The sequence below is a fragment of the Anopheles nili genome, chromosome 3, assembly GCF_943737925.1.
Source record: "Anopheles nili chromosome 3, idAnoNiliSN_F5_01, whole genome shotgun sequence".
NCBI lineage: Eukaryota > Metazoa > Arthropoda > Insecta > Diptera > Culicidae > Anopheles > Anopheles nili.
In genome coordinates this window covers 40,544,021-40,616,109 of record NC_071292.1, presented here as the reverse complement: position 1 = coordinate 40,616,109, position 72,089 = coordinate 40,544,021, and the positions used below count along the sequence as shown (strand labels likewise).

Here is a 72,089-nt window from a genome sequence, read left to right as displayed (position 1 = left end):
ATTTGAATCAATTTCATTATGAGTATTGACTCATTGCGTTGAGTTAGGCTGAACACGTGGATTTTCATAAAAGGTAGTCCTTGACCGTACATCGGTTGTCGAGCCATTTAAGAAGAAGAAGAAGATTAAGTCACAAAAAAGGAGAGAGTGAATAAATGCCGGCATATAATATATTGTAATGAACAATATGGTCGTATTCAGCAGAAAGAATTGGCAGTTGGATGATAGCAGAGACAGTACAATGATGAAGAACACGGAAAGGCTGTTTGAAAAGGAGAAGTAATACGGTTGTAAAATAGAAGAGTAAGGAAAACTGTTTCGAGATATTATAGGTAATGATGACGTAAATAGGACATTTTTATGAAAATATAAATTTAATACTATTTTCATTACAAAATAATAAAAGAAATAATAACATAAATAATAATGATAAAGTAAAACAAAATAATAATTAAAAGGGGTAAAATTTTATAGATATTTGCTGCATGAGATTGAGTTACTGAGAAAGCGATGAAAAAGTATTCAGATCAGATGTAGGGTTTTAAAAGTTAAAATCAACATGCGTCCTATAATGGTATGGTATTGGTATGGTATATAATAATTAGGATCCGCGTTTTGTTATGTTGGATGAGGAAGATAGAAGGACGTATGGATAAAAGGTATTAGTTTTGCATGGAACGAGAAGAACTGAAAATAGGTAGAAAGATAAAGGTAAGAACAGGTTTAGCGAACGTCTGGGAGTGTATGTGGAGAAATGGTATTTAAGAAACCGATAAACGGAGAAATGGATAAATAAAGAATCTCATAGTAAATCTCATCTCATAAAGCAGGTGCGAATATAAAAAAGAAATGTGAGCAAATGTCTAGGTAATGTGTAAGCCACTTTACAAGCAGCTGAATGTGTAACTAATAATTATAGTTATAATATTAAGAAGAGCTATATTTTTTGTTAGCCTTGACAATAAATCTGCCAATGTTTAAAATACATGTATTTATTTAGCTACAAATGATTAGCTCCAAAAATTATTTGACGTTAATATATGCTGCTCCACTCCTAAATACGGCCAGGCCGTTATTAAATAAATAACAATAACAATATGCTGCTCCACTCAAAAAAGCTGATAGGAGAGGATTATTTTTAAACAAAGTATACTCCAATCAATTGTATCGCAGCTTAACGCGTAACAAGTTTAATCTAAAATGTACCGTGAACAGTATGGACACTTAACACATTTCTATGGAAAGATGCAATTTCGAGGCCCGTCCAAAAAAATAAGCAGTGATTTTAATTCATTCAGTTTTATGCCTTTGAAAATTTTGCCTCTTTGTTTTATTGAGCTATTTCACGCATTCGTTGTTTTCGTTATTTTCTGCCAATGCCTTTCCTCAAACGATTAGCCATTGGAACCTGTTGCGAATGATTTTATTTTTCGATTCCTAGCTTTTATCAATGCTATTGAAAGAGGGCTTTCCGAAAACAAAATTCGTGCTTATATGTTTGCACAAAGTAAAGATTAAAATAATTGATTAGAATATATATAAATAATTTGCAAACTAAATAATAATTATGTAATTACTTAACTTTCGCATAGGTTTTAGTCAACAATACATTCGCGGAAATAAAAATTCGTAATTCACATAATTGCTATAGTGTCGCAACAGTAAAAAAAAATAATTTCTTGCGTAAAAGAATTTCAAAACATCTTGAACTTTTACCGGTAGCAGGCTGTTTTTTATGCAAATTCTAATTTAAATTTATCGTCTCCGTTCGGACAGAATAAAATGTTGGTCGAATCGATACGGTTGAAGAGATTCCCCCCTTATTTCCGATTGTCCAGCTTACAAGTGTAGCAGGAAACAAATTGCGATTAATGGGTGTAATATAGATTTATTGAGATCATATTACAAGGACTTTGTACACTTCACTGTGCAATTTAGAAGAAATTGACAGTTATCCGAAAAGTAATGTGCCTCTGAGGTTCATTGAAGTACTGCAGATGGAAATACTATCACAAGATCATAGAGAATTGGCCTAATTTATATGGTAACATTAAAAAACCCATTCTATCGTCTAGTTCTAAGCATTCGTAAGCACAGCTTGAATTCTCTAAAACAGCTTTACTGTTGTTATAAGTGATATAACACATTCGACATTAGTTTTATTATATTCGTTTCAAAATTATAAACAACACCTCTACATCATCACTCTATTTTTAGGATTGTCTTTACGATTGATTTCATGGTTGTTTCTATATCGACTATTGAAATCCTATGTATGTAAATCCTATCTATATATTTTCCCACGTATGGACAAATTAAGTTATTTCTATTACTGTTTGCTCACATTAAAACAAATTGAGTTGGGAGTTATTTTAAAGAGAGCGAGATGGTATTTTTTTCGACGAATTCATAGTTCGGCTTATTCGAATATGATAAACATAGGGCACATTTCCCCCTAATCGTGGCATTTGGAACACATAATTTCTTTGCAAAGAAATTTATTTAGTCTCAAGGTTTTGCAGTGCCCGTTCCACAGGTTAAACTGTGTAGGAATGGAACTACTTATACAAAATCTGCAAGCATTTATAAAAGTCATTAATTTGTACTTCTTTATGTGATGCAATTAAATACACATTTTGCACCATTTCAACAAGTTACACAAAGAAAATATGGTTAACAAATTCAGACGGTAGCGCTATATCAAATTCATTTTCATTGTTAGTCGTTGTTGACGTTGGAAACTCTTGAATCCAATAACCCACATCCAATAATCCTTAAATCCACATGCAAATCCAATAGGAAGATTATGAAGGATGGCTCAATCGCACCAACTCAAATATCAAATTGGGCATGTCTATGTTTCCGATTACTTTTGGTGTTTTAAATCTTATAAACCTTTAATGCTAACAAACTTTTTGCAATCAATGAAGTTAACTACTTTTTAGGAAAGTCGTAATAAACAAAAGTCATTATGATGTTGGTATGAATACGTGTGGCCAATTTTTTGCGATCACATATGTATTGGATTCGTACAAAGCCCGACTCAGTGATCACACGAATGTGTTCATATGTCGAATTCGTTTAGGTAGAATTTTCAAAACAGCAAAGGTACAAATGCAGATTCTCGTGAAAACTGTATGGAGTATTCTTCTCGGGAAGTAATAACTTCACGTGGTTAACAATTTACTAGGGGGCTCCTTGTCTTAAAAGAATCAGACCATTTTAAGGCAAGTGCTCCTGGTGATGGAAAAGTTTGAATTTTTCATGCCATCTCTGGTACAGGGAAGAACAACATTTAACGATGCGTTGCCGTACACGCGGAGGTCGTGACCGGTGACAATCACATTCACCTTTTCTTTTCTAATCTTCTCTACTGCACTCTGCGTGTGATTGGTCCGGAATGGTGACATCGCGACGTAGAATAGACCGACGAGAAAAATGATAAAACGATTGTCTCTGATGGAAGAATAATGCTTTTATGAGTCTCGTACTATGTTTCATTCATGATCATTTTATGTGTGTTGCTGCTGTCCGTAGTTTGATGGCTCCTGCTACAGCTGGTTGTCGAGACGATGCTCTCGTTGTACTCAATCAGCAGAAAACAAGGTAGGATTCGAGATGCAGAGCTTCTTTGCCGTGCCGTTGCCATGCGTAATTAATAATATATTAATCTCTACCACGAAAACGTTACACGGTGCTCTCTTATTCTTACTTTTTGTCATGGACCAAATCCTGGTTCAGAGTTGTTTTTTTCACTTATGTTCGCTGCCTCTTTTATGTTACAAATTTGTTCAAGATGTTTGACATCAACCACAAGCATAATGCATCATTTTTTTCACATTTACAAAAATTGGAGGATTCTTTCATGGTATCGGATACACGGTCGACAGATATTTGCCAGATTAGCTGGCTCGAGCTTAAGTTTACTAGAGAAAAAAGCCATCCAGTTTGCAAAAAATGTTATAGAACATATTAATACAAGATCTTCAATATAGCACGCACACTTCGCCATTTGCAGACCCAGTATAGGCGTAGGTATTTTCAAAATCGATCGCAAATCAGTGCTATCATACAGGAACCCCCTGGAAATGGAACTGGAATCAAGCTCAGGGAACAAGCTGAATGGCTGATGATTTTGTGCCTGTCGAAAGCATTTGTTCACTCAAGACACGTACGCCAACGACCAAAATTTGAGACGTCACGTAGTTGGGTAGCAGAAAAGGTACTGTTAGACGTAATTCTGTGCCAGCCATAAAGGCTGCAGCGCTAGGCTCGTAGATTGGAATATGCTGAAGTTAGTGCCACGAAGCGGATATGTTCCCAACGACGAATACGTGCGAGATAGTATTAGTGACACGGCCGCGGCGAATTTAATGGTGTTCAGCACTGGTGCGGCACTGAAATTGTTTCGGGTCGTGCAAACGGTTTTCAGCGCACTGATAATGAATTCAAGTCACACGAGCCCGACAGAACAATAAGACATAATCAAGTTTAGCTGGCGGTATTGGTCAGCCGTGTGCTGGAAATGAGAAGTAGCTCCATACGATCGAGAATCGATGAAATCACGCATGGTCGGTAGCGTGCCAAGCATCAACGAATTTTACTTTCCTTAGTTGAATATTAAAATATTGCTTCACGTAGAGAGTTACTAAAAGCTTTTAGTACAAAACTCAACGCGGCTGTATATATTACATTATGCTACAAAACTACTTACAACTTGTACTAGATGCTATGGTGGTAGTTTTAGTGGTTGTAGAAGATACTAACATCACATTACACTTGTACACATGGAACTATCTTCGAAAAGAGCAAACGAATAACGATTTTATTTGATGTAGCTCAATGTGAACAAATATACATGGCACATACTTTCATCGCATGTTCTTCGCATGACTGAAAAATTAATCGAAAATTTTTTTTATTCATATCATTTGTGTGTATGCATTTGATGTAGTATGTTACTTTTACATTTTTATAATCCATTTCGTAGTACATAATGCATTCAGAAAACATTAAAAATCAGTCATTTGCATATTTAATAAGTTGGCTGATTGAAATATGGGATATCATAAGCAAATTTTTTGTTGTTGTATCGTAGACACTACAAAATCGTTGCTATTTATTTATGGTACATTTTAAGTATGTTGAGTACAAAATAATAAAGATAACTTTTTTAATCGATGCTATGCATTTTAAACAATATTTTTTACCAAACTAAAAAAATAACAATAAGCATATATGAATCAAAACTAGGCTACACTCATTTTGTGAAATTATATCTTGAGAAGCATATAATAGTCGTAACCAAGTGATATATTGTTCCGTATCATTCATAGTCAAATTATCTAACATAACAGACAGTTCAAATCACTAACGAAAAGACAACAGCGCTGTGTGAGCACATAACGAGAAAAGAAACACAATAATTTGGACGGGCTAATCAAAGTACAGGTACGAAGATTATTTTAATGCCTATAATATAATTCTCTACACTGCTCAACCTATCATTCAATACATCCGAGACCAATCAGGGATGGTGAATGATTTGCTGAAATGGTTGTATTTGTGTTTTTTTTATTTGCTTTGCACAAAAATCCATTGCTCGCAAAACATTTCGCTCATCCTGTGTCGCTATTAAAAAATACATAATATGGAAGAACATTTATTTGTGAAAAAAATGCATACGAAAAGAAAAAAAAAGACTTTGTTATGTATATTTTTCATACCGTGATTAATGATTAAATAAATGATGAAAAAAGTGATGAAAAAATGATTAACAAACATAATTAAGTATTATACAGCAAACACATTTAACAGCAACGGTACAGCAGCAAAGACAGTATTGTTTGTACTACATCTGAGTGCGAGAAAGTATTTTTGAAATGATTCTCATATCAGATTGTGATGATTTTTGTACAACCGTTATCCTTCATTCGCACTGCTGCTGGGGTGAAAAAATGATAGTGTAATTCTGCCCGATGCGAGGCACTTCTACGGAATTCGGGCTTCAACATAGCGTTGGGCATTTAGTACGCACCGAACTCTCTCCATGGCTGAAACGTGCAATTTGAGCAATTCAATTTCGTTTTCTCCTTCATTCTTGCTGTTCGTGCGCAGCGTTGCTGGTTGGTATGAGTCCTCAAAAACGTGCCACCATAATTTCGCGCGTACGTGATTGGGATAAGCAACAGAAAAAAAAATACCGTCGCATTGCTCATGGTCCATTGGCTCCTGGACTGGGAAATAGTTTTGAGTGCGCAGCACTGCTTCGCAATACAAGCAAAAGTTGTTCAGAATCATATATAATATTTTGAACTTAGCCGTGAAGTTTGTTGTATTGCCAAAATGCATTGAAAATATCCAATGTATAGGGAAAAGTGTTTTTGAGGGAAACAAAATATCACAATTTAATGATGAAATTGAAAAATAAATGAATATAATAATAAAAATAAATGAATAAATGGAAAAAAAACTCCAACTACTCATAGTACGGATTGTGTGAAGTGTGTAAAACGCATGCATTTTTTTCTCAAACCATAATTTGCCTATCATAGAATGAAGTCTTTGTACGAAAATACCTCCAAAAACAATTCGAACACACTGTGCTGCAGTAAACCCTTACCATACTCTCGATATATAGTTTTCATTATACTTCTAGCGGGAAGATATTAATAGTTTTATTATGCACCCGTCTGATTCCGTTCCGAAGGGAATAACAACGGATGAGTATGGAATTTGAGTAGCAAAGGTGTTGCCATGATAGCATTTTTCAATTAAATATGCCCTTCCTAGATCCGAGCTAAGAGTTTCGCCTAAGACGTTTGGCATTGTTTGGATAATTATGTTTATTACGGAAGTAACAGCTCCCACAAGGATCCCTATCCTTTGCTTCCGAGACGAGCTGATGCACATGTAAAATCACCAGTATGGTCACGGAAATACACAACGGGGACAAATCTTTTCCATTATAATTCGGGATATATAACTCCAACGGGCGGATTGTAGCGTGGTTTCTGAGGATAATTAAAACACTGATCTTATCCTACTGAAAACACATATATTTCATACGCTTTGAGATATCACAGAATTAGTCCTTATCGTCACACTAATTGTAGTCCCTTTTGCTTCGCAGCGGCATGGAAGACCCGTCTTCAGATATGGTTTAGATTGAGTATTCCACACATCCCGCACTGAAAGGGACAATCGTCGGCCTCGTGCAGCTTGAAATGGGTACGTAGCTCCTTCTCCTCACCGAACGACTTGCTACAGATAACGCACTTGTAGCGACAGCGTCCCTTTTCTCGTACACCCTCACAACCCATATCACTATGCAGCGCTCGACGATGGGCCAACAGCGTGTCGGCCCGTTCGAAGACAAAGCCGCAAATATCGCAAGTGAGGCTACCGACCACTTCGCCACTTTTAGCATCGCGTGCAACTTTTCGAGAACACCCGTGAGACTTGCGATGGAAGGTGAGATGGCTCAGTTTCCCAAACTGCTTCCCACACACCGAACACTGGTGCTGAGCTTCGTCCCGGTGGATTTGGGTGTGCCGCTGGTAAGAGTTTTTGTACGCGAATGTGCGACCACAGTGGGCACAGCCGTACTTCTTCTCCTTGGTGTGCGTCATCAGGTGGTCCTGGTAGTGCGATTTGAAGCGGAACTTCTTCGAGCAGGTCGCACACTGATAGGCGTGATTGCCTGTGTGAAGCTTCTGGTGCGCTTTCAGATTGCAGGATTGCGTAAAGGATTTGCCACACTCGTCACACTTGAAGGGGCGCAGACCGGTGTGCACTTTTTCGTGCTTTTTGAAGGCAAACTTCGACTTGAACGCTTTCTGACAAACGGAACATTTGTAATCACGCTGCTCCTTGTGCAATTCTCGGTGCACTGATAGCGCACTGCCCTGTACGAACGTTTTGCCGCAAGTATCACAACCAAACGGTCGCTCTCCCGTGTGTATGCGAAGGTGCTGGCGAAGGTTGGAACGTAGCTTGAAGGTTTTTTCACAAATCGCACATTTGTTGCAGTTCTGTCCCGGGTGATCTTTAGCCTGATGCACTCGAAGGTGTTTTTTCATCGTAAACCGTGACTCACAAATTTCACAATCATAGCTCTTTGCTTCGGTATTTTTCTGTTTGCGAGCAGGAGTCTTGGGAACGCAAGCTGATTTGAGGTTGGAGATTGCACTCGAGTGATTGTATGTTGAAGTTGTCTGGTCATCACTGGAATCTTCGGTGTTACTTAAACCTATTCCTTCGTCAAAGCTTGACGAGGAAGACTCTTCCAAAATTATCTCACTACTAAGAGGAACATATTTCGATGGTTTTATCTCACAATCAAATGCCGGCATATTTGCGATTTCCAGTGAATCGCCCTCTTGGTGAACGATGGGTAGTAAAGCTTGCTCATTGGGTTTGCTCTGTAAAGATAGGGAATAAAAAAAAGTGAAATAGTACAAAAATAGAACACCGGTTTTTGCTCCTAAGTCATTCAACATAGTTCCCTTGCAACTGTCTTACCGTTTTCTCGAGATTGTTGAGCAACAGTAGATCGTCTTTCACAATATGATGCATTAGTTTTTCCTGCGTAAACGCCTTCGATGGTATTACTTCATTTGGTTTGGCAAAGCTGAAACTGTTCTCTTGACCTTCGATTTCATCAGCAGAAACAGTGACATACTCGAGGGAGGAAAACTGGACCGCAGGTGTATATTCCACCGTATGCGGGACATACACAATTACCAGCCTGTAACGAAAGAAAAAAAAACACCAAAAATGCTGTCAAGAAAGTGTAAAACGACATGATGATAAATCAAATGATAAGACGGCATTTACTTTATACAGTATCGATACATACAGCTAATTGACGCAACTACCCACAACAGTCAAAAATAACATGTAAAGTAATTATAACAGGCGCTTAAATAGCAAATACTTCATAGTACTACTGACTACTGACCACTAACAAATCGAATTTAAAAGTTAAATCCCCATCAAGGCTCACTCAAGGAAAGTGTTAACAAAGCATACAAAATAAACCTTTTTTTTGTTCACCAACACATGATATTCGTTATTCGTTTGTTATTACAATATCTACAATCCAATACAGTCAGTATCAATGTCAAATTCTATAACAATTGTGTTATTAATTCCGGCGTGTTGTAAAACTAAGCAATAGAATGCAATAACTCGACATATAGGATAAATATGTTTCGAAACTGTAGCAGGACCATTTCAGGAAAGCAACACGTTACTCATATGTCTTGTTGGTGCCACATATTGCATCCATCGTCGCTTATCCCATCCATGGCCAGATAATTAACCATCCCTGTCGGCTTTTCCGAGTCGACCCGTTGAACCACCGTGGCAGGGGTGGCAGCGATAGTTCCCACTTTCATTTTTCCCATTCGTTCCAAACTGTTCTACTGGAGACATTTTTCATCTTTTTGCAGAGATGATTTATGGTCACCCAAGAGTGCCGTTTGGACGTTCGTGAACGAATGAGACATAATTTACTGCTGTCAATATGGCATTAGGTGTGTGACATCAGACTTTTACCAGACCAGCGGAATCAGAGTAGCGGTGAGTCAGAGAAGGAAATGAAATGCGTGGAGTAACGTTTTTTTTCTCTTCACCCTGGACACTAGGGATCGCGATTCTGGGGCATGGCTACCGGCAGTGTGGCACAATTGGCACATCCAGGCCTAGGAGGTACGAGGGTTGTCGCACTACGGTATAATTTGTTTTGCTCGAAACATCCGCTGCCAAATACCAACATTCTGTTCTCCCACCCACGGCCGGGCTGAGTTGGTTGGTGAAGCAAAAAAAGAACAAAAAAAAAGGTCAGAACAAATTGTCTTTTTAACGCACTTAAGCTTCCCTTTTCGCCCTTTGCACTAGGTTTGGGTGTGTTGGGCATCTAAGAAGTTGTGGAATACCGCTCACTGGTACCATTTCGCGATTAATTAATCGACCTTAGAATGGAGCGGTGTGAATTGGAAGGAGGATCCGCTGCAGAAACAGCAGCAGAAGAGAAGGAAAAAAAAGGAATAAAACAAAAGCGAATCGACCGCGGCAAAACGTTAAAAATTTACGCATTTTCATTAAAACTCAGCTCGCGAGGCGTGAGGCTGTAAAAATGTAAATTAGATTACAACGCAGCTCAAGATTCAAATTCAACGACCGAATGGAAACAAATGCTATGTCGCAACCCCGTGCTTTGCATGTCATTTTTGGCTGGGGACGTTCTAACACGCTCGCAACCGTAGAAGGGTCCTCCGTACTTTTAGAGAGCATCGGCTTCGGTGTAATAACTAGTGTAATCCAATCGAAATATATCAGAAGCAACAAAAAAACAGAAGAAAGGTTAAGCCCAAGCATTTGACTGAATCAATCGGGTATGCCTTCGCAGTCTACTGCACACCGGTATGTATGTAATGCATTCAAATTGGCATTAGTACTTCACCGTAGTTGCCCTTCGTCGATCTTTTCGGTGCTTTCTTCTCTCACCGTGCTGAGGCACGTGACCGAAATGAACTTGATTACACCTTGCTCCGGTGAAGGAAATCGGAAATCAATCGGTATCTTCGATTTTTTTCGCCAACGCCACACAAAGCCGAATGCCGAAGGGTGTACAAAGTTGAGCATGGTGTTACGATTGACGCTTCTGAAATATCGATGTTCGCAAGCATGGGGCAATCGAAATGCCGTTTAACTTGAAATGTCTGTTTTACATTTATTGTTTAAGAAGTCCTACCTACTTTTCCTAACAGACGGGTGGCTTTTCGCTTCCAGCGCATTGCCGTCAACCCCAGCTAGTTTACTTTGGTTCCACGACGAGCAGCATATGCCGAGCGAGGGAATATTAACATGGGATTACAATAATTTTCTTCAATTGCGAAAAATATCATCCACCCGCTCGAGAAGCACCTCGGAACACTTGTTAACAACGTTCGCCCAAACGACCAGACTGTTAACAAACTCAGATTATCGCACGCGCGAAAAAAGGCACAAATTTTCTGAAATATAGGGTGCAACATCGGTTGCGAGGTCATTTTTCTTCTAGAAACCTATTTTCTCCATCGCCGTTTTATTTCGCAGCGATGCCTCCGAAAAGGAATGCTAAACAGCTTGGTACCGTTTGGAATTGTCAGTCGCCAGTTTTTTTTTACGGGAACTCTCGTGCATGCGACCAAAGCGTAAGACAATTTGTGTAAGAAAATGTTCACAGATGCTTGCTGTGAGGAAAGCAATGAAAATTTGTGTTTTTTTTTTATTTTCCCCGGGTTCTAAAGGCGTATGAGGGGGCCATCGTTTTTGAGGCGCACTTGTTTTACGCTCTATTTAAACGGTGCAAAGTGAGGGTCGAGGATCTTCTTCGTACGTGTAATCGATTTAGAGCTGCTGATTTGCATGTGACTAATGCGGCCTGCATCAATTGTGCATCATTTGGTACCAGCAGCAAAATGTCTCCGTTCGGGTTGACTTAACAAATGGTCCAAATTTATGGTTGTTTAGGAGACACATGTAAGATAATAATGGGCTCCGAGTGTTTAGATTCGATCGCGTATCGATCTGAGCTTCTTCATGAAGCATTTGCCACTGGGGAGTGATTTTATTTTCGTTTCTTTTGCTTCACGCTCATCATGATTCGCTGGTTTGATTGGATTTGAAATTAGCATATTTTTGCGAACCCGTTTTTCCCTTCACGTACTCTATCAAACTGGCTCATTGGCTTAACGGGTTGAGGGGATTTTGCACATCGCAATCAGTGCAAGCTGGTAAAATGTTTATGAAAAAAATGGAAATTAGCATATACGTGCTAAGTATGCTCTTTAGAAGTAATAATAAAATTCATTTTCTTAAACAAATACTACCTCACTAATTCCGGATTTGTACGTATATTGTTCCAAAGTCATTATGTCGACCACCCCTGCCTAGTAAGATGAACATTAGATTTCAATGGAATATAGCATTGATTATGTTACAACACATAGAAGGCACAAATTCTTGTAAGAACTAATGTCTTTTTCATCTAGTAAAAAACAATGTATCTTTGGTATACGGTAGTACTTAAAGTACTGTATCATTAACCGTCTAAATCAAGAATGTTCGATTCGTGTTCTATAAAGCTTATGATGTGCTATAATTTTTATTCACAGCCTTTTCAGTCGTTTGCGTTAGCCCTATCAAACTATATTGGTTTTTAATCATTGCCTAAGAGAGCATGGGGGAGCTCGATGGCCGAAGCGTTAGCGTGCGGCACAAACACACGATAGTATCGAGATCGAATCTCGTCTGAGTCGTCGTCCCCATACACAGGACTTGACTAGTCAGCTACGAGTAATTAAAAGTCATGAAAGCCTTGGCTCTAAGCATAGCAAGGTAGGCCATGTCATTGCGACGTGCTCAGTTGTGAACGGGGCAATAGAGAAGAAGTAAAGAATTTGTTCTTGATCGTACACTATGACATATGCTTAGACGCTATTTGGTGGCTTTTCTAAATTCATATACATGCACATAAAGTTCCCAAAACGAAGATAAATGGAAAAAGATTGATATTTTAAAATAAAATTTGACACTATTTGAGTAAATTAGCTTGAAACTAGAGCATTTCTCTGTACCCCTACTAATATGATGAACTGGACAATAGTACCATCCAAAGCCCCTGTAACTAAACTCAATTACCAAAGCAAATGTCAGCGGTAATGAAGAAACGATTCCAATGCATTGCAATATTAGTTACCTGCATAAACAGCCGAGCCATAAAACTCCGTCATTAATTCGTGTGCACGGGGAAACCTGGTGCGGGAAATTAACGCAACAAATGGCAGAGTCGACAATGTACGCGCTGCAGTGGTGCTGAGGTCCAGCAACCATGCACAATACATGCTCAGCAATCAAGGGTGCCGGTTGTAAAGGAAAACGCCCCACATCTGAACGCCGAATCATCGTGTCGTAAGCAGAATATATTCCAATCTCCCTCAACATTCCCTCGGCTCCTGCCAATCGCTCGATGGTGGGAGGCGAAAAATGGCTCACTCTCTTCGCTCATAACGTAATTACGGGAGTGGTATTACACAAATTGAGCATTTATGAAAATGAGCTTCACTCCCGGTATTCTATGTCTCATGGTTTTTTTTTGAGGGGTGGAAAAGAAACTACCGATTAAACGGAATGCGTGTGCGTAGATGCTGGGCAGGAGCCGAAAGATGAATCGATTGTGTTTACGACGGAATGTCAAAGATTTCGTTAATGTGCGTGGTAAACCGATGATGGGGAAAAAGTTTAGCGTTTCCGCAATGCACGCGCCTATGCAGAGAAAACGAAACTGGGGGAGAGTTTCGTGGTCGCATTTGACAAGGCATGAGAAGCCAATGTCCCAATCATGCCTGCATTGTGAACTGTAGTAGGCTGTGGCGGATGAAGGAAATGTCACAAACTTGCAATCAGCATTGGATTATTGAACAGTGAAATAGCTGAAAGCACGAACCTGCTGTGAACATGGGGATGGAAATAATGTGACAAGATTTCCCAAGCGGTTCTTATTAGGACTGTCACCAACAGTGCGTTAGAATGTGCGTTTGGAGAATACATCACAATTAGAAATTGCAGAAGACGCTCAAATCTTTGTGAATGGAAAAATCGAGAAGAAGCGTGGCATGTTTTGGTCGGTTTATGACGTTTGCGAATTAAATTACTGGCCATTTCTAACGTATTGTTTTGAGAATATTCTTCAAATACAGTAGTACAGGAAAAGTATGTTTGATGAAATGGTTCTACATTATGAGTTAAATTCTATTTAATAAATCCTTTATCGATCATCGATCACATAACAATCTACCGACATTTAGAATGTTTAAGCCAGTTACATCTCGAACCATCTTCAATCTAAAGTAAAACAATGCAGGGTGTTTTTAAATCAATCTGATTTTTTTGGGTATCATATCAATTTAGCGATTTGGAGAAAAATTGCACCAGTCATCAACATCAGAGCATGTAAGCAGGGAGTTTGTAGCGTAATGACCCTGCTATATTATACAAAAACCATTGGTAACAGCAGGTTGACTGCATTCTGAAAATACTCCTTCCGCACCATATGTACTCGATTTTAAATTCCAACGCTTTGTAGTTTTTTACCCATTCCGTTGGTTATCTGACGACATGTTTCGATCTGTCGTTGGACGGTCGGTGGTGCTGTATTACTTTTTTTTTTCTTATCTCTGTTCGATTTCTCATCAAGCAATCTGAAGAAAAACCTGTTGCCGGTGTGTTGAACGAGCGTGCATTGATACAACCGTAGCATGCTCGAGAATTGTTCCGTTCTCTTATATCGCATGGTATTTCCGAATACCGAGAAATCTGTTTGATTCGCCTTCTGGATCATTTTTTGATGTTTTGTGATTGATGTCTGTGTGATCAATTATTTGCCCATTTTGTCAAGAAATTGCTACTGCGCTGGCACCAAAAGCAGTTCAATGATCACGGCAACTTTACACGTTCTGGCCTTGCGCATTTATTGAACTTATGATCAAGTTTAACTTGCGTATCCACGACTTCAGACACTTAGATCGATAAAGATTTTTTTGTCTGTAAGTTCATATATCTTTACAAACATGTCCCGTTGCGCAATCACCTCGTGAATTTTTCACGTGTAATATTGAATGTTTTATTTAAACTTTTTAGACTTACGAGCTCATGTTGAATTTGAATGGATGGTGTATATCCGATATGTGACCCGAAAGGAATCTTTTTCGTAAAATACTATTATTATGTTTTCACTAGGCTTCTGTAGTTTGATTTGCTTGCTTCGCTTGTTCTACTCAAATCCTCTTTTGAGCAATGTTGTAAACACACTGATTTTTGTTCATCATAGGTTTTTTATGTTTCACTTTTATTATTTAGCTTTTTAATTTTGCAATATATAGCTTTTTATAATAAACTTTTGCATGTAAGATAACATTTTTGACGTGTCACTTGTTTCATTTACATATTTTGGTTGAATCATACACACTGTACCAAGTAGCACTTGCTATACTTTTAAATCACTAAAAACGTTTTCAACACTTGCACGGGAAACACATCTGACGGCAACGACGACGACGCCAGACTGGCCTTCATTGTTTATGCAGCACATGCCGCAACCGTTTTCCGTACAATACTCGATTTTTGTTTCCCATAGCATCCCGAAGCAGACAGCGAAGAAAGAATTGTAAGGACGTGATAGCGCGAGGCAAAAAAGAGACAACGGCGAACAGGCAGTGAGTGAGTTCGTCCTGTTGCGAAGGAAGAAACGAGAAAAGGCACACTGGGAGGAACGATCGGCTGAAGATGCCAAAGCGCATGTGCGGTATTTCTTCTTTACTTATGCTTTTGGCTACGTCCACTACAAATACGGCACCGACAGTCGAACAGGTAGAATGTTTAATATATAAATTTTTTTTGTTCGAACACAAATTCCTACACTGCATAAGAAATAGAATGAGTTTATGTGACAAACAAGTGGAACATAGTGGAATACACAACAAGTTCACGGGTTACAATTCGTAATGAAACTACGTAAAGTAATTCTTAAAGTCAAGTGAGTATATTTTATTGACTGTGAGAGTAATATTTTGAAAAAAATTTGTACAAGCACCTCGATATTAAGCCATTTGGCCTAACGTTGATTTACTATACCTTTACGGTGGGCTATTTTAGATTAAGTTTAAAATGCAAATTTATCCGTTCAGTGGCAAATCCGTACATATGAAAAGTACGCTCAATATATTGAGCAACTGTATGTATTCGATGTGTATGCTCAGTCAGCCAATCAGGGCGCAGTACGCGCAAGGTATTGTTGTTCTACCACAACCAATCAGAGCAGCGCATTTCCGCTGCACTTTTTACATCGCATGTTCCAAATCTATTTTGTTTAGAATTTGTTGCAAAATTATACATTTGAGATCGTGTGATTCAAATCGAGAGTGTTAGTTTTTGACGTATATGAAGATGGTGTAAATATTTTTATTTCTAATTATTTAAGGGAAGTAATTATTTTGTTCACAGCGGGGCTCAAGATATAATATAAATATGAAAAAGCAAAATATATAAATCGAGTCATCGTATAGAGTTCAATATACATGACCAAATAATTCTTTTGCAAAAAAATTATTATAATTTATTTATTTTTTTGTTGATTAATATGAATATAAAAGCACCATAAATCGATGAACCCTGAATCCAGAGCCCAAATCTCTAGTCTAGCAACGCGTCAAGATCCCCAACCTGGTCAGCACAAGTAATTAACGTACCTGACAGAGAGTAGTTAACTACACGTGAGAAATGATATTTTTGCATGAAAATCCACTATTGTACATGAAAAGTTGAACAGTTCATCATGCACCACAGATCAAAACTACTAAGATATTACTACAATCTAAGGCAGTCATTTCGGGTTTAAGTCTCGACTGAGCCTCCCTCGTACGCAAGACTGACTATCCAGCTATGTGAAAAGTTCTTTCAAGTATGGTTTAGGTCATAGAAACCCTTAGCATAGCCAGGCCTTGACCGTACACCGATTGTTGAGCCATTTAACAAGAAGAAGAAGATGGCTGTCATTACATCGTCGTACATGTAAAAAGTTTTGAAGATCGTCATCATAGATGGTGCTGCCAAGAAAGCAATGCGCGATATCGTGGATGAAAAGCATAAGTCCAAGTTTGCTGCCTTGTAAAATTCTTCATTCATTTTTATCATCACTAAAGTTATACATTTACTCCATATTTACTCTATATGAAATCGTTTTTGCATGTGTAGATTGCCTCTGTTTATTTTACAAATATTTGGATGCTTAAAGGAAGAGTGGTGTCATACATGTATAATTTGTTTATGGAAATACGTCCATATGTACTTCACGGCAACCACGTTTTAGTATAAAGCGTTTAGAAAATAGTGTTGCAATGCTACGATTTTAGAAAATGAAGAGACACTGTATCATGCATAAAAAATTTAATTATTTTTGTATGTGAGAGACATCCTTAAGTAATTAACAATTCGCTTGTGGTTAATATCTCCTAAAAATGATCTACCATGGAGGATAAATCCCATGAAACTGATTCCATTGCATTACAATTATAATGGAATGGTATCTGCATTACAATTATAAAAATGATTTTGGTTCTTGTGGAATTTCTGTACTTATACTTAGTTAAAGTGTGCAACTAATTGATTTGATGCCTTGGGGTTCAACCTTTTTGGTAGTTTCATTCTCCAAATGCATGAAGAACTAGTTGATTTGCAGAGATGCGATCTGCTTTTCTAAAAAAGGGCTCATAATTTGTTGATACAGCTGGTAAATTATAATTTTCCAAATTACACAATGATACACAATATACTATTGAACTACTACTACTATCATACAATTGACATAATTACTACTACTATTGCTTTACTACTAACGCGACTATGAATCTTTATCTATACTGCTTCCCTGATTAATTTTGATCATAGCTGTAATATTGTTCATATTCATGGCTTTTTTTTGCATTAAGCACAATAATTAAAAAAAAAGCACATACATTTCAAATTCGAATGAATTGCACGAGCCTGGTTAGTCTGTTTCAATTATTGTTAAATTTAAATTGGATGTCTAATTGGTCAATTATTGAAGATAATTTCTATCTGCTTTTCAACACAGAAAAAAACAGCGATTGAATACCTCTCCAAAAACACATTTCATATCTGGTTTTGAAATTCAGGAAGCAAATAGATCTGCTATAATAAATGGATTAACAGTAGCATTGACTCATCTCTTGTATTTGGTGGTATTATTCACGTCGTCCGGTAGTAGGTATGGACATTTTTTGTTTGTGCTTATTTGTATGTCACACTGGTGTTCTACCGCACAACCACAACCAAATCCATCCCAGATTCAAAATGCTGAATGAATCATTGTTATCTAGATTCTACGCCGCAGTCAAATAAGCTTGTCACACCATTAAACGGCCCAACGGCGATGCCCTTGTTCCTTGAAAAGAGAGGAAAAAACTTCGTTTGTCAGGTAGCGTTCTAACGGAAGGGAAATGAATACATCGTATAATTTAATCATAAAAGTGCAACCCGCTTGTAGGCATGCAACACCTTATCAGAATGCCTCCGATCAACCAGTTGTGCGCTAACTTTATCCATCCCTGTGTCTTCACCTTCATTTACAATTTATCTGTCGGTCATAAATTTTGAAGCTGACCAACCAACCGCGATGCGGATGGGGCCTGCTTGGATCGGACCAGTGCCTCGTTGAATTCGTACAAATGTCACAAATATGAGAAAGAGGTAACGCACATCAGGTAGTCTGCAAACCGTTCATAATTCATTGTCATATTATGTTTACGTCTGTTTTCTCGGTTCTTTTACGCTGACATTTCATTCTTGCCGCATATGCCGTTGAATCGAGTCACCAAATAACGCCGCAGCGAATGTTTTTATTTTATTTTTGAGAAACGTTATGATGTGACACGTATGTTCTGCCTCTGCCACTGTTAATTATTGTTCACAAATTCCGCTGAAATCTTGTTAAAAATCAAAGCTTTACGAAAAACATATCATCATTAGTATAAAATTAAATTTTTATAATTGCAAAGGATTTTTTAACTAGTATAGAAAATATATTGTTAAAAAAACCATAAACCCACTTATAGAGCCTCAAAAAGAGTTCTCCAATAGAGATTTTTCAACTATTTTGTTTTGTAAAGTCAGTGACAGTGATGGTTTTGAAGATCACCGTTTTGTAGTCGATCACAGCACGGATTCATTTCTATAGATAAAATAAAAAAACTGAGCACAGGTGAAAGCTGCTGCGATACAAACGTGCTTGTCTAACAAACCAATAAATTGTAATAAGAATCTGTTAATGCTGAAACCAGTAGCTCCCAAACAAACCATTAGTTGGCCCCAAAAAAGGAGTATCGGCTTTCGTGCTGTCTAAAACGTCTACCAAAATTATACACCTGACGTTACACCACCTTGTAAATCAAGATTGCATGTCACCAGTGCATTTAAAGACTGCCGATTTTAAGCAGCAAATAAGGAAACGAACCAATGCCTGTCTTATTTATATGGATTGTCATACGTAGATTGCGGGCTAGAATTAAGACTTTCCACGTTCGCTACCGTTGCTTATCATAGATCAGAAGCTGTGAACTCCTGCTGTTATTTATCTATTTATATATGGGACTTATTATGCTGTGTGATCCATAAAACAATGAATAAAAAAATGTAAGTTTGGAAATATGTTGGATATCAAATTGTTCGTAGCACATGTTGCTAGTAGCAAAACACCTGTTTATGCAACTGACGAACGGTTTTTGCGAAATAGAAAGCTGAACTCACCTGATACAGATCTGGAAGTTTCAAGGCCACAAGGCGCATCCTGTGGGCGTTGTGTAAAGCATTTTTACGTTCCAGTGTTACATCAGTCTCCATGGTAGATTCGCTGAATCGGATTACTGAACCTGATTGCAGTTGAACCAAAAATGGGCACACAATTTAGATTAAATTAAATAAATATTTGCTTATAGAAAACACGCTGATGATGACTCCCGTTTCGTGCTAGCAACGCATACATTGCTTACTCACAGACCAAATCGTGTCGACTGGTAGATGACATCGTTTATCGTCATAGCCCTCACGCTCTTCATCTAGATTTGGAACCGTGAAGTTAGCGAAGAAGGACACCGGAAACGTAAACGCAACCCTCGTGATGCTTAAATATGAAGGGTGTCCTCGTGGGAGCTCCGTGGGTTTCACCAGCAACATTGAAAAGAGAGGGGAAACATTTAGCATGCCACGAGCTAAGAAGAGCTACAATAGACCACCTAGGCAGTGAGTATCGTAATTGCCTTACATTTGCAGATGATTAATTAACCGAGTTTTTGCATAAATAAACGTATCACTATCTGATTAGAGAGGCAAAGTCAGCTCCAGTAGGGTAGGAAGCAGACTTTGTACGACGATTAAATATGTCAGGTAAGACAATTATACTCTTGCTAGGATAATAGGCTCAATCGTCTGGCTTAAACCATTGTGCTAATTTCAGCTAATCGAATCACATTAATTTTATTAATAGACTGAACGGGGGTATTCCTCTCGGGTTATTCTTACTATTGCTGTGTTATTGTAGACAGTGGGCCATTCTTTTGAAAGCAATCATCTTCATGTAAGAAATCCTTTCCCGGAACTGTGTTCAAGTCAGCCGTTTTAAAATACCTTAATTAAGTTACAAAAATGATGTCTTTGAGATATATATATATATATATATATATATATATATATATATATATATATATATATATATATATATATATATATATATTTATATATATATATATATATATATATATATATATACATATATATATATATATATATATATATATATATATATATATATATATATATATATATATATATATATATATATATATATATATATATATTTATATATATATATATATATATATATATATATATATATATATATATATATATATATATATATATATATGTAAATATTTACATTTATAAATTTATATATAAATATATATTAAAAATATGTATAAATATATAAATATATATTTATTTATTTTTATTCTTGGAATATATTCTTAGACTCTTTGCCTACCAAACAATGTACTTCGTTATTGACTTATTACACGTTTGCAGGAACAAGCATCTTCATCTGTGCAAGGACTTTTCCTAATGTACATATACCCGCCGCCGTTTGCTAGTATTTTTCGCATGGACGCCAATCATTGATTCCATTCCATAGATCATACATAAACATTTATGGTTTGTTTTATTTACCTTCGGGGGTTTGCCGCAGCATTTATTAATCCCTTACCTACTGCCGACCCATTGGTTGACCGTTGACCAACTCCCTTGTGGGTTTCCTGCAAGCCAAACGATTCATGAGAGCACCGAGAACGTGGACCGGAAAAATGGTTTAGGTCAATAAAAGCGAGAAGCATACTCGTGCTGAAGGTTTGAGCTTCCCAGCGGATTGTATGAATTAGAGCATGGTCAATTTAAGCTATTTGCTTACCGTCTTAAGCCCTCGATCTGGCTTCTGAATGCTATAGCTTACATATCACTGTGAATTTTTCTTATCATGATTATGTGTGACTCGCTCAATATAAAATTAGTGGTTTTTTGGCTATGCTATATAGCAAACGAAGGTGTAACGAACTCGTTCGGAAATGGTTGCATTGCTATAAGAATAGCCATTTGACTTAATTTTTATCAGTTTGTATTGAGGACCCACTAGATAACCTTTCGTAATGCGTCGGGTGGCTTAAGTTGAAACACTAGCATACGTTTCAATTACTTCACTGAGTTTTCTGGGAAAATCCTTCACCTTTGCTATCATGTTCTACTTTTCACCGTTCACAATTATATGAATTTTGCCGGATCTCGTTTTGAGTAGAATACAAGAATTCTCAAGCCATACTCCAGTTGCCAAAATTGAACCCATTTATTATCTAAATCTGCTTGGTAGTTGGTAGCAAGGGTTTAGAAGGTCTGTCCCGTTTATCAACGTCTTAAGCGGGTAATATATACGACAAAAATATGCAAATTTTTATTTATCTTTGGTAGCGTCATTTTTCATGTTTCAAACGTCTTGGAGATCTACTGTGGTGTATGTATATAGGCAAGTGAACGATTTTACATACTTTTTCCCGGTAAAATGGTTTAAAAACGGCTCATTGCAATACCTTATCCTAGACGAAATGAAATAAGGGTTATTTTTCGACAAGTGTTCTACTGATGCTGTCTTAAAGTGTTTATCGAATGTATTTTCTTTGTTGCAATCTACTACTGCATTGGAAACATAAATAATACACCGGATACTCTTAGTATGTTATGTAAATTTTTATATAACTATATTTTTTACTGATAATACAATTCGTTTATATTTACATCAATCGATCTTCATGAATAGGAGAAATTATCGGTTTGAAGATCGATTTATTTATTGAGTAATGTGTCACTTCATTAACAAACCATGTAACAGGTTCATGTTTTTTGTATCTAAATAACACAATTTGTCAACCACTTTTGTAGAAAATGTGTCAGAACAATGGGTTGTTATATAATGTGGTCGCCAAGGTAGTATTAGCGCTTCCGATGTAGTCCATTTTTTGATTCCACCATGAACAGTGAAACGTTAGGCCTGATGGTACGAGAGGGAGATTGTTCGAGAGGAGAGTAATGTAGGTGACTTTACTTTAATCCTCATTCTGTGGCTTCTCGATACAAACTGATAGTAGGCATGTGGCCTGAGTTTCCTCCATATCTACTTTGCTCGGGGCACATGGTAACGATATTACATACCAACATTTCCTGGTAACTATCTAGATCTAAACCGCGTACCATCGAGAAGCGATCACGTGATCGACAAACACTTATAATGTTTATGCCTTTTTCGCACATCTAAAGATATATCTACGTTGCGGTATGACTGTTTCAATATCCAATATTATATGGTAATAATCTATGGCTCAATCGACAATCTATTCTGAAGTATATCCGGATCCTATCAGATATAAAAAGAAAACATTGAAAAAGGTATTAATATTACTGTATTTATACGGTAACTAGTTGAAAATATTTAAAGCTCGATATCCTTTTTTATTAGGAACTGCAAAGACTCTGTACATCTGTGTTCGAAGGTTGTTATGTCATGCAGGCCTGGTACCACTAACATTCATTATTATTCGAGGTATCTAACAGCAAATTCTGATCAATCCGAAATGATGCGTATCGGCAACATAAAGACAATGTACAGCCTATGTGCGGATATGCAAATTGAACGCCATTGGCCAAATTTAAAGTAAACGCAACCTTTCCTCTCTACTTAACACCAATACCGTAGTACCAGACATGATAACAGCATTAAGATCTTTTGACAGGACCGCAACATGCCACGCGTCGTCATACATCGCTGCTTGATAAGTGCGAATTGAGAAACGAAGTGACTTCCGCGAACCGAACAGAACGGAAATCAATGTAAATGTATTCATAAATTTTCAAAATTTTAGAAGAAAATCTCATAGCATCTTTACGGTAAGAGGGTATTTGCCCTTGAGCTAAACGTAATTTGCATATTCATCAAGAAGTGCAAATCGTGCAAGATGAAAATTTCGTTCACATTCTATCATTCTATGCTTGGCCCAAGGAACGGTGTCAATTGCCACCGATAATGACATACGCTGGAGCAGAAGCTAAGCACAAAGTTAGATTGTTGCGGTAGTTCTATGAATTTATATAATCTTATTAAAAAAAATCCATGTTTAATTCGTAAACCTGGCGGCTTTCTCTGAGTGCCAAAGCCCAACGGGGTTCGTTGATAAATCATGCTGCGTAAGTTCTACGCATTATTTAAGTCGTTCTTCATATTATTGTATCGTTAGCTGTGCGGATCATATTGCTCGTTCAGTAGAACACTCATCCAGTAGAGTTATGTACGTAATTTTTCAAATAATTTTAATGCCTGTATTTTCCCATATCTTTCACCTTGTGGGATCATGCATCTTGCAAATTTGCACCAATGTCTATTTTTAATCATTGCATGAGGTGGACGAATAACGACTTCTCTTAGCAAGAGAAAAATAAACTCAAATAAAACCACAACCAGAATGGAATTACAAGATAAAAAAATATATATTAAAATTATCTATGTAATATCTTATTCAACACATTGCACACGAGTTTCGACAGTACTCGTGCTTGCTCAACTGTCCCATAAAGAAGAATGTTATTTTCAGAATGTTAAGACACGGATTAAACTCATAAATTCCTGCATATATGTGACGCAAAGCCGATTAGGAGAGTGCAATTTCAAGCGCTCTCAATATGTTGCACACTTTCAAGAGCTCAATTGTGTAGATTGTTTTTTTCCATTAGGGAAAAAACTCTTTACTTTTAGCACTAATTCTGATTTATGAGTAGAAAGTTCGCCCGCTAAATTGTCGAATAAATTTTGATTCTTTTTCAACTATATTTTGACTAGGCATAAATTGAACTAGCGTCGTTTACTATAAATGACCAGTATTTCAATTCCAATCATTTGAACTATATTTAAATCATGTTTCTTCAATCCTTAACAATTGCACTCAAATTTCTTAAATATGGTAACAAACCTAGACCTGGTATCTCGGGAAACTTTTAAAATATAGTAGAAAAATAATATGGTTTACTTTCACACCATGGTCGTAAAAGATTCTCGCCAGCATTACTAAACCAACGTGGCCACCGAGAATCCCCCTTCAAACTACCAAATGGACGTTGGGCAAATCGACGGTGCATATCTTAAGTTTGGCATTATGCGGAAATGCGCTTTCGTCGGTGGCTGATGCTGATAAAATACGGAGAACACAATTGCTCGAAATACAAATGTTATTTCAATTGTATTGATTTGACGAAAATTGTTCTGAATTGGACAAGTGCCGCTCGGGTCATGTCAATATAAGTGAAATAAATAATTCATTAGGTCGATAATCCCGACCGACCTAAACTGACCCCGAAGGTCGCACAATGCTATTCCGAGCCATTTACTGCAGAAACAACCGGACAGGGTATTTTTTTTCTTCACAAAACTATCTCCTTTTATCCAGCACCAAACCTATTTGCTCCAGCGGAGATGGAAAAGTCCAGCCTAAAGATAAGAGCTTCCGCATTGCCGTTGATTGCTGATCAAATTCTATACCTTGTCCGTCGCTAGAATAAGATGCTGCTGCCAGCTGTCGATGTTTTGTGTGCGAAGCAACAGTAGACTGTATCAGATCGGTGTTAAAGTAGGATTTCGAGACCGTTTCGGAATGAACCGCATCCACATTTGGAGCTGTTCGATTATCATTACACACGTTTTTTTGAAAACAATTGGTCACAAGTTTTTTTTTCAACCAATATAGTTGCAAAACCATCATACTTGAAAGCATTGCTTTTCGAAAATAAACTGCTGATAAAATGTATCATCTCAATAAATAGAGTAGTGTTGAGAGGAAACAGGAAATTCGTTAGTATCAAGCATGCTCATGTTGCTAAATATATAAAATGATAGTAAACCGGGTGATATTGATGGTAGAAATGAATTCATGCTTTGTAACTGTTGATTGCCAGTCAATTTATAAATGCTTTAGAAAACGGAATATTTTTCGAGGAATAAGTCAACGACCTCTACAGATGTATCTTTATGTGAATATAGTTTTGAGCGTTATATAGAATATAATTGATTCATGGCCAAAATCTTCCAAATTTTAACAGAATCAAACCTAAAATATCTGATGGTTTTTCGCTGATGAGAAGAGCAAAAGTAATTTTAAAAGGATTAGATAGATTCACCACATAATCTCTCTTTTACAGTACTTCGAATGCGAGTCCTCTGTATGCTAATGTATGCAAATTTACGCCATCGCAAACCCTTTCTATAGTTGTTCGAGGAACAATTCAGCTAACCAGAGCTTAATTACCCTGATCTAGGTTCAACATCTCGTTAAATTGATTACCACCTCACAATAAAACTTGTGATTGAGCAAGGTTCTAGAACAATATAGAGAGAAAAAAAGCAATTTGTTCAAAAATACGCCTATTTGCATCACACCTAAATGGCACTTTATTTTAAACATGCAATAAGGTTTGTCTATCGCTTTGTTGAATCAGCAAAGACTTGGTGGCATTTTATATCGGCTAATGCTTGACCAAATCAAACTCTGTTCGATTGGTTTGCACGATATTAAAACAACATATAGCTTTGTTTGTCATGGAAAGTTTTACGAAAAACACAAATATAAAAATTATTTCGATATTGAAAAAAAACTAGTCAACTGGATGGAATATGCAAAACAAAAGCAATTCTCTAGAATAATTGACAAACGTCTGCTATAGTATATTAGGGTAAGTAAATTATCAAACCAATCTCATGTATTTCATGTAACTATGTACGTTATTTTAATTTTAATGAAAAATAAATGTGTGAAGATGCAATGTTTCAGTATGATCACGATCATAATAAAATAAAACATAAATACTGCCAAAAATTTTCCAAACCATAGAAAAACGTTAAAGTTTTATTATTCAATTTTGTATCACCAGTAAAAATATTGCTGCTAAATTGACATCATTGGTTTGAAAAGAAAACATAAATTGATTGTATAATGCATGTAAATGAAATTATTAATAGAATTGATGCCATTTTGTTAGCAACCGTATGTTCTGCGAATTTGTGGCTGCATTCATGCAATACGAACATTTCAATGTCCTTTCAAATTTAATTCCTCCCTAGGTCCATCCGATTGCCAAGCAGGGCCAAGGTTTTGTCAGTACTCTGGCCCAAGAAACGGTTTCGAAAATTAACACCCCTGCTTTGCTCCGTGGATTGGGATCAAATTTTTGCTGCATTAGCTCGCGTGCCTGGTGCTACAATGTGCTCATAAATTTCATGGGCAATGGGCTTTTTGCCCTGCAGCATAACGCTCCCACAAGAGAATATTTTAAATTCATCGATTGCCCCTTGAAGTTAGTCATTTTGTCGTTTTGAAAAGGTTGAAAAGGTTCAAACAGAAGCGCCTACGGGCGTCTCGGACAATGCAATAACAATATTTTATTATTCATTTCATCATGGCATTCGCATCTTTTTCAAGAGACGAAATGTGGATTGTTAAATTTGCACACATTGGCTGACGTGTCAATCAATTAGAAGGCTTTTTTTTCTAACGATCCCTTCATAGCGTAGCTGTTGTTTGTTTCGTTTTGCTGAACTTTAAGGATTTGCAACAAATCACACGCCCTTCACAAAAGAACTATGCTCAAAAAATTACTCTAGAATCAACAGTTTGCGTCGCATGAAATATAGCATCTAAAAATCCAACACAATTTTTAATGCTTGATCGTAAAGCTCCAATAAGTATCCTCTTTTTGTTTAATTTTGCAAAGATACTGTGAAAATGTCTAGCTGACAAATGCTTGTGCTATTTGGAATAAGAGCTTCAAGGACACTTTCAAGATTATTCACAACCATGTAATGGTAACTTTTAAATGCCATTCTTTCTGCTGCATTGCTCTTTTGATAGACTTGCCGGTTGGACCTATGATTTTACAGCTATAAAATAGATGACCTCTGGGAATGTTCTTCCGGAAAGAGTTTAAAAGTCAGTGAAGTTTGTCGGAAATGCTTTTAAAACTGCTGTAGATTGTTTCCACACAAAAAAGGCTTCCATCCGTAGAGAGTTTGCTTAGATTTGTGTAATATTTCACTTCTAACACGAATTGAAATGAGTTATGGGGACATATTTGAAATTTATTGTTTTATTGCAATCGATCAGAAGCCGGGGGTTCCAACGGTATCTTGTGCCATCTTCTCGTGCTTCCGTCGCTGTTTCCCAAAAAAGTGAAGCTCACCGTTGGGAACGCAATGGCGTTTGCAAATGCTCCGTTGTTGAATATTCAAAATCTGATGCGCCTGCGGTGGGAATGTAAAATTTCCACATCAAACAAATATAATGCTACGCACCGCGTCGTCCAGATTACGACTTGTTGCACCGTAGCTAGAAAATTTTGAAATATTCCTCCTCCCTAGGCGCAGGCAAATCGTTTGCAAGAATTGATGTTGAATGCTACCCTACGAAATAATCGGGGAAGATGATACGCTGCAAATAGCAAAAAAAAATAAATAAAAAGTTCAGGGTTTTTGCTTACTGACATGAGGAAATATTTATCGACAATACGTCGAGGAATTTACAATGTCATACTTAATGGTTGATTATTGATCATTTGCACTGTCGGAATTCGAAACTTCGAAACGGCACTCGGAAGATATTACACAGCTTCATTATTACACGATGGGTGTGGAATTTTTCATTAAAAAAAGCCAAGATTTGCTGTACGCTGCATCGTTGAATTGCCTTTGCTTTGAACTAGTTCACCTTTCTGCAAACTAGTAGCGAGGAGCCGTATTCGATTTGAGTTCATTTCTCGTAAACCCATTGTTAGACATAGCGTTTTGCATGGAACCTTTGCCAATGCCCATAATAATGGCAAAGATGCAAAACACTCCATCTCATCGTTTGTCCATTCATTTGGAAGCTAGAATCGGCTCGTATCGAATTTTTGGGCCACATTCCTTAAGGCATGAATATTTACCAGCTCAAAAAGTTTTAAGGGCGCACATATTGCAAGGTCACAGCGTGAAATTGGATGCAAATCGACATGTCGGGATAATAAATGGTCAGTTTTATGTGTGCCATCGTCCTGCTCGCGACCGTTTGACGTTAATGCAACGGTATGTAACATACGGCAGGAGCATCTTGAACCCATGGCAGAACAAACCTAGAACGGAAGCTCCATTTATCACATAGGTTTATCTTAACACAGCGTGCAAAAATTTATTCACAACACGCAACAAATATATCGTCCGATATGTATTTTGACTTTTGCTTTCGGAGAAAACTCATCAATTATTTGCTGCTTTTCACCCTCGCCAGAGAAGAAAAAAAACGATTTTCTCAGCCACGGTTTTCGAGTTTAGTTCTCTCTCTCTCTTTCTTTCTTTCTCTCGGTTCGTTTCGTACCGCTTTTCCCACAACAATTGGCTTTTCCCGCCTTTCGCTCACTGCCAAAGTAAGCGGAATCTAGGACACACAAAATATGGGAAAACATTTATTGAACTTGTTTAGATTTTGTGATGATAGCCGCGTGTATGTTGCTGCTTCTGTTTCCGGGGTCGAGCCGGGTTATGTGCCGGCAAGCCATCTTCCCACAAGGTGTGCACCGTCTGTCTTTTACAGCACTTGACGCGGCCAACATATGGTACATTACGACATTAGAGTCACCATTATCAGTGTGGTTGCAAGCCCTGCGGACCTTCGGGAACAGAGGGGGGTTTGCGAGACTTTTGCTTTAAAATTCGATTTTGACCATAAATAAAACGGATCCCAGATTGTACCAATTAAATTTTAATCCGGCATATAGCATGAAGGGTTCGCCCTAGGATTCCCCCTTTTTTTGTGCGCGAAAACGTAATAATACATGCTCGTGTTGGTGTGTTCTTCGAGGGTTCGATAGTCAAGACTATATCGCGATTATTGGCAACGAATTGTACAAAAGCGTAGAACCAATATGGATTGCGAAACATTACAGCCGATGGATGTAGAAATTTTCAAGCTAGCGCCACTGCCAAACATAGTTTTTGCTCTCAACTTTAGTAAGTTATTTCAACAGTTTTGCAACTAGTACAAAACAATATGAAATGACATATTGTCGTATTTGTCCGTCGAATAGAGTACTGCATACAATTATTCGAACCAAAGTATTCCAAGCTCTTATAGAAACCCGAACAAATTGTAAAAATTGGCAAAAAACCATTAACATACATTACTGAATAATAAAATGAACTACTGTATAAGCTTCCCGGCGAATATAGTACCTCGTTGAAAAAACACAGATGAATAATTCACTGGTTGTTCTTGGTAATCGTTTGATGTTTTGTTTTTTTTTTACGCATTTTAGATTAGCTTCAACGCGACGCCGCGATAACAACGTGAACAGGTCGGGATATATTTCTCTTATTAATTTATAGCTCGCTCGAAAAAAAAAACACTACAGAGAGAAAAAAAAGTACCTTTTCTCGAGAACGTTTCTTGAACAATTTAAAAAGTCTCCATCATTTAGTCCAGTGCGACAGTTTGAAGCCTTGCAGGAGAGAATGTTTCCCTTGGTGAAAGGACAAATCATCATAAATTATTGGATTTGAACCCTCCGTATCGAGCACGTGCTTAAAAGTGAAAGAAACATCTAACGCTACGCCCTGCAAAGCAATCGCCTACTTTAATCTGTCCCCGCTTGGGAGGAAAACGCATAAAAGAAAGCAAAAAAAAAAAAAAGAAGGCCAGACAATGCTGGCAATGGAGACGCAAGTAAAAAGAAAAATTCCTCCATAATTTCACGCCTCTGCCTTACCAGCCGAGCGTTCTTCTGGCCAGCAGTCGTAACGGAAGAAGGGTGACACTGGGCTCCTTTTCGAGGGGCATATTGACATCGTAGTAAATTATGTATCATTCGTTCACACAAAATGACACTCTCGGTAACCGTAAATCATCTACGGCGCACAACCGATTCCCCTCGCACCGAATAGAGAGCGTAAGTCATTCCTTCAAGGGTGACCCTTGGTCGAACGCATCCGAGGGTTTTACCGACGTGTTTCTGCAAAGCAGGTTAATTACCGAGGGGCTGGACATCGAACCCTCACCATTGGTATTTATCTAGCGCCACAACGGAGGGATGCTGAAACGGAACGATTATGATGTACGAGGAACGTGTTGCTTACGCCCGGGTTACTTCCGGGGGGTTGATTTTTTTTATCAATATCGCGAAAAACTGATCTGTGAAATGTTTTAAAATAATAAAAAAAAAACACACACACACGTCCAACTATTAGACAGAGCAGAACGCTTATCGCGGTATAAGAAAATGACGTAAAAAGGAGAGTATGTCCACTATTATAAAATACTGCGTGGATCGCTTAGTGGCTGTATTTCTATGGTCGATTTAATCTTTCTCATCTCATAAACTCTCTTAAATTACATCCTTTTTCGATTGCAAATGTGTTGCGCTACTACCTGAACGGCCGAACACACCGAAGGTTGTTGTAGGTTTATGCGTTTTGCCGCTAGTATAGATTTTAAATTAAAGATAAACCAAACTTTTACCACACATCCGGTACCCGAATTGACTACTTTTGGTTTGGTGGTTTACTGGTTTGCTTCAGGTCAAGCAGCAATTTATTTTGGAAATCTAGATGTTCGAGGAAGTCTTCTTACAAACACGTAAAACACCTTACTTCATGTTATATCAAATCGTTATTGTTGTTTAATCCTGATATGGTTTTGCAGTCACAACGCATAGATCACTTGCTAATCTTCAAGTTTCCCGTAAATAAAATGTTGTTTCATTTGCAGGTAATATCATTAAAGCTATTATTATTCCTTTTTGGTATTATTTACTGATTACAAGCATCGTGCTTCCTTTAGTTTGTATTTAGCCACCAAATAAGTCCCACTACGTTTAGCAACATACGTGTACAATACCTTTTAATTTGGATGATAATTTCAATGCTATTCCAGATACTGGCGGGGGAACCAGATGGTTCTTGTGCGAGCAACCATTTGAAGCTTGTTGAACTCTATTTAAGTTTTTTAACGAACTAACTTTTTTTTTGCTTTTATGTCCGACTCAATTTTCTGCTGGAGTTCAACGTACATCACACGACCAGAGAAAAAGACCAGATCGGGTATTTCAAGAACTTATTTTATCACCGGTAGGTCACGGACTTAACACCGAAAAGTGCTGAGACGAATTATGCTGTAATGCTGACTGCCCACCGTCTAAGCTCGTAAAAATGGGACGCTATGCATTAACGTGCGAAAGGAAAATCCACCCAAACTGGAGAGGTCATGCGTTTTTCGAGCCTTCGTTCGCCTTCACTCCATATAAAGGCTGAATTCATTCTCCGGCGCAAGTGCCTTTGGCGGAAGAAGCAATAGTCATAACAATAAAACGGTGTCGGAATATAGGAAAGCAACAAGAAATAGATCTTATTCGAGCCTTTTTTTCCTCCCAACAGCGGCTGGTGCAGTCCAGTGCCATTTCGACCGTGCTGGGTAAACGAGAGAAGGGATCCCTTCCAATCGGGCGGTCGATTAGTCGGCACCCTTCGCAATTGAAGTTGGAAAAATCGAACCTTGAGATGACCACCGGTCACCAAACGGAAATAACTGTGGGATTAATAAAGGCTAAAGGAATATTCCCCGAGGTAAATAAAACAAACCATAAATGTTTATGTATGATATATAGAAATGGAACCTCACGGTAGTCGATCCGTAACGGCGTTGCTGGTCACTACACTTACCTGCACTAAGCTGAGCACTGAGCCGCATGGTGAAATTCCAATCTTAACAGGATCAAAACCGAATGCATATTTAAGATCAATTCAACCATGACTGTCGTTATGTTGTTTGAAAGAAAGTTTGATTCCTTCGACGCTAACGAAAATCGAATGAGAGTTTGCATCTTCTAGCTTCATGTCTTTTTTGTTTTTGTTCCCAACGTGGTTGAAGTGTTGCTTTAAAATCATGACGAAGATAATGGGAAAATACAATTTTCCCACAGAACATTTACTTTCATCTGTTCACGGTACACGGTCAGCTTAACTTCAACGTAGCGGTATACCCGCAAGGCAAGTTTAGGGGGAAAAAACTCCCCCAACATTCGTTGATTCGATTAACACCCCTTAGGCGTGGTGCAAAATATGCTACAAGTTGGTAACCCCTCCTCACTTTCGAGGCGCGTGATGTCTGGACTAAAGTAAAAAAGCAAAGCATTAGCATCATATTGTGGCCAGTCTAATCTACGGTTGAATGGAAATAACAATCATTTTAATTTAATCAATGTACTCGCTGCGAGAAATATGATTCTAGCAATTCTTTCTACGTTCGTTCGTTCGTTCGTGTAATCAGCAGGAATAGAACCATTTCTCGTGGTAGCATACGTATGAACGCAACTATTATGCGTCTACTTGTAGCCGATATTAAATCCATCGAACAGGAAACAAGCGAGCTACAAATTATGAAGCCTCCGATATTGATTTACAATAATTCCCATCGCTGATGTTAACTATTTTCGCTTGCGTCTAACCACTTTCTGCCAATACAACTGACGGAAAATTTTTGCAAAGTTCGTCCGCAAATTCAGAAACAAACCATTCTAAAAATGAAAATGTACAAACAAAAAAGGTACTACATAAAATAATCTTTCGGTTTACCTAAAGACCAATTAACAAGAATAGCAAACGATTCTTGCTGCTCAACTGGATAGTAAAGTTGCCAAACAATTAAATGCTTATTAAAATACAATACATATATTTCTTCGAGATTCAGTAATTCATTCATTTCTTGTTTCTTTCTCTCAACTAGCCTTTTTCAAATAATAAAGTTTTTAAGCGGTTTATATCAACACAAAAAATCGGTTTTAAATAATTTCAGAATACACACAATAATTATAAATTCAAATAACTCCCTCTAATTTAACGCCCCATGATACTAAAAAATATCTTTCATAGTTCTTAGATCTGTACAAACGCCAAATGATTATTCGGGAAACCGCGTTGAAAATACTACTAATATGGTAATCTAAACTTTGATTGGCTCGTTTTAATTAACATCATAATCTAAATTCGTTAATTTTTACTAACATCGTAATGTAAATTTTGATTGGCACGTTTTAAAATCGATGTTCGACTGCTACAAACGTATTCCAGAGGATTGCTAGCATCTCCTAGATGGCGCTTTAGCACTACAGGAGAAATTCGATGTTAATTTTAATCTAATTAAGTTCTGTATCTAACAATTTGGTTTGCGTCACGGGAAAATAACATCTATTTTATACCGAGCTAGAATTTTTCAAACTATTTTGAAACGGAGGTATTTACATGTCCTCAAGTTTACTATAACTTTTCATTGTTGGGAGCATTATTATATTAGATGGAAGTTGAAGGATAGAGTAGATGGTGAAAGAGTGACCATAGGGAAGGAAGCGAGGGAAAGAAATCGAAAAGTTTGGTGAGAGTTGATTCATCCTGTGATTAATACTGTGGTTATGAATATTATGAATAATATCTAGTTTCAACAACTAAGCTTGTGACTTCAAAAAAATGCCAGAAATATCATTACAAGTTGGGTACTGTTGTTGTAACAGTGTATCATAATTCGGTTTTCCCCCGACACTAAATTTTCCATTCTTGCTATCTAAATGTTATTTATTTTAACTATCACATGAGTAATTATTATAAGGATTTTAAACGATTTTTGGTAAGTACGTACAACATGTGTTGTTCTGCTTGACTTTAAATTTAATTCCTATTTTTATATCAATAATATTTTTCTACTGAATTGCTTTCATGAAATTTTTTAATTACTAAATTGGTGTTACTGATCATTTTCTTTATTCGTTGTTATTTTAAATTCATTTCTAACGTAAGCTAGAACTTATCACAAATGATTTTTGATTTTCCTTTTTTTTGTTCTTCAGCTTATATTTCAGATTGTTTAGCGACGTAATAGTATTGAGCTAACTATGTTCAGCACTGTATCGACTGCTAAATGTCACAACAAACAATATTATGTGGCTAAACGTCAACGGGAAGAAAGAATTGTTATTGTATGGTGCTCAAATTTTTAATACTTGTTATACAACTTCATGTAAACTAATGTTCAATGTTACTATCCACATTAACGATCAACACTTCAAGACGATTTGCAAATCGTATTAAGTTGAAATGCGATTTAAAGCATGCTGAGAAGGTAGCTTCTTTCCGTGTTTCCGGGCTTTTAAGCTCAACGAGCCAGCTGCCATATTCCACGTCTGGCGGATTAGACCGGTGGGATGAGGGGCTTCCATCTGAATTCGGCAACACTCCACCCAAAGATGCTCGTGTGGTCATTTGTGGTGGAGGTATTATGGGTGCTGCGGTAGCATATCAGCTTGCACAAAGAGGCTGGGGTCAACATACCGTTCTAATAGAAAGAGGTCGAATTGGCGAAGGAAATCCATGGCATTTCAGCGGTCTTTTGGGCGAACTAAAACCTACGCACTCACAAGTTTTGCTTGCTCAAACTTCGCTTGAATTAATTCGAGATCTACATGCAAAAGGTCTTCCGACGGGATGGAAACAAACAGGATCACTAAATCTAGCCCGCACACGCGATCGAATGACTATGTTTCGGCGCATGAAATCTCAAAGCGTGTAAGTAGCACTGAAAAAATCGCGCTGAAAAAAATAACAACTACTATAAAATAAAACTGCTATTGTTCTTAATTGCAGCGCTTGGAATGTCGAGTGTGAAATTGTTACGCCAGAAAAATGCAAAGAGCTTTGCCCCTTGATCGACATCTCTGATGTCGTTGGTGGATTATGGATTCCTAACGATGGTGTCGGAAATCCGAATGCTTTTTGCCACAGCTTGGTGCAAGAATCTTTAGAGAAAGGCGTAACTGTCGCAGAAAACTGTTCTGTAATGAGAATTATACAAAAGAATGGACGTGTCAATGCGGTTGAAACGACCAAAGGTACCGTGGAGTGCGTGTACTTTGTAAATTGTGCCGGATTCTGGGCCCGAAAGGTGGGACAAATGTCTGAACCGTACGTGAAAGTACCACTTCATGCCGCGGAACATTACTACCTGCATACGAAACCCATCCCCGGGCTTGGTGAAAGCTTTCCAGTCGTTCGAGATCTAGATGGACATATTTATTTACGTGAAAATGAGGGATGTTTGCTAGCAGGTGGATTCGAAGCAAAAGCAAAACCCGCATACGAAGATGGCGAAATTCCGGTTTCTACTGCGGAGAGAAAATTGCTTCCCGATTGGGATCATTTTCATCCACTTCTTGAAGAGGTTTTACGTCGCTGTCCAACGCTAAAGGATGTCGCTTTAGAACGGTTGTCCAATTGCCCAGAGGCGTTTTCACCGGATTGCAAATGGATCATCGGCGAAGCACCAGAAGTAAGGTGTAAGAAGTACACGCTAAAATGAGCAAGAAAATGAAAAGAGAATACTTTTTTAAAATAGATACAAAATTATCTGGTTGCGGCTGGAATGAAAACCGTTGGAATGTCTGCGGCCGGGGGTGTAGGGCGAGCGATAGCGGATATCATTACGCAAGGTACGTAAAGGAAGACGTCTGTAGGAGTTATCAATGCTCCAACTACGAACAAATAATTGGCCATTACCCCGCAATGAAGTGATTGGCCCGCAATCAATATCCGTTCCGTCACATCTCACCTGTTGTTATTAGGGGGCAAATATGACTCGAGCTTGCGCCGCTTTTGATAAGTTTCCTCAACTAACGGTTTTTGTATTAGATTTCGCGTGGTGTTTTTTTCGGGTGGCTTGATTCTTTTATAATCCTGTACGTAGTCACCCTGTGACGAATCACCCTGATCAGCGCGAGACATCTCACGTTTGCATCTTGCCTAAAATTGAAGACCAACGGCTGACGATAGCATGTGTTCCAATACTAATACCAAGTATCCGCTTATTCCTTGTTCTTTTTTGCCTACCTCACCACCATAACTAATGCTCATGCAAGCCAAAATACTTATACCATCACCCCCGATACATTGCCGTTAAGAAAAGATGCAGCATCTCATGATGTTGGCTTTAATTTTTGAAACCAACATTTTTGATCAATCACCTTAATTCTTTATCATTTTTTCTCGATAATTCAATAGAAGCGTTAGAATGCTAAACAAACACACGTTGATTTCAGGCTTAACTTTTGACTGAGCCTGCTTCGTATGCACTATCTGGATACGTGAAATCCATAATCAAGATAGTCCTAGCCGACGAGACAGACCCTGAATGACAAACAATTGTTGCGCCTCTTATGAAGCAGAAGAAGAAAAAGAATCTTCACAATGCGACACAACGACTACAGTACATATGCTGCATACTGAGCATAACTTCTTGTTTAATCTTTCTTTACTCATATTTTTCAATGAATATTTCCCACTTTTTAATGTTGGTGGTTACATGGTAGCCTCTCCATGTCTGAAAGGAAACCTTAAAATTCCTCCGCTCCTTGAAATTCATAAGAAGTAAAATATGTGCAACACTTCACCCAAATCAGAACAGGTTTAAAATTTTTACGATTTGTTTATGTTCTGTGGAGAAGAACCTCTGTTTAGAAATCCTCTCTCTTTGTTCTCTTTTCCAACCCCTTCTTCCTTGTCAACTGGTGTAGCTTAAACTTTGCCTTATCTAAAACAGATGAAACACACATTGCCTCCGGAATGCTACATTGGTTTGGTAGTAGTCCACCATTTCCATCGGGAACTGTTTTTGGCAGTGTGTACACATTTTTGTGTATAAATTACATTTATTCTACGACGTATCAGTAGTTCCTTTTAAAAGGAATAATATGGCAATTATGAAAACGATTGGAACAAGAAAAATCAAATTCAATGTTCGTCATGTTGTAATTGTCCTCACTTTATTTCTTTTCCAGGATATTCTACGGTGGATTTGCATGAGCTCGATATATCTCGATTCTTGGGATTACACAATAACAGGAAGTTTTTACGTGATCGCGTACGGGAAGTACCTGGCCTCCATTATGATCTTAGTTATCCTTTTCACGAATTTCGAACCGGACGGAACCTGCGAATGTCTCCAATTTTTCCGGCGCTCAAAGAGGCCGGGGCTGTGTTTAGTCAGGTAATGGGCTACGAACGCCCTGCTTGGTTTGATAAGAAAAATTCGTACGATGAAAAGGGTAGCCCAAAGTTTCGCATTGCTACGACGAATGGATTTGGAAAACCGCATTGGTTCGAACACGTGCAGAGCGAGTACGAGAATTGTCGCGAAAGAATTGGAATGAGTGATTACAGCACCTTTACCAAGATTGATCTGTGGTCAAAAGGCGGTGAAGTAGTGGATTTGCTACAATATCTTTGTTCGAATGACGTGAACCAACCGGTTGGGTCTATAATTCACACCGGCATGCACAACCGTCACGGTGGATATGAAAATGATTGCTCTTTAGCTCGATTATCAGAGAATCAGTAAGTATGAAATATGGTAGATCTTTAAATTGGGAGCATTGCACGTCTAAAAACAAGCTTAAGCATAAATAGCATTTTCCTTTACATATTGACAAAGCGTTTCATTAAGTACGATGGCAGTTATTGCTCAGCTATCATTTATATTTAAAAATCCTGATAAAAATTGCTCCAAATAGACGTAAATTTTGGCTATTAAAGAATGCGTGTGTATCAGAGCAAACAGATTAACCGAATATTCTATCATGTTTAAACCAGTTATATGATGATCGCACCGACGGTACAGCAGGCACGTTGCAAAGCATGGATCGAAAGGCATCTGCCTCCGGGAGGAAGAGTTAGTGTATCGGATGTTACATCGATGTACACTGCGATCTGCATCATGGGACCGTTTACTCGCATCATGCTTTCCGAGCTAACGGATACTGATCTATCACCAAAAAATTTCCCATTTTTCACCTGCAAGGTCAGTAATTCTGATTTTTTTTGCAGCAAATTTTATAGGTTATGTTGAAGCCACCCTTAACACATTTCACATGTCTTTTGAAAGTAGGAATTGGATGTCGGACTCGCAAATGGAATTCGAGCTTTGAATCTTACACACACCGGTGAGCTGGGCTACGTTCTGTATATACCGAATGAGTTTGCATTACACGTGTACACGAAGCTGATGGAGGCTGGTCAGAAGTATGGAATACGACATTGTGGCTACTATGCTATGCGAACTCTGCGAGTAGAAAAGTTTTTTGCATTTTGGGGTCAGGATTTGGACACGTTTACAACGCCACTAGAGTGTGGCCGTATGTGGCGTGTAAAGTTTGACGTAAGTTTTATTCTTCAATTGCTTTATCATAATAATGCTAGCTTTATTGTTTTATTGTCATGTTTTTTTTTCGTCTGTAGAAAGGAGTAGATTTCATTGGCAAAGATGCTCTGCTTCAGCAGCGAGAAAAGGGTGTGGAGCGGATGTACATACAGTTGCTCATTAATGATCATGATCCGGATCTAGATCTCTGGAGTTGGGGTGGTGAACCCATATATCGTGATGGGGTCTATTGTGGTCAAACTACAACGACAGCATATGGGTTCACTTTCAAAAAACAGGTACTAATCAAAGCTTTTTTTTAGAGCGGAATAGTGAAAGTTAACGAAAGCATTCTATTGCTTGATTCTTACAGATTTGTTTGGGCTTTGTGAAAAATTTACACCCAAGTGGACGGGCGCTTCCAGTAACGAATGACTATGTTTTGAGTGGAGATTACGAGGTGGAAATAGCCGGTATACGATACCCTGCAAAAGCCAATCTTCACTCTCCAAATTTGCCGACCAAGTATCCGGACCAAGAACGTGAAGCATACAAAGCCACACGTGATAAAACTGATGAATCGAATCTTTTGGCCTATCGACCAAACAAAGAATAGTTTCTTTTTTACTATGCGTGACGGCATATCCGTTAAATTTACGAACAATTAAACGGAAAATGCGTGGAATGTTGCATTTGTTAAGTCGAATTTTTAATGATGATTTGCATTGATCTTTATTGCTTGATTGTTGTTTTAATGTTTAAGCAAACATGTAAAATATATTTATGTGAATTGTATCGAATTTGTTCAACATTATTCTTGTGTAGAGAAAAGCGGACGAAAAATTCGAAAGATCTTTCATATTCGACTTAAGCGGGGTGTTCGTTAATTTATATAATAACGCAATAATCTCGAATATGAAATAAAATTCAAGTTACAGTTTACTGTATTACAATATTGCGAATTCTTACCGCACTTATTTTGAATGCCCTGATTTTAATCAAAAGCCTCCATCCTCACAAAAAAGCATCCCAATCCCGTGAAGATTACAGGTATGGTCTAGCGGGAATCCATCTGATCCGACTGCTACTATTCGGAACTTTCCAGGTGGCTTTTTCTCATGTTATCTACTGCTACGTTGTTAAAATTCGTCCACCGCTTGAGCAGGTGCTGTATGTGATTCAATTGTGGGAATTTGAACTTCGCGTGTTTCGAATCCTTTACCTCATCTGTGCAATACGAGGACGACGAGACTCTCCTCAACTGGTAGTACTCTCGGAAAAATCCACGTCCCCGAAAACAACTACGACAACATCTTCCCATGAGGCCGTCAGATTCATGTCCTGGCGTTTGGTAGCACCCAGCCCTTCTGCCATTGAACCGTCAAGGACACCAACCGATTCTTGCATTCGGACGAACGACGAGGGAATTGATCATCCTATTAATTGAAGGCGCATCGTTCATCTCAGCATCACTCGGTTTCCTATAACAGCAAGCTGATCGGTACGAGATCAGATCTTAATACCTCGAGGGTTTTATTAGTGATACGCTTAACGTGTGGTTTTCTTTTTGCTAGTCAACTATTTCTTAATTCATCGCTGTGTCCCAAGTCTCCTACATTATAAGTGAAAAAATGGGACTTATAAACGCTTTTGACTCTCATTCCGTATGGAATTAAGCTGTAATAACTTCTTATTCCTTCTTATTTAATTTCATTGCAAACTTCCTCCATTCTGTCCAAACATGCTGGGAGTGATCACGCTTGTAGTCGGTATGCAACTCGTTTCTATGACGAAAAGTGTATTTCTGAAACAATTTCTTACCAAAATCATTTAACAATGCAATATATCCAGACTTTTCTTGATACTGGATGTCATAGTAAGTTAAATTTTATTATTGCCAGGGGACACTGATATACGACGTATTGAAACAGTATCAGTTGGTACCGATGCACTCTTAGCACAGATAAGTGCACCATCAAAAGTTGCAGAAGTAAAGGGGTCCTGTATAAGCTGATTAGTTAGTTATTCGTAAGCCCTTGTTGTGGTGAACTTTTTTTTGCTGCATCGTTGAAAAGATCTTTGAATGGTGACTTTTGTCTATACGCTGCTAGTTTTGGACTACGTACAAAGTTTGTATGATACACTCTTCACATTGCCGTTTACTACTCGGAATAGTAAGCCTTTCGCTGAAGACATGTAAGTGCCATTATACCATTTTTCAGCCGATTCTCGTATACTAGGCCGCTCGAATTATCTTTAATACCATGCCCTCTAAGCTTCCTTCTAAGCGTGCCCGTTGGAGAATTTTTTCCATAAGCGCGTAAACTTTACGTGTCGGCATTTTCGGTTCTTCTACGAGACCTTGCAGGTATTGTTCCAACAGAAAAAAAAACTGTCTGCCAATGAAAACCCGCTGAACGTTCATTTTTCTCGTTACAGCTGATGAAAAATTAAGGGATTCTTTTGCTCAACCTATGAGTATTGGCTGAGCCGAGGTATAACCTTTGCGCAATATTTTTCATGCTTTAATACTGATAGCCGTTAGTATCCCTATCAGCTTTAGCTTCAGTCATCTTCTTATAAAGCTCTTATGTTGTATCAAGCCCATTCATCAAAAAGCGTATGGACGCTCTCGGTGTGTTTTCTTTGTTTGTTTTAGCTTTACAGCTACGAGTTCAGGATATTTTGGGCGACATATTGTGCTTTGCCAAGGAATTCAGCAATAACACTAACAGCTTCTAGTTCATTTTCTAGTGGATTCCGTAGCTGCTCGTTGAACTGATGATTTATCAATTCATCAAGTGCTAGAACAAACATCCACGCTTTCTATTGCGCTGTTTGATGGATGTTTTTTAAATGAGCTTAAAACAGTGCTTTATTTGTTGAATTGCCTAGTTCGGGCAGAAATTCACACGTTGCTCAAAACTGTTGCTTTGAGGGATCTGCATCAAAAATCCAACCAGCAAAATAAATTATAGTCCAAAGATCACCTTGTTTTCGAGCTAAAAATCACAAATTCCCAGCAATTATGCACATATCCACTGCGTGAAATAGTTGACGAATCGTTGATAGATTGAATAAACCAATTTAAACGCATTTTTTCAACGAAACATCCTTATTCATTGCTCTTATTTTAACATGAAGCTCATAGACATAGATTAATGACTGTGGAGAACACAGCTTTCATCTGGGCCATTGCTTGGTGTTGAGCATAGCTGGGCAAAAGCACTAGCATGACCGCTTTATTAAAATTAAATTATCTTTTCTGTATTGATTAACACCACAATACTGAAAAGCATGAGAGTTTTCGTCGTGATTGACGAGTCTATTATTAATTTATGATTTGTGTTTCCTACAATTTCTGCAATTACCTTTCATATAAAGAGAGCTGGCGTTAAGGCGTAACAGCAGTAACTTTACGCATTTGCCATGGAACGAAAACATTCTGTCCAGGGGAGTTTGAAGGCTTTCTCGTTAGTGTTTCGCGCAAATGTCCACTCGGATTGGGCTCACAAGTGGTGGACAGTAAACGCCATTCTGGTGGTTTCAGTGTTGCGGTATTTGTTCGGCCTGCAACCGGTTACTTTCATAGATTTGGGAGAACCATTCGATGGGTTTTCCATCCCATGTTGTATGTTACGGTGCATTAAAAAGCTTTCATTTTTAACAACATCTTATGCATGCGCAGCTTGCGGGATTATCCCGATGGTGGTCATACTATTGACGTCATGTGTCGGGTTAAGTACGTACTGGATGTATTGGACGGAAGAAATATTTTTAAAGATGCACATAGCCACTCCGAAACCACCTCATAATGTGGAGAGTGGTGCACCTGTGAGTAGTTTTATCTCGAAAGTATTTGTTTCCTACGCACTACCGGTTCTGGTTACCTTAAGTATTTATTATCATCGCTGGCAGATGAGGCCGATGATTCGGACTTTTAATTATGATTTTACCGCTCTCTACTGCAGTCACCGAAATAGGCAGAAAAGGTACACCAATGGGCTCCCGGCATCGGGTACATTGGGTCAATACATACGGTTAGCTACTAAGCAAATTTTCGAAGTGATAGCTTTAGGGGTTTTGTGTATCAATCTGAAAACGTATGAAGACATAGAACATAGCGATGGAGAGAATTTTCAAGTAGGCAAGTTAATTTCAACAATTGGGTTTATGCTTCCGGCCATCGTGTGCTTGCTTGTGTCGTTCGAAATGGGCATCAATTTTTCATTTATTGCTATCGCACTAAATGCTTTAAACTCATCCCTTGAAGCCTTCGCCAGTTCTTCCACCGCTCACGTATGCCAAACGGTCCAGTATATGCGTGGAAAAGTCCGAAGCAGAAACGAGACTGTGCCACGAACAGCAGATAGCAAGGGCGTTTATCTACGCCAACTAGTAATGCAATACGATAATCTTGGCCGTGTTGTAGCTGATATGGTGCAAGTTTACTCTCCAATTTTGCTCACAGTTATTGGCATGCATTTTGTGCGCTTTACTGTACAGGTAAGTAATAGATACACGTTTACGGTTATCCGGTTATTATCGGAACTGTTATCCTTGATTATATTTTTTGATTGATTAAAGAATCGATTCATTCAAAGTTAGCTCTTGAATTTTTATTATGCATCATTGACGAATTGAATTAATGCATCATTGATGAAGCACTTTTCATTAAATATATTGCAAAATAATGTGGCTCTGTTAATTATTAGTGGATCTAGAATAACATATAAGTAAGTAACTAAGTAGAATAACATAAAAATCGCACAATATGATTAAGTGTTTCGTAAAATTTTGATGATAAATGTAATCACTAAACAAAAATTTTTGAATGATGAATTACAAGCTTTATTATCCACTGATCTCAAATAACATTCTAGAGCCATATTTAGTCCGCCATTTAGGAATACACATGAAAAAGCTAACAAAAAATAGCTGATTTATAAATTAATAGTTTATTGAAGCTAGTGGTTTGTTATCGTTTGTCTGAGTAGAATTTTATTTCGCAACAAACAAATCCTATTCTAAATGCACCTAGCAACTTATCGTAACACAATTCGAACATGGGAAACATTTCACGATTTTCTATGTTTCGAAACATTTCGCGATCTATGTGTAAATTTTCTCAATTCAAAGACGTAATGCACATAACAAAACTATAAAATTTTAATTGCAATAAATTCTTATTATGTATTTTAGCTTTTCCTATGCTATCGGCATATGTCTCGCACATCAAGTGAGCTCGCGAACATCAACCAGCTTGGTCAAACGCTTGTGCTATTGCTGTCTTCCATCACTAGTGCAGTTCAAATTATTTTTCTTGTTGATACAGCAGCTGACTTTAGTCAGCAGGTACACCTAATAAGCATAATATATTGAAACTTGTTATTTAATCTATGATAATTCAGTAATTTAAACGATGTTAATTGTATGTTTTTTTTTCTTTTTTACATCTCTTTTAAGTTCGAAAACAACACGGTAGATCTAATAAGCAACATCAACAGAATCTTTTTGGACGAAAAGCTTTATATAAGAGAAAAGAAGGACATATATAAAAGTGTATGTTGAGGAGATCAATCTCTACAACTATATGATTATTACTTTATTCTTTCATATGGTTTGTTATAGCTAACGACATTGTCATTAATAATAAACAGAGTTCGAAGCGACTCTGATTTGTACGGATACTTTTATCTGGATCGAAGTCTGGTTATGACGGTAAGCTTTTTGCTCTTTATTGCCTTATTGAATTTTGAATAATATATTCACAAAGGAGTTTAATCATGACATTTTTCTTTACAGATTATAGCGTCTTCGTGTTCATATTTAATTGTGCTCATTCAAGTAATGTGAATCTATAATTAATCCCATGGCGTATAAAAACAGTCCAACATTTTATGGCAAGTAAAACCAAATCGTTCAAAAAGCATGTAAACAGCTAACAGATCATAAAAATCATAAAACAAACTGTTTATACTTTAAGCAGCAACATTTACTCTGCCTTAATTTTGTGCAGCGAATTAAACTCTCTACGTACTGGTATTAGAAAAATACCATACGACGTAGTGCGAGGAGTTCATATAGGCCTTTGCAAAGCTCATATAGGCCATCGTAAGTCCAAATTGATATCGAGTATTGGCGTTGATACATCCACCAAGGAAATTGATTGATTTATTGCCAGGCGACTATCAACCGCTAGATAATGGAAAATCATAGTCTGTATCTTTCCGAAAAACCCAACGAGCAGATTGCTAAAGCTTCATTCACTGAAATAAACCTTATTAGTTGGGTAACTAAGTCAACTAATTCCACCCATGGTGATTTTGAGACGAATCTGCAGCGGTCCTTCTTATCTGCGTCGGTGCGCTTATATTAACATGCGCAAAGCGAATGGACGTCGCTGAACCGAGGGAACTGTTGAATATTACGTTCAACAGAAACAACTATGGCTTTGTCTCACGTGGTGGTCACTCTAGAAATGGAGAATAAGCATCTATCATACATATGCCAGGATAGAAGTCTAAGGCATCTCTCAATTTCCATACAGGTAGAGAACAATTGGATTGTTAAAGATTAAAAATAATAATTAACACAAGTTTACTCATCAACCATCGCAGGTTGAGAAAAATTAGATTGCTAAGATTGAAAAATAGTAATTAACAGAAGCTTATACATTAAGCATGAATTTTCTACATACATGTATCATTCATACTGTGTTATCTCTAAGCATACAATGATTTAGTAATAAAACACTTGTAGGAACGAAACAATCATTAAAGTAGCGTCCCTTTAAGGATGTATTTTCATTTGAAGATCATTTGAAGTCTTACAATCGGCTATGGAATAAAATATTCTTATATTACTTATATTTCTTTTTACCTAGGGGTATCTTCTTACCTTTCTGTACCATTTAAATGAAGTAAAAAATGTCATTTAGCCATTGATATATATATATATATATATATATATATATATATATATATATATATATATATATATATATATATATATATATATATATATATATATATATATATATATATATATATATATATATATATATATATATATATATATATATATATATATATATATATATATATATATATATATATCTGATTTCCATCTATTTCGTATTTAATTCCAATAATCTTTTTGTAAAGTTATCACATTATCATAAGTTTTGCAAATAATTTCATGCGAAAAACTAAATCTTTCTAAACTAACTTAACTTTCTAAAATATATTTTTGAATCCATACGTGAATGCAAATGAAATATTGAACATTTGAGAAATAGTTCATCTTATCAAAAAGTATCTTATAAAATACTACATCTTACCGTTGTAGTTGCAGAAACATTAGAATAATATATCATCATTACATGAAACAAATCAGAGAGCTACTAAGAAAAAAAATGTTTTACAAAGACGCACAAGGCGCAATGTTTTCCGATGAAACGCAAGATAAAGTAATACATCACAATACGAACCAATTGCTTGACATATGATTAAAAAACTGAAAGGAAATAAAATGACTAAAAATCCTTTCGGATCGAGAACTAATTTAGGTTGTATCTTGGTCAGTATTGCATTGAGAACTAATTTGCTATATTTTGCTGTTAATATAAGTCTTAATTAATTCTCTGAATTATTCAATAAATTTTAATTTTTGGAAAATTGCAAAAAATTACTAAGACCCTGGTAAGTGCCTTGCCAGAATACTTGACGCTGAATTTTTTTAATTCAGTATCTGACTATTAATTTGTAAGCATATTTTTTCGGTATAAAGCACATGAGGTAGATGGTCTGCTTCATCCTTCCTCAAACTGTTTTAGGTCGCAAAGTAGACGTTGTATACACCGATTTCAACTACCAGACGCCCTTCAGTTGCCAAAACTGCGAAAACTGGGTATTGGAGGCTCACTACTGTCTTTTCATATACTTCTTACAGAACACATTAAGTAGTTTTAAGTATTAAATTAAGCACTTTATTTTCCGATCATGTTATTTGCCTATCAGGTGTACTATAGGTGTATGTTCTCTAATTATTCTTATTCTTTCAATACTTCTTAGCTTGTTCTTTCAATTGGTCGACACCTCGTCTATGTTGATGAAAGAAAAATTGTTCTAACCGTTTACATCTCTGCTGATCACTCTGAACTAAAAATGCATTTTTCACTTAGTATCCCGCTTTGTGCTTAAATTAATTGTATATTTTTTTTCCGGAAAAACGTCACGAAATATGTAAAGAAAAAAAAATGGGGGCAAAAGGAACGATCCCCAAGAATACAGAAAAATTACATTGTACTCTTGGCGCACAGTTGGCAAAACTGTTGAACAAAAGGATGTCACTTACTGGTAGATTAGAGATCAGATCTACAGGGCCCCAGACCAGATCGATGGCAATTCATGCCTTAGTTCAAGCAACCAGTATTCGAAAATCAACCGACAGCATCGTAATTCTAATCCGGTTGTGTTGTCATCGTCATCAAATCATCACCGTGAAACATATGACCAGCATTTCAAGATTTAGAGTTGATTTAGACGGCACTAGGGATGAAGCACTAGATGTTAGTTAATCCATGATCCATGAAAGGGATATTTTTATTGAAAAAGAGTACTTTTTTTTACTTAAGTAGAAGAATCATAGAACACATACAAAAAAAAAAATATATATATATATATATATATATATATATATATATATATATATATATATATATATATATATATATATATATATATATACATATATATATATATATATATATATATATATATACATATATATATATATATATATATATATATATATATATATATATATATATATATATATAATTATATAAATATATATATATATATATATATATATATATATATATATATATATATATATATATATATATATATATATATATATATATATATATATATATATATATATATATATAATTATATAAATATATATATATATATATATATATATATATATATATATATTATATATATATATATATATATATATATATATATATATATATATATATATATATATATATATATATATATATATATATATATATATATATATATATATATTAATAGGCACGTGGTAGCAACATTTACGTTATTAAATACCTTTACAGTCATGCCATGCATACCGCCCGATAATCATATTTGTGGCTGGGCTAAAAACGAGATTGGCATCGGAAAATTCTCGCGTGGAAAAAGATGAATACTCAGCTGTAAAGCAGCGCGCGCGTGGTTGATTATAACGATTTAGTACACACTAATACAGCAATTCTCACGTTTGACATGGTAGTCTCACTAAAACTGCTTAAAGATGTAGATCGCCTACAAAAGGCCCAACTTCTCAACACTGCTCGACAGATACAAGAGGAAAATCGAATCTGTTCGATGTTGGCAAGATTCATCAGCCTCCTTCTCTTCTTAACAACCATCACATATATGTGTATCGGTGCCAATGAGAATACGTGGTCGAATGTATAACTAAGAATGTACGCGTCAGCTGAGAATCTTGTCATAATACGAGTTGAACGGCAATAGCTCTCAGTTTTCGCCGTACTACAAGAGCGTTTGGTAGAGTTTATCTTCCGCTGTTTGATTTTTGTAAACTTTCATTAAATCTGTGCAGCTCTTCCTTAAACTCTAACGCGTAATGACGGCTAGTGGCTTTGCGTTTAAAATTTTTGTATGACATTGCGATTTCATAAACATATCTTATCTCTAGTGTAAGTCAAGGTTCAATCGATAGTTCCTTTACGCGATGGTTCATGTAGTTTACGTTCAAATCGTTGCAGATGCGTGTATATCAATCGAAACGAAAATAAGTTCTACCGGCATTGCGTGTCGTGGTGTAAGGACGCATTGAATGAAAACGCAATCTTTCCAAGTGATAAAAATAAACTGCTCCTTAAATTTTATACAAGATCATTATACTACTTTTGTATTCCATGCATCTCAAGATCGGTGAAATATGATCACTACTATACTCTGCATAGTTATGAGTTTATTACAATGCATGTATACCCCCCTTTTGTCGTAGAATGATGCAGCTCGACAGGTTTAAAAATAAACAAGTTTTTTTTAGTTAAGTCGACCAGTCATATTTGATCGATATCACTTCCTTCAGACCCTATTGTACGAAGCCAAAGCGAAATTGAAATAGTTTCAAAGAGCTGTGATCAGGCGGTATATGTAGAAGTAGATTTGTGTTGCTCAACGAGTGATATATATATATATATATATATATATATATATATATATATATATATATATATATATATATATATATATATATATATATATATATATATATATCTATATATCTTATTACCAGCATGTCAACAATGACGTTCAGTGCAACTCAACACGCTAGTACAATTATTCAAAAGTGTTAAAATTCTGGCCACAAACATTTTTCAGAGACAGTCATAAGTGAAATTAGTATCTCTTTTGTTGCAATTAAATCAATTGAATGATGCCTGCCATAAGCATTTCATGCGTGATCAAGACTAATGAGTGACTCTAGTCACAGATGTGGTGACTCTTCCTAAACAAAATGTTATAAAGGTTGAGAAAAAAGGGTAGTTTTTCAAACAACTAACAAAATGTCATCTAGACGCGCTGGGCCTCCGCCTATGCAGCAACAGCTGCAACCTCAGCTGTCTATTTCCTATGGTGAACCGGAGAAAAAGCAACGCAGCAAGTGTATGTCATTCGTGTGTTGCATGTGGAAAGTCTTTACATGTATTTTCTCACATGTAACGCTCGTGGCAACGGTTGTCGCGTACTGTTTTCTTGGAGCATTTACATTTGAACATTTAGAAGCAGAAAACGAGCGAAATGTAAGTACACTTATAATTGCTACTAATAATAATATTTATGTTTTTTTTAAAACGTTTATACCATTATAATAAATAGAAATAAGGCAGTTTCGAAAAACATGTACTAGCTAATGGGCATGACGAGAAATATTGAGATTCTAGTTTTGTCAAGAGATATTAATATCAAGAGATATTAATCGACAATATTTTCTTTTTTTTGCTCTTCCCTGCCCTTTTGTCGCTTTTCATAGAACTTCAAGACCTCTAACCAAGATCTTCTAGCCACTCCGCAATAATACACATTGCAATTGATTTGAAATTTGGCACGTACTCTTCTCCTTAGTTTATATAATAACAATTTTCAGTGTAGCATAAAACAGCTTCAGCCCCCACTCTGAATAATGAAAACAATGCTAAAAAATATAAATTGTTTAGAATTTGGCTAAAATGTCTCATCACTTCCTCTCACGTACTTAGACGAGCATCCCGACAAACTTTTTGTCTAGAATGTACAAAAACCATTCAAAAACACAAATAAATACCTTTGCTTTGCATTTTTATTCCTCTTAAAGAGTAATCACAGCACTCCGGGATGAAAAGACGTGACTATTACTGGATATGGAATCATACTAGTAATAGAAGTAGTTCTTTAAAATTGATTTGTTCATACAAATGTGACGATTACATTGATTCTGGTTTACATAATGTCTTAGCCTTAACACAATAGGAATGACATGTTTTGTACTTTGATAAATTATTGTTGTGAATTTTGGAATAAAGTACCTCGGGAAAAATTAAAAAAAGGAGAAGATTTTGTTATTTAATTTATCTAAACCTAACTAACTTAACTAACTTGAATAACCTTATTAATTTTGACTTAAAAAAATCTGTAATACACCTTTAGAAAAAAAGTATCAAGGGCATAAAAATACGCGCGTATAATTTCTAACGGACTATTAGTACATTTATCTCTGTATTTATTGAAGGTGGTTTTAGTGTGTTGTGCTATTAAGTGAATGTTAGACCTAATATGAATATCAGTCGTACTGTGCCATGGTGGTAGGTTTAAAATTCGCTTCAAACATCTGTTTTGGAATACTTGTAATTTTTTAACATGAACAGCAGCACAGTTTGCCCAGATTGGAGATTCATACAATAAGATTGGTCTAATTATGGATTTGTATAACAAAAGTTGATTCTGTATACTTAGCTTCGATTTCATATTATTGAAGCAATAGAGCGATCTTATTGCTTTTTCGGCATTAATTATTTTACTGTCGATATGTTTTTTGAAGGCAAGTCTTTTATTTAATGTGACCCCCAAATAATTCACTTGGTCGTACCATGTAATATTCGAGTTAGCTATTAAACTGTTAAACGAGTTAGCTATTAAATGAAAATTAAAACTCTGCTGTTTGTTAAAATGCGAATCTAAAATATGGGCTTTCACATATAAATGATAACAATGTTTGGCTCAAGTTACGTACGCAGTATACATTCATTCGTTCATTTTTTAGGTTTAGGTTGCGTTGAAAATGTGCAGTTTCAATAAGCATATAGAATTTCGCCTTAAAATAGTATAATTAGGCCTGGACATGTCAGAGAAAATGCAAAAATGCAGACATGTAATATAATAGAAAGAAATATAAGAATATATTTAAGATAGAGAGTAAAGATTATCAAGATGCCAGAGAGGGTATAATGAATGAGAACACAACATTGTGGCTTGTCAGCGAGTAGTAATGCAGGTGTTAATATTCGAAAAAGGGAAAATTGTTACGAAATACTGTAGGAGATAAAATAACAATGAAAAAGGAAAAACAATAGAGAACATAGTAAAATTTTTTGATATCTACTGAAAGATATTGGGTTCTCGGGAATGAAATGAGAAAGTATGATTGGAGGACCAAGTGCATATTCAAATGTTTTATATTACAACAGTAAAACGTTTTCCAAAATTCACATCGCCAAACTCCCGACAAAAGATTGAAAAAGTCATAATTGTTACGGTATAATCAAAAAGTATATGCTTCATTGTATGTACCTCAAAAAAATCTCTAAAAGAACATTGTCCCGGATGAAATCGGACATATCATCTAGTCTAGTATAATAATAACGCCCGTAATCATTGTCATTAAAAGCTGACTAAAGCATTAAACAGATGCTTTACAATGCCAACAGAGGTTTTGTAGTTTTTACAAATAACTTTACTTGTTGAAATTATCTCTTAAACCCCATCTTATGCGGGTCCATGGTGTTTTGAAGCATTCATATTTAACACATTCTTACATTTTCGCGCGGAAATGCCATATCAGTCATATACTACACTGTTGCTTACTATGTTATAACATTCAATTATTTCTCCCACTCTAAAAAACAAGGTTTAATGATTTCCTAGTCCTGTCATTTTCTAACTTCCCAGCCCTATTTTCTGTACAAATCCATCCTATTAAACTTCGTAGCTATGTCACATTTCCACGACTAGATTTTGTTTCACATCCGATCGTTCCTCGCCCATATACTGCCACTTTTCGCATACTTTTTCCGTGTTTTGAGTCGCTCGTTCTTTCCAATATCAATTCGCCTTTGTTTTTGTATCTTTTCTGAACAGCAAAACGTATAACATGCGCTATATACCATCATTTTATATCATTTCTCACACCATCATATTCACTATGACACTTTCTAGTGCTGTTCACAATCGCTGCCAAATTTTGAATGAATATTCGAAATATCGCTCTTACAGGTTTTGGCTATTTGTAGCGCAAGCAGACCGTTACTGCTTATGAATCCTTTTATTCCATTTTCTTTACCACAGCACTTTGTTCTGAATATAACAAAGCCAATAATTCAAATTCATTGATATTTGATATGCCAGCTAAATCAATTGTCTTTTCTATTTTGCTTCCATTCTATCCTTTTTTACAGATTTCTCTCTTCTTATCCTTTTATCATCTTCCCGAACAACATATCTACTACTTCTGCCACTGCAATCATCAATCATAGCACTTTGCCACAATAAAATGAAGGAACCTCCTGAATTCAAGCCGTAGTAGGACACACAACGACTTGATTTCAGATTTTCAAAGATTCTGTATCTCAAGAACCATCTTACTACTACTAATTCACTCATATCACCCGATGTAATCCGATAACTTCCGAAAACTATTACTTTATTTATATCCTATCTGCCGCTTATTTTAACTGGCCAAGGCCAGTCTTGGTAAGACATTCTTTGATTTGAGTCTTTTACGTAGCAATCAGTCCTGCGTACGAGGAAGGATCAATCGAGTTTTGAACCCGATATCATTGTGTGTTTGTTCTCCACGCTAACGTTTCGGCTATCGAGACCGCTACTACTTCTTACTTACTTACTTATTTGTAAGACGATACAACCACCTAACGGTCTTGCTCCAAGATAAGCCTGTTTCAATAGTTCCAGCTTCAGCCGTCACGTATGGATTGACTTGCAGGAGATGGTCCACGAGGTTTCCATGGCACTCTAAAGGACCAGGTTGAAGAGGAGACCGGCAGACCCATCGCCCTGGCGCAGACTCTTGATGCTAGCAAAAGGTCTTAAGAGTTAAATCTAATCCCTGATAGAGTTTTGTGTCCTTCCAGGGCGTCCGTTTTGAGCCGGGCCTGCATTTTTCCCTCATAACCTTTGGCACGGGGACGGTCGGTTCTGCAACGTATCACTAAGCCAACCAAATAGTGATCGAAATCGACGAGGTCGATCTGGCTGGAAGTGGCTCTATCTGGGGAGTCACCCAAGTGACTTTGTGGATGTCCCGACGCGCAAACTTGGTACTTCCCACAACCAGATTACTTGGGTCAATCTTTTGCCATTATCGTTACTGTGCTCATGCAGACTGTGGCTATCAATGTATTGGCGGTACATTGGTTAAATACCGACTTCTGCATTTAAACCTCTGAAGAAGATTTTAAGGTCATGCTTAGGGCACTTAGGGTCGATGGTTTTTGCGAGACAGCCGTAAAAGTGGTCGTTCCTCCTTGTCTTCGGTGAGAGGCGTGATCTTTTATGAGGCTAATGGTCTTCTTAAAATAAATTCTTAATCAATTCTTCATTTCCCTCGCATGCGCAGGATGCATACTCTATCATTTTTTGGCCTTGAAGTCGATGACCTCGGATTTCAGCCGCGAATCAACGGTAAAATCCGTTCCGAGCATATGGAGGAGGTCATGGCAACTGTAATATACGTTGTAGCGTTCTCTACCACACCTGTTTAGCACACCATTCGCTAGCCATCGTATCTCTTGTAATGTTACAACATCCATGTTCGGTGTAGCTAGGGCGTTATCTAGCGTTCACCACCATTCAAATCTACGTACTCCATCCTACACTATCTAACTTAGGTATCATTTCTTTTCCCAAACGCAACGTTGTTGTCCTGGAAGCAATCGTTTTGCAATCGTTTGATGAGGTTAAAAGACAATATCTGCTCAATGCTACATGTATGCTTGAGTACACATTGCTCTTGATAAATACCGAAAATCAATTCAATCGATTGTCATATGCGTATTTGAGCGATATTTTTGATATTCTGGAAAGGAAAATGCCCCCCACTGGTAGATATTGAAAAGCTCTTCAACTCAATGCTTCCCTCCACCTACCCCATTTGATGAACACCAGCATTGCTGAGGCTTCACCAGTTCGTGTATTATGCAAGAAGAAGCAATTGTGCTGAATTTCACTCAAATCAAACATCATTTGTATTTTTTGGTATCCCGTAAAGGGGACTTTCTTTTGTTTACAATAAGAAGGGGATTTATTGTCACTTTTAAAAGTGCGTAAAATGATCATCTTTGTTTGACAATTTTGTTTTATTTGGTTATACGAAAATTTTGATAAGTTTTTTTTTTCTCAACCGTCTTTTCAGGTTAAAAAAGGTATCAGTTCAATACGTGTCAATTTAACTGACGCGATATGGAAAATGACAAATGATAAACCTGTTTTACATCAGCAAAACTGGACTTCGACTGCCATAATGCACCTGCAGGTTAGCTGAGCGTTTCTTTTTCTTTTTTGTTTCAAAGCAAAAATAGCACCACACATAGAACATTCAAGCACTTTATTATTTTTCTTCGCCAGTCATTTGAGAAAGAAATACTTACTGCCATGAAAAAAGATGGATGGGATGGAAACGAAGACGTGGATCAAATCCAATGGACATTTTTTGGAGCTTTGTTTTATTCCATCATCGTCATAACCACAATCGGTAAGTAGCAATTGCACGGAAAGAGATTAACAATAAAAAAGTAACAAAAAATGTGCAGCAAAAATGCAAACGAACTTTCCGTCAAATTCCATGGTGGCACTTAGACCGATTTCTTCTCCACCTTTTTGTTTGCTTGTCGAGTTTGATCGAATTGAGGGCCGAATTGAGGGCCACCCGGGAACGCCCCGAACGGTTTTGGTCCTAGCACACCTGGACCGAATGGCTGAGGGTAGAAGCCTCCTGAATGATAGCCACCGGGTGAGAAGAATCCGCCCGGTTGCCCACCAAATGATGGATTTCCGAGACCTCCACCGTAGGGATATCCGGCTCCTCCTCCGGGATACAATCCAACACCATTGTACGGAAAGCGATTGTATGGACGTCCTATGATACCGGTTGGACCTCCAGGACCCACGAGAATTCCGCTACCAGCTGCTCCGTGACCTAGTCCTCCATATCCGCCTCCGAAATTATGGTTACCCGGATAATATCCTCCTCCCAGTGCGTTGATGCCATGGAATGGCGATAGACCTCCTGCACCCTGCAGACCGGGGTTTATCCCATACGGATTTGGTCCGAATTGACCGTTAGCAAATCCACCACCACCGAATTTTTGATTGAATCTGCACTAATTGCAATTGATTGAAGCAGCATATAGAATGGAAAACATATAACAAATAAGAATATTGATGCGAAAGACTGAGAAACTCCTGCTTACCCGAAATCATTTGACTGATTTCCCTCTCCAAATTCTCCAGAAAACTCGTCATTTTGTGGCCTCGAGAAAGCAGGGCGCTTTGTGGTAGTTTCCTTCACTTCGTATCTTCCTTGTCTGAAAATTTTTTGAATAAATTTTATTGTACCTCCGTTCGATAATAAGCTGGCATTCTTAATAAACATTATGCAATAGATGTGAAGCTGAACTTAATTTAATCCTACGCAGCAATTGTGAAAAACATCGTTTTCGTTCAATTCGCAATTCGAAGACCGCTAGGCCATTTCGAGCGTAAATTGCACAATAGTTTTTTTTTTACCATTTGGATGAACTTGATACTAAATTGACTCTAACACATCACTCGTTTTCGATTGGCTTTGTTTGTCAAAGCTATTTGGAAGCTAATTCATAAGTGAGTTCTACTTGAACAAGCAAGCATCGGATTATCCTTCAATGTAAGAGAAAACTTTTGTTGTATGTATTATTGCTCTGTTTTTTAGTAAGAGACGCAAACTCATAAAAACGAAACAAACAGAGCTAAACGTTGAGCTGTCGCAATAATTGTTCTATCCCAATTATTAAACGAAAAACAAAAACAGCAATCAAGTAAACACCTAGTTCGTTGGATAACCACTATCCGATTCAAGACGTTTCACGAAAATCATAATTTTCTATCGTAATGTGTATTATAGAAAAAAAAAGTAAAAACTGGCAGTTGAAAGAGCTATTATTAAAAAAAATGAAATTAATCGCTCGGCTCTGCATACTTTGTACAACGTAATTCAAAACGTTAGAAGGATACAATCTTTTACGAGTGAAGTGCAAAGTGAATGCGCTCTTTGATTTATGAACTATCAAATTCTTTTAAATAGCTGTTTTTTTCTTTCATTTTTTTTATTTTTCTCCCAAAATCTTCCATATCCAAAATATTTCATTGCATATGCGCATATTCACATCGATAAACATATACATATATATTTGTTTAAAATAAAGCCACTTACCGATCGGTCCGTTTAATATCAGGGCTGTGTGGCTTTGATGAAGAATCTTGAAATGCCAACAGATCGCTACGCACATTAAACCTGTCTGCATTGTTTTTGTTGTCTGTTTCAATGTTATTTCCTGCTGACCAACTCCAACGCTCTTGGGCTGTTACTGCACCAATGAAGATGAAGGAGAACACAAACACAAACAATACATCTAGCAGGCAAGAAACAGAATCGCAAATCATTAAAACACAAACGCTCTATTTTCACTCTTATTTGCACGTATTCTATTCGAATTTCGATTTTTTTAAATTTTTATGCCATTCGTAATGTATGTGTTGCATTACTTACATTGTGTCATGGCTTCAGCGTTTTCACAGCCTGTCTATTGAATCTACCGGCCACCTTTTATTAACTTCAATGATAAACCCGTACGTGTCGTTTTCTGCTACTCTGGCTACACAGCTAGAATAGAATTTCTTTTCATCAATACAACACTTTCTTTATTAACCGTTGACGGGTTTAAATTCATTGGAAACGTGTTCACTTCTTTTATGCGGCAGCATATAACTCACGGTGAATATTCTGTTTGAATCATGCAGCTAAAACTTAGTTTGTGGCATACTATCATTTGGATCGTCTCACACCTAGCGTGAAAGCACAGTCCGAGACTAATATTTATACTTTATTGCTAATTGTGATTTAAAACTCCATTTTGCAACGCATTCTTTACATACCATACAGCTGACCATATCGACAAGCATACATTGCTATTAACGAACGTGTTTTTGAATCGAAAACAACAAGCGATAGTGTTAGGCAGAGTAAATTGAGTGTATTTCTGTTCGTTGTTTAAATTAAAAAACCGTTTGATGATGAGTTTAAATAACCAACTTTACACAATTCATGCAGGGTATATAAGATTAAGCGGAGACCTTTTAAAAACTCTTTCCATCGATGTGAAAATGATGGTATCGAGTGATATTAATCCATGAAATTGAAAATTATTTCAAAATCTATAACTTCAATTATCGACTAACCGGAATTTTTTTTTCAACCGCTATTGGCTTAGTAATAAAAAAGCTTAAACGACCGTGAAATCGCTGAATAGTCGATTTCGACGATTTTACATTACCACATACGAAATAAAACCATTGCTTGCAGTTATTAGAGAACTTTTTTGAAGATTCAATCTAACTATTAGCAGTTTTTCACACTTTTGGTCACTAGGTAATTCGTCCATGGCAGCCGCACATTTTTTTAATAATTCATTTTTTCATCTTAGTTGTTTTATTTATACTAAAATTATTTGAAAATTGTTCAATCCGACAAATCATACAATAGTATACAATTTTCAACACATTTCATGATTCTTCATTCCAACCCAATACTGCATATTCACAATCACACACTCCAATTCATTCAAATACACTCTCTCTAGCCTTCGCTCTATCTCTCTCTCTCTCTCTTTCTCTCTCTGTTAGCCTCTTTTTCTTAAGCTCTGCATTTTAAATTTTACAGTGCTTACCTACCTACAGTACCTATGGCAAACGTTGTTATAGCACTACTAAACGAAAATTGTTAAATCTTTTCTACTCTTATACTCCAGCCAAACCAAACCCACACATTCGTGCAGTGATCTCGTATACTAATATCTGTGGAATCTGTGTGACTTTGTTTCTTTACACAATACCTCCCGGACTTTGAGGGTTACAAACGCCTTGTGCCATGCTTTACGCATTCTTTCATAGCTACGCTCATGTAAATTTGTGTAACCAATCGTTTCAATTTTGTTCGTAAGTCGAAACAAAAGATTTCCCACAACGCATTACTGTCATCCACGGATCAAGTGGCACGGGGAAAGGAAACCGTCACTGCGTGAATGAATGCTAAAAAAAAAACAAACCAAACAAAAAGAAGCCTTCCACCATCCAATCAAAGGCCAGCATCGTTCACGGGCGGCACTTGCTTTTTCCATCCCTTTTGTCAATCTGTGAAACTTCCCAGTCAACAAAGCTTTACTTGTGCACAGGATGTTACATAACCGGCGATGGAGAAGAAGCCGGCTGGACGCACCATCACCTAATGATTGTTGTATGAGAAGTTGTTGCACCTAACAAGAAAATTTGATTATTTTCTTACGCTTTTTTATGCCATAAAAAACAACAATCAAAGTTAACAAAAATATAAATAGTACATATCTTTTGGCATAATGTAACGTATAATATCGATAGTATATATTAATGATCGTTATCATATCATAATCACCAACTGATGTTACTACTGGCACAACGCCAAATATTACACTATTTAGAACTATACAAGTTAAGTTGAACCATCCAAAAGTAAATCCAAAAGAGCCATCCAAATGTAGGTTAAGGTCGCATGATCTCACCCGAAAACGATCGTACACCCACTCATGCCAGTCACCGAACAGAGCATGCAGGGATCGTCAATCCTGGTCGTCGAAAAGAATACACCACTCGATCGTCATCTTTTCTAGATCATTTATTGTAAAATATATCTTTGATAAAATCAATGTAAAAAAATCTATAGCTAATTGTTTAAAATCAGTTTAATTATTTTTTATTTTAATGTTGCATGTGAGAATAAATTGCATTGAAAAATTTGTGTTTTTTTTAATCTTGTTATAAAGAATAAATTATGATCAAATGCAAACAAGTAATTTCGTAGAAGTTTCTTGAAAAATGAGCTGTATTCTTTCAACATCAATACTATTGTTCCACATTCAACAAATATCTGCTTACCCCTGCTAAAAGTGTTGTCTAGTAGTTTACAATGACACACTGCTACTGAAGGTTGCTCCTCATAATGCTGCCATTCAAGCATTCGCAAATTGCTTTTCAATGTCGTTCGTCTGTTCTACAAAATCCTCCTGTAGTCTTTAGCAAGGTTATCGATAGAATACATTGTTTTTTTCATATTTTTCAAGATTTGTAAGATATTAAAACCCCATCCATTCCGATGTTCCTCAATACACAATATACATTAAATTTTTGGTATGTTCTCATACACTATAATTATTGTGCTCATTTAATTCCAAACAAACAACAACAATTAACATCATTTAATTCTAAGATAAAATAAACTCACATGAAACATGAGCATAAGCCCATCTTAGGAAAATGCACATAAATTCACTTGAATTAATGTTAAATATGATGTCACTTGATTTAATGATCATATTTTAGTTATTAAATCATCATTGATTTACACGTCAATTTTCCATACAAATATCTTAATTTATATTAAAAACTATTTACTCAACCCACTCAAAACACAATCTGAAGATGCACATGAAACACTCACGATTTCTAATTTATCTCAAGGTTTATCTGCACAATCAACATTAGGTTTACCAATATTCATATATTCTCATTTTATTACACCCATCATTCGATCGTTTCGATCATCATTTCGATTACCCCTTCTTGTCATCATGAATGTCCCGACTATCCGTTCCCATTATCCTTTGTATCATTTCATATGTATTTTTGTTTACTATACCGATTGCAATTGCATACATACTTGAGCAATCTACTACAAACAATGTTGTGTTATTTGTATCCAGGATTCTTATTCATACTATTTCTACGCAAAATACACGACCTTTACATCTCTATTCCATAAACTTCAACGCTCTTCCTATATAACCAAAGAACTCAGTCTATAAATTTAAATTGCTCGTTTTGTTTTCTGATTCTTTGATCCTTAAATACGCCTAGGTTCAGCCAGAGTTACTGCGCTGATGAAGATTTAAAGCGGGCAGGTAGATTTCATCGGTACAGTCATATGACATTATTTTTCTAGTTACCCCTTGTTTATACACTCAGACATCTTTCGGTATAGTATGCTTAGCTATAGTTGTCTGTTGAACTTGCGCTGTACTACTGTTATGCATATCTTCCTGATTCGGCCTTGGATGCATCGGCATTTGCGCGATATGCTTATCTTTCCTTCTCGTTGTACTTATCACATACTGCACCATATTGTATCGCTATTCTACCAAAAATAACCATTTTCCCGTTACCGTTTTATTTTTCAGAAAATCTGCTCAATAGTACCCTATTATTCCATTATGCCATAATAACACCTTTCGTAGCATACTTAACTTTTGGTCTAAATTATGCAAATGATTTATTACTTTGAATTATATAGTTTGTCTCCAATTAGGGTTTTAACTGCTTTATAATTAATATCATTGAATTATAAAGCAATAAACGCCCAGGGTGGTGGACAAATTATGAAAGTAAGTTTTTTATTATATTCAGTTTTTGAGTTGTTTCATTTATATTCAGATTTTAGCTGGATAAATTTCTTGCATGTCATACACATGTTCTAGTCTTATCAAGTTCTACTGCATGTAAATTGTATGCTTTATTTAATTTTTTCAACAATTTCGCCGGTTAAACACATAAAGGAATTGCTTACTTCTTAGTGCATGGTGTACCAACCTATTTTCATTATCATTTCTGTACACATGTAATCTATCGGTACACCAAAGTTCTGACGGTGCACTTGTTTTCTGGCGACTGGCATTGCATTCAACTGCACCAAGATGATTTTGGGACTACATTTAAGGTACTGATTTAAATCATTTGCAAAGTGATCGTAGAAACATTTTTGCTCTTGAATTTTTTCTTGCGTAAGGGTGTTAATGAGGTTGAAATTCGCCAAATTTGGGTGAATTCCACTCGGAATATATAATGACAGTTATGACAACTATTCTACACAATCTGTTTCAGCCATTGAATTGCTTGAAATTATAGTACTTTGTTAGTGTGGTTACTATGTTAACTATTTTCATAAAGGTCTGGGTCTAAATAGAGTGTAAATAAGCCCAAAATCAATTTCCGAGGGTAGAGCGAAGGGCTAGATACTGTAGCAGCACATAAACATTTTATGGTTAAATCAATATTCAATGATACAATCATTTATCAGATTTAAACATTATTTAGCCAGAATTCAGCCATCTTTTACGGCTCATATCCAGTAAGTACTATTTTCTTCCAGATCTCATTAAAAGTTTCTTACATGCAAAAAAAAACAAATTTAAAGAGTAAAACACTTTAAATTGTTAATCCTCTCTGATATATCCTTGCGATAGCAGAATGATTGCAGAGCTTAGGGCCGGAATCAAATGTATATTACACACACACACACACACACACACATATATATATATATATATATATATATATATATATATATATATATATATATATATATATATATTTCTCTTCATCAATACATCCTTGCATAACGAATGCAGAGCAAAGAGCCTTTTACCAAGTCACATATTACATTGTTGCATAGTTTCAAAGTATTTGGAATTAAATTTAATTAATTCAAATATTTATTTAAGAAATGTTTAACATTTTATGCCAAGGATGGAAGGTGTTTGACATCAAATGTATAATAAAATACATAAATTTTTCTTTACGTTATTGTGTGGTCCAATAGTAGGTGTTTTATTTCGGAATTTTCGTAACTCTCCTTTTTCCTCATGTTTACACGCGAAGTAGAAAATAATTATTGTTTACGGATTGAGAGAGCAAAGATTATTATGGCAACGAGGATTGCCTTTTTCTTTTTGTGTTTATGTAACATTGCTATCCGAGGCCGTAAAATTGATTGGGCTAAACGAAATGCATTGTTAAAAAAACACACCATCACAAAAATTATCATTTGAAATATCAATGAAGCATAAGTCTTAATTAGTACAATATCGTAACGCGAAGTTGAAAGCTAATTGGATTTTAAATAGTATATTCACACATTTGATTGTTGAAAATCCGCACATTGAAGATAATAATATCGTATCGTTATAAAACATCATTAAACGTTAAAAAGTACGATACTGATTATATAACTAAAACGATCGTTTAATGCTTTGTCAACAACGGTTCTAAAATTGCATTTCTACTATTTTATACAAACAGGATATGGTCACATAGCGCCAAAAACATACATGGGTAAAATTTCGACCATCTTTTACGCTATATTGGGTATTCCACTTATGCTGCTATGCCTTTCTAATATTGGTGATATTATGGCCAGTTCGTTCAGGTAAGCATAACATATGAGCTTCGATTCGAGCTAGAGACGATTTTATTTTCCTATGAACAGTGAAGAATAAGATCAACCTGTTTTTCTATTATTTTTGTGAACATGCTCTTGATGTCTTAAGTAGTTTAGTTTAGTTAGTAAGTTTTTTAATCAATCAGTTTAAAGCTGACTAGATAATACTCCAAAGTTATTAAACTTTTTCAACAAAACTCAGCGTAGAACACATTAGTTATTGTTAATATTAGCTCAGCGTAATTTAATTTCAGCGACATATTTGAGTTCGAGAACACCAAAAACTGTACGATCAATTTGCCATTTGTTCACCAGGTTTCTTTATTGGCGCGTGTGCTGCTATGTTTGTACACGGGAGCCTAAACGTTCCAATTCTAGGCGAGGACGAAGTAGCCGTGGCACAATAAGACAAGGGCAAGTAAATCATTCATTATCTTCATTCAAAATTATCATCATTTGTCATCAGTAGATCACAATTACCATTGTTGTCAATTTTTGTTTCGAAGTTTAGCTAACTTCATCATTTATTTTGATTCTTTAGAAGGAGTTCCACACGGTCCGGTCAAGGCCAAGCGGGCACAAACTTGAGACGTTCCGTACGAAATTCTCAACGTTCCGCCGATTCTGGATTTGATCCATACTTTGACCCTGGATTAGGTCATGCATATTCTGACACAGATTGTAGGTGAGATAGTAATAACAATTGTTACTTGTTGTATCAAATTTGGCAGGCAAAGGCTGAACCACTTAAGCTAACAAATATGTCATATAACATGGTTTGCTTATTATATACTATCTCATACAGATATAACGCTGCGATAGATGATGGATATTATCCGGATAATGACCGCGGTATGCGGCAACAGGGCAATATGCCACCACAGTCTAAGTATGACCCACAAAATAGCCCAGGCGGTGTGCGGCAGAAATCGCGTAGTACTGCAAATGCCGAGACATTCTTGAACGATGAGTATCTGCCAGGTTCTCAGCAACTGAAACGATCTCAACCATCACACTCTCGCCCCGAACCAATGGGCCTTGACCAATCGCAACGATCACTACAAAAGCCACGCGATCAATATCGCAAAATGCAAGGTTGGTCTATCATATATTTTTGCTATAAATTAAATCCAATTGTTTGTAAAAATCCACACAAATGTCACTCTAATAATTGGATAATGCCCGTAATTATCGTTCAACTGAACAACATATATCCTAGGAATGCGAGCACAATCATTAGACCGGCGCATGTTTCGACAAGACTCGCAGATGATCGATATGGAAGATGAATCACCATGCAAGACACCGATTCTCTGCAACAAGTACGCACTCGACGATGCGGATGACCAAGATGGAAGACCAACACGACCAAACCCTCGCAGCCAGTCTATGCCGCGACAGACGGGACGTTACGGGGACCGTTTGATGCCTGACCGGATGCCCTACTATACCGAGGACAACGAGATAGGGGAAAATATGCAAACCGTGCGCAAATCGGCTCCTCAAAGACGTCGAGAGCCACGACCCGGTAAATGAATGTTTCTCTTCCCAAATGTGTGGATGTTCTTTCGTGCACACTTTGGTAAACCTCTTGAAACCCCCGGACGATGATAAATTACTTTTTCATACGAACGACGTCTCGGAGATTCGATTTATTTGGTCAGAAAAAAAGGAAATTTAAATTTTTCGCTCATCACGTAGCATCAAACTAATTTTAAATTTAGTAAAAGAATATCTTATTGCGCAATATTTAGATTAAAATTGTTTTGAAGAGCTCAAAATATGCAAATATTTCTGTGTTCCATTCTGTAACGCTCTTTATACTGAAGTAGATCGATTATTTCGTCTCTTTATGTGCTTCTTGATTTGTTATTCTATTTTGTTTGTAAATCATTTGTTGGCCACAGTGAAACTCCACCAAACCAGTTTTGATTGTCGTGTAACATATCTCGTTTCGCTCGGTACCCCAGCTGTTGACCATCAGCCAATTCGATGTCATAGGAAACTTTAAGTAGAAAATCCAAAAATATCCAACGCAAAACATCAAAAGACGGAAAATCAAAGTGACTCCACGTGTGGGCCATAGCTTACCCGCTTAATTATATGTTTCTAATTAAATCTCTCCCCTTTTCCTTTTTCCTTTTCTTCCGCGATCGTAACTTCCGTCAACAGTGCCGGCGCCGTCGCCACGCATAATGTCACCGATGGGATTCGCCGTCCATCGCCAAGCACGTCATCTACAAAATGTGATCGATGATAACTCGCTCTACGATGACGAATGGGACATCCACAGCGGCGAGCTGCCACCATCGTCCATCGTACGGCCTGTGCCTATTTGGTTGTGCGTTTTTCTAGTGGTTAGTTACATCATTGCCGGAGCGTTTATGTTTTCTGAATGGGAAGATTGGAGTTTTCTGGATTCAGCATACTTTTGCTTCATCACCCTCACTACCATTGGTAAGTTTACCGGGATCTATATTTCTGGTGTCATACAGATTATTAAATATGGTTGTTTTTTCAATTTGTTATGGTTGTTTTTCATTGTAACACTTAATGAAATTAATTCGGTATAATTATTGAATATGTTCAATGATATATTTACTGTTTTGTTTTGTTTATTTTGTTGTAGTGACGGCCTGGCCGTAATTTTTTAAAATATAGTTTAATCATAACACATAATTCATTCCAAATTCTCAGTTCACACGTATAAATTCTACAATTCTACGATACTACTCTGTTAAAATCTCGAAAATTTCAATACTAGTCATAAGCATAAGCGCCATTATATCAAGCACAAAAATAATATACTCACTTCCAAATATCAATTTCTGATATTATTTGTAAACTAACATGATGCCATAAATCATTTTAGAAATATTTTAGTTTACACTAACTTTCAAAGGTTTTCTTTATCCCATTGCTTTAAATTCAACAGATAATATTTCTATTGCGCTTTGTTCGACTTACATTCAGTACCGTGTAAATTAAAATTTTAATGAAATGGGACATTGGATTGGTTTTTTTTAAAGAAAAGTTTCAAAATTTAAAGAACGTAATATGCATAATTGTATGACCTTTGTCATATTTAGTGTTCTCTCCGAATTTCAATATTTATTGTACACTTATTTTCCTCAAACTATTTGCAGGTTTTGGAGACTTTGTACCAGCCCAGGGCGTTAAAAACGATTCCGAAATTTCGATTGCCCTTTGTTCATTATACTTGCTATTTGGCATTGCTCTTTTGGCCATGAGTTTCAATCTGGTGCAGGAAGAAGTGATATCAAACGTCAAAAGCGTGGCCAGGCGACTAGGAATTTTGAAAGAAGAAGACATGGACGATTAACCGAAATAAAGTAAATGTAATCTTTTCTATTAGCATAAGTCACAAGTATATTTTTCCAGCAGTAAAAATATGGAGTGAACCTTTTTGTAACTTTTTCATTAACAAATACAATATTTAAAAAAATGATCATGATGCATTCTTGTGATAAAATTTTTCATCTAGGTGGTTTATCCTCTACTATTCGGATCAATATTTTAAAATAATCATCGTTGTTATGGAGCTATATTTTTTCAATCATTCTGTTATTTTTCTTCATTGTTATTATTATTTACAATTCTTAAAATTATCCTTTATATTTTTTTAGATTTGCTATTTATAAATTGAGTTATCGTTCATTTCTTTTTCTTCATCTCGCAATCTTTCCTCTCTTTCTTTTTTTCGCAATCAGTGTACTATGTATCGATCTACTTGATTTCAAATGATTTTGACCAATGCTAAAGCGATGCACTCATGAGGCAAAATGGAATACCTCCATGAACTACCGCGTTCCATGTTTGGGTGTTATTGGGATCCGACATCCTTAGAACACCAATGCTGCCTATTGTTTTGTGTTTTTTGAATGTGTAATTTAATGTAAACTTATCGTGTTTTATAGCCGATTTAGCTACCTTATTTACATTAAGGATTTATTCTCCATGTAACAAATAAAATGAAAACTATTAAATTAGCCGTTAAAATCCACGTCAAGTTTTTTCGTCCCTTCTTATTCCTTGTGAAGATGACTAAGGATTGATAGTAAACACACTAGCTCAAAACACTCACCTACAATAATCAACACCAAATGAAAAATGCTGTGCGTCCACTATATTTTATTGTTTTTTTTTTTTGTTATTTTAGCAGATATCTGAACGAAACGCATTTCTTATACGACTGCGGCGTTCGATGATTTGAAGAAGATTTCAGTACAATTAATACAATCTCTTTGAATACTGTGCTCAATTTTACATAATACAGAGAGTTTAAAGGAGCATTTCATGGGATAAATCTCATTGGATCAGCCGTCTGATAAAATCTTCTGGAATATCATAACGAGAAAACATTTTTGATATGAAATCACTACTTATTTTTTCTATCAGAACAAATTTTCAACATAGTTCTTTTACCTAAGCACTTTTACGAGACAGTTATGCATATACTACAATAAGTTGCAACAGATTTAAGAATGGACTTTGGAATGTTTGATCTTTCATTCATCGACCGTTACAAATTTTCTCATAACGTATCCCTTTTTCAATTTCGTCATCAGTTCATCCGTCCTCTGCCTTCATCAGCCACGCTCTGATTATATAATTTGCATTCCTTTCGTTACTAACGAAACGTAAAATACACGTATCGTGATATCGCTTTTGCCTTCACAGCTCTCCGCGCTGTCGATCGATTCCGATCGCAAACGAACTGTAGTTCCACCGTTGTCATCATCATCATCATCACCATCATTTTGTCGAAACGCTAGACAGCCAAAAGCATCAGCTTTCTCACGCGACCAATAATTTTCCAATAACAACAGCAGCAACATCCTCTTTAGCTAACATACCACGTTGCAGTACGTTTCACGTCGTTCGTCAGTCGCATTCAAAATCTGCTAGCATTGCTTTACTTCTCCAATGCCCAGGAAGTGTATACCAGGCTCGATATTTTTAGAATGTCTTCGTGCCGATGCTGTGCGTCTTGTGCACGTTTGGCGTGTTGGTATTTCAATAGGTGACATCGAATGTATGCCAAAAATGAAATCGACAACACACAACCGCAAAGGTGACACGTAAATACGGACACAATGGAGGATAATTCTGCATATAATAGTAATAAATGAACAAAATGTTCTTAAATAATCCCAATTCTGATCGGCCGGGTTTTGTATCTTAAGTGCTTCAACAATGACGGTCCACATGCTAGCCTTGAAAAATCTGTTTCAATGATCAAGCATGTCTTTAAATTGAAATTCTTCAGTATGTTTTATTACTTTTAAATGACTTTAAAATTAAGAATTAATTTAAAAGTAAGAAAATATACTTAATTATTCTGTCTTACTTTAGGTCTTAGTTTAATCAATTTTTCTTTACTACTAACATTTTTACTAACGCTCACCTTAGCTTGAACTTGAATTAGATACCGGAAGTGGTTATTAAAGTTCGTTTTTGTGACCATAATATTCAATTTATATCGAGCATTCTTACAGTAGGCTGAAAAATGGTTTCACGTCACGTAGCTCTGACCTGTTTTGAGTTATTGATTCACTATCATTTAAAATATCGTATTCCATGATCCTATACCCACTACGTACCATCTGCTAACCATCTAACCTCACCTATCATAGTAAGAACGTGTTCTCTGCTTGAGCATACTAGGCCGTTTTGAGGTGTCATAAATTTTTCTCAGACGACCTCAGATGACATCCGAAAACCTCACAATGACGAATTGTTATTTACGGAAAAGGCCAGATAATATTGCAGTGCTCGTTAGTGACACTCGCACGGAAATATGCTTCGCAAAAGGGAGCAACGGACTTCATCGTGTAGATTATCACGAAGACAACGCTTACCCGAGCACACTTTTGGCCGCTGTCCATGCGATTCGTTCATCACAAACTTTTTTGTGAACAAAAATACGATCGAAATTCTTCAAATTTCTCACACATTACATTATTGTTGTGCTGAATTGGTTTATTCGACAGATTTTAAGTTATTTAATAACATATGAGTTACATGTTTTACAGGCTATTGATAACATCGTCGTAATGCATAATGTCTGCAATATATTTTCTTCTATTTACTATGTAAATTATAACAATAGTATTCTCAAGCATGATGAAACCTTATTTTATCTACAACCTTTTTTTTTAATCAATTTTGAAAGCTAAAGTGTATGATTTTGCTATACACTACTCTGATTTGATTCATGAATTAAAATTTAAAGAGAATAGAATCACACTATACTGATTGACTTTTTTTACGAATATGATGAGAAAAGAACCATAAATGAACGAATTGATATGGCAATGTGTAGTGATGATAATGATACTTAAATTTTACTTTTGATTGATTTTGTAACTCGGGTTTAGCCAGACAATGTGTCGTATCCTTTCAGTGAGCAACTACTTTCAGTGACCGAGCGTAGGGCTCAACATTTTCAACATTTCCATTTTCCCAAATTCAAACATTTCGGAGCTTTTTAGCAATTATGTTATTATGTTTGTTGTTTTGTATTGTTTAGAAAATAGTTATTAATTCAAATGTTTATCAAGTTAATTCAATTTGAAAATAGGATAAATTTTCTTACATAAATTTAAAGGAATATTAATCTAAACCCCATACGACTGAACTAGACCTTAACTGTAAGATTGTCTACGCATGCGATCAACACCACTAACCATTACTGTATAAAACATTTATGCGAATACCAACTCATCGCTGCTGTCGTAACACTAAGGCCGTTTTGCTAGAATTATTCTTGTCGCAGCGAGAAGGCAGGAGATCAACAGAAGAGAAAAATATGTTCTATTTTCAAACCAGACAGCGTCAAACGTAAACACATAACGCAACACACAGATGCCGTGGTTTGGGAGTATCCGCTATTCTGCATACATATTTCCAATCGAAAGCAGTCTACTCGTGTCAAGGGTGAGAAAGAGAATATAGGGAGAGTGTCAGATCAAACTGCCACACTTAGTACACACACTAAAAATCATTCGAGCTATCTGCAAATTCGGCTGGCACAGATAAATGTTCGCATCACCAAGTATTTGCAACAAAGATGATCATTGAACATGACATGTTCTTTTATATTTGTTAGCTACGAAAAATGAGTCTCGAGTTTTAAGGCAAGATGACATTTATCAAACTAAAAGGAAGAGCCACTTGGTACAACCAATCTTGATTATGATCGTGTCATGTTTATTTTTGGCCGCTTTCGCATGATTCCATATCGTCTTCGTACTGAATCTCACATGCATGATCGTTTTTCCTTCGAGTATAGTAACAAAAATGCAAACAATCTTGTGCTTACTATATAGCAATGCAGCAAATATATTAACACAATAAGCAAGGCTAAGAATTAAATAACCACTATTTTTGATGAAAAATCCTCGCATCCGATCGGTTCCGCTGTGATCGCAAATGTGCATTGTAGACGCATGCTGAGAGTGAGCAAAGATCATGACCACTCACTCGGGGCAGCGAAATGTATTTTCACGTTTTCCTTAAATCTCTTGCACTCGAAAAACCAGGCCACCACTACTACTACTATTGGCTCAGTAGTTCGTTTGGCTAACAGTTCACACACTATCACACATCAGGGGAATGGAAAATTTCGATAGAAGAAAACTCTACAGTAATATAAATCTACCACGCCTGTAGTGGTTATACAAGTTAGTCCCAGTCTGGCACAGAATGCGCGTCCGGCAAGCTCGACTATGTTTTCAAAGACCAGTTTTACCGAATAAACCGCGCTGTTAAGATCTTGTCCTGACTGTTTTGAGCCACTCAGAATGTGCGTGAAGTATCTATTTGTGACCGGCTCGCTTCCGTTTCGTAAAATTCCGTTCATCGATTATATACTCGACAGTGCATTGCGTTGCATATAGTGAAAAGCTTTCTCTTCAAGTGATTATTCGAGCTATCGAATACATTGTTGAGATCGTTGTGATCGATCCAAAGCCATACTTGCATGGCGATCTATATAATCCGAATATAGGCCACCTGCATATCAGCTGCTAAAAAGCATGAGAACGCGAGTATCAAGTGCATCAAGTGTTGTTCAGTTATCCATGTTGACAGCTGCTTTAAATATCGTCCCGTGACGAGATGTTCTAGAGGTCAAAAGACGAGTATTGATCCGATTTTCATTGAATGCTCGTATCATCAAATAACAAATCGAGCGAAAGGCATTCATGAGATGGGTGCTGATAGCTATAAATATAAGCAAGACCACCTCATGTGCTACATAAATTGCTCGAGAAAAACATCGAGTCAGCTGCCGTTTGACTCTTAAATGAATGGAAATAGTGACAAAAAAGCGAATATGATACTTGAATCACCTACTCAAGGCGACTTGTTTCAATTTCTTAGTTCAAACGAGTTTAACGTATGTCATTTTGGTTGATCTACCGATTTACGAATTGCAGTATACGTTTGTTTGAAAACAAAATAAAATTTACAGCACCATAAAAGCATTAACATTTGAGCATTGAACTATTCAAGTTTGAAAAGTTATCTGATATGAAACGTTCGTAGTGATGAAATCAGTCGGTCGAAAAAAAAATGGAATCTCTAACTCTAATGTACAGTCTTTAACAGATATTTAGCTTATCGAATAAAGTAATATTTGCTAGTAATTATTTTAGGTAGTTATGATCCTGTGATAAATATTGAGCAAAAGCGAAATTCCAGTGCTGATACATACGTCTTACGCACGTCCTAGCATTAAGCAAATTTGCTAGACCACTCTTTCCACGGTACCGTCAATTCCCTTGGAGTTGAAAGCTTTGGGCTCATAATAAGCATCTTTCCAATCTTCATTCCCATCCGCAAAGTGGTGAACGTTGTTGCAGAAAAATGGAACGAAAACGTTCAATAAGGCGTCGTCAAAAGCCACCATTTGCTGAACGGGCAAAGGATCATTGCAGAAATTTCACGGCTTTCATGTTCAGTAATGTGGGAATTATCTTTCTTGTGGTATTGTACATGATTGCAGGTAAGCTAAAATAGATTTGTCTAGAATTCTATCAGCACATCCTATTCTATCAGCGTTTGCACTTTACTTATCATTGCTCAAACTGTTTTGATTATTTAAAAACTATTCATACTGGTACATCGTACTGATGTCAACACTTACCATTTTTTAATTATTAAATTTCCATGACCGTTCCTGTATTAGATTTAAATGCAATATTCTAAAAACTCAATTTGTGTAAGCACCTACCTTGATAAATTGTTTTATCTTTTTTACCAACGCTTCGCTATACAACTGTCAACGATACTGCGAAGGCAATCCTTTACTATTTCCAGCTCTATTTTCGAATAGTTTCAAAAGGTTTGAGTAATTAAATATATTTTTACATAATTCGGCTTTTAAAATTATTCAATTTATTATTTAATCTTTTTGTTTTATATTTTAACGAAATTCGTGATCTTTCAAACCGGGGACTCTAGAATTGTACATTTCATCCGTTTATGTTGTTTTATCAAAGCTAAACTTATCATACTAGCTTACATTCTACATTCGCGATATTATTTTAAAGCTGTTTTTTATTTTATTATTTCTATATTATTTTTTAGCTATGGTTGTAAAGTATTTCTTCATTATTTTCCTGATCAAACATGCTCTTAATTTTATATACTCTAAAATGTTCAAAAATATCTTGCCTCATTTTGTTTTATAATGTTTTATATATTCTTGTTATT

At 36.5% G+C, this 72,089-nt stretch overlaps 5 protein-coding genes across 5 annotated transcripts in view; 4 read left to right on the top strand and 1 right to left on the bottom strand.

Annotated features, from left to right (window-relative positions):
* Positions 1-7,073: 7,073 nt before the first annotated feature.
* On the bottom strand, positions 7,074-14,824 carry LOC128723064 (zinc finger protein 184-like). Its single transcript, XM_053816771.1, has 3 exons — positions 14,695-14,824; positions 8,524-8,749; positions 7,074-8,378 (listed from the first exon to the last, which is right to left on the bottom strand). The coding sequence occupies exons 1-3, from the start codon at positions 14,700-14,702 to the stop codon at positions 7,152-7,154; spliced, it is 1,461 nt and encodes a 486-aa protein (XP_053672746.1). The 5' UTR covers positions 14,703-14,824; the 3' UTR covers positions 7,074-7,151.
* A 19,477-nt stretch (positions 14,825-34,301) lies between these two features.
* LOC128724323 (pyruvate dehydrogenase phosphatase regulatory subunit, mitochondrial) lies at positions 34,302-39,150 on the top strand. The gene is made up of 8 exons (XM_053818051.1): positions 34,302-34,831; positions 34,910-35,591; positions 35,658-35,751; positions 37,096-37,651; positions 37,907-38,114; positions 38,202-38,471; positions 38,552-38,752; positions 38,827-39,150. The coding sequence occupies exons 1-8, from the start codon at positions 34,302-34,304 to the stop codon at positions 39,067-39,069; spliced, it is 2,784 nt and encodes a 927-aa protein (XP_053674026.1). The 3' UTR covers positions 39,070-39,150.
* A 2,936-nt stretch (positions 39,151-42,086) lies between these two features.
* LOC128724322 (uncharacterized) lies at positions 42,087-44,309 on the top strand. The gene is made up of 5 exons (XM_053818050.1): positions 42,087-42,959; positions 43,656-43,808; positions 43,920-44,015; positions 44,085-44,174; positions 44,259-44,309. The coding sequence occupies exons 1-5, from the start codon at positions 42,087-42,089 to the stop codon at positions 44,307-44,309; spliced, it is 1,263 nt and encodes a 420-aa protein (XP_053674025.1).
* A 4,780-nt stretch (positions 44,310-49,089) lies between these two features.
* Positions 49,090-65,691, top strand: LOC128725700 (uncharacterized). The gene is made up of 10 exons (XM_053819465.1): positions 49,090-49,326; positions 54,207-54,326; positions 54,419-54,545; positions 62,210-62,336; positions 62,664-62,762; positions 62,890-63,033; positions 63,154-63,443; positions 63,568-63,876; positions 64,521-64,805; positions 65,495-65,691. Exons 1-10 carry the CDS (start codon positions 49,090-49,092, stop codon positions 65,689-65,691), a joined length of 1,935 nt encoding a protein of 644 aa, XP_053675440.1.
* A 5,549-nt stretch (positions 65,692-71,240) lies between these two features.
* Positions 71,241-72,089, top strand: part of LOC128725674 (potassium channel subfamily K member 18) — a 3,931-nt gene continuing 3,082 nt past the window's right edge. Inside the window, exon 1 of the mRNA XM_053819435.1 lies at positions 71,241-71,379. Within this exon, the coding sequence (XP_053675410.1) occupies positions 71,241-71,379 (139 nt within the window). The remainder of the gene's footprint in view (positions 71,380-72,089) is intronic.

Excerpts from the sequence above, each read along its gene's own strand:
- LOC128723064 (XM_053816771.1), bottom strand. Across the intron at positions 8,379-8,523 it reads TCAACAATCTCGAGAAAACG|GGCGATTCACTGGAAATCGC; the intron begins GTAAGACAGTTG and ends GTTCACCAAGAG.
- LOC128724323 (XM_053818051.1), top strand. The coding sequence starts at position 34,302 with ATGTTACTATCCACATTAACGATCAACACTTCAAGACGATTTGCAAAT. Across the intron at positions 37,652-37,906 it reads GCTCGATTATCAGAGAATCA|TTATATGATGATCGCACCGA; the intron begins GTAAGTATGAAA and ends TGTTTAAACCAG. Across the intron at positions 38,472-38,551 it reads TGTGGCGTGTAAAGTTTGAC|AAAGGAGTAGATTTCATTGG; the intron begins GTAAGTTTTATT and ends TTTCGTCTGTAG.
- LOC128724322 (XM_053818050.1), top strand. The coding sequence starts at position 42,087 with ATGTTACGGTGCATTAAAAAGCTTTCATTTTTAACAACATCTTATGCA. Across the intron at positions 44,016-44,084 it reads AGAAGGACATATATAAAAGT|CTAACGACATTGTCATTAAT; the intron begins GTATGTTGAGGA and ends GGTTTGTTATAG. Across the intron at positions 44,175-44,258 it reads ATCGAAGTCTGGTTATGACG|ATTATAGCGTCTTCGTGTTC; the intron begins GTAAGCTTTTTG and ends TTTTCTTTACAG.
- LOC128725700 (XM_053819465.1), top strand. The coding sequence starts at position 49,090 with ATGTCATCTAGACGCGCTGGGCCTCCGCCTATGCAGCAACAGCTGCAA. Across the intron at positions 54,327-54,418 it reads CTGCCATAATGCACCTGCAG|TCATTTGAGAAAGAAATACT; the intron begins GTTAGCTGAGCG and ends TTTCTTCGCCAG. Across the intron at positions 62,763-62,889 it reads CGTGGCACAATAAGACAAGG|AAGGAGTTCCACACGGTCCG; the intron begins GCAAGTAAATCA and ends TTGATTCTTTAG.